Raw genomic sequence first — 72,089 nt, 5'->3', positions numbered from 1 at the left:
CTGCCAGGATCGTTCACTATAGTAGATTTGATCCTTGCCAGGAAAGATGCTAATCCCGTCCGCAAGCTTATGCTGTTACTGGGGCTCTGTACACTTTATGAATGGAAGGCCGCTGAATTTGAGGAAGGAAGTAGGAACGACGTCAGTGGGAGGGGCATCAGTGGGAGTGACGTCAGTGGGAGCAGCGTCAGTGGGAGTGGCATCAGTGGAGCAGAAAGGAGAAAACACTCCACTCATAGAAAATTACATCGTCACTAGAAGAGGCAGACTCACGAAAAATTGCTTAAAACTTGGATGTCGAGTGAAGGCCAAGGGAACTTTACAAAGTTTATTGTGATTTTTATCTTGAAGGATTTGTGCCCGCGGGTATGAGTTTTCATTAAACACTGTTTATTGGTGTCCTGGCTTGAAAAACAAAATGCCTATGTTGATCTGAAAGTCTCGATCCTTCAAGACTCGTCAAGGTATAGGTAGGGTTCGCTCTGCACCCAGGGCTTAGGTATGATAGCCTGGATCCACTGGATGGGCTGTGAGGAGTCCGTTTCTGAGGCTGACTTCTTCCAAAGAGGGCTGAGCAAGCACAGAAACAAAGAATCAAAGTTCTCCGGGTCCCAAATCCTATCAGGGTTTGCTTTCAAGCCATGCCAGTTTCCAGCAGTTTCAATGTATTTCCTAATACTTACCCAGAATGCTGTTCGATAATAGTCATGAAATTTAAATGACATCCATTCAGACCATTGTTCTTCATAATTGATCTGATATATTTGTGGGAACTTTTCTTAATCTTGGGTGATGCTTGGTAGCTGACACCATCTGAATTAAATACAGGAAATGGAAATACTAACTCTTGGATAACAGTAGATTAAAAAAAAATCAGAAATCCGATACCATGCAAATGATGGTTCTTCTTTTAATTTGTTTCTTTGGGAAAAAAAGATTTGTATCATGACATACACAAATGAAAACCTTGCATATGTAATTCAATGAATTATGTAAAACTAGCGTGTTCTTCCAGATTGTTTGTGCCTAATGAATTACAAACGTGTATAGTTGCTCAGGATATTTGACCTGAAAGTTTTAAATGGGATTGTACAACTTTTGTTCCCCTGGTTGCCAAAACTTCAAATAAAGTTTGAGATTAAACTTCTATATGAATTCTGAAGGAGTACCAGCTACCGAACAGCAGCACACAGAGTTTTTACAAAACACAGGAGGGGTGTGGTAGCTTGTATGATCTGGAGATTGACACCTTGCTTCCTTCATTATTTCTATCGTGTAGAAAGCAGCAGAATTATAGCGTCCATCTGCTTCCTGTGTCTTGCAATGCTGTGTGTTTCTTTCACTTACTTGTTCCTTATTCCTCTCTGTGATGTTGGAGATGCACAGATGGTTACCCCAAGCCACCATGAGGCAGCAATGGCTTTAGCAGGAGTGTATACACACTCAGAAATCATGAGCTGAGGCATCTTTTCAAGAATTTGTTTGCTGTGGCATCTGAACTTCTGATCCCCTACCTCCACCTTCTGTGCATAGAATGAAGAGTCTGATGAACACAGATGCCAGCCCTAGTCCTCTCTCCGAACTGAAGTCCCCACGACACTTCTCGGTCAGCTAAGGCTCCAATTTAAGAAGTTGAGGGGAGAGAGGAGATGAGCAATGCCCAGTTTGCCTTTCAAACAAGAGAGATGGAGAGAGAATCCTCCAGTGGTGCTTCAGTACATCAATTAGGTGAGATTCCTTATGAGTTAATCACCTATTAATGATAGAACCAGCCATTCAAGAGCCAAGTCCTCAATTGAACCCCTGAGCCTTCTGGGGGAATACTTTATATTCAAATCACCATGGCATCTTGTTTATGTGTGGTTCTACTTCATCCCATTGCTACTCACTCAACACCAACTGGCTGATACAGTTACTCAAATGGCTTACTACCTCCAGGGACTCTGCGGTACTTTAGGACCCTCATGAGTGATAGCAGCCATGGTGACAAGCTCTGTGGCTCCCACCTGACCCCACACTGCCCATGGTGTTGATATTTCATGTGTTTTACTCTTTTCCTACCAATTTATCGATCCTGGGAGTAGATGTCATGTGGTTATATTTTCCCCAGAGCCGTGCAGGTTCCTTAGCCGATATTAAGCATTCTGTAAAGACCTGTTGATTGACAGCTGATAGCATCACCACTCTGAAGATGAAAAGCAACACATGCAAATGAGGTTTGGTGCGATTCCTACGCCCTCCAAAACAATCTATGTATCATCCACAGGTCTCCTATGATTGAAACTCTTTTAAAATAGTGTAATTTTCATCTTGCCTTTCAAAGCCTTCTCAACAAAGCCATTATCAGTGCAGACATCTATATTCCAAGAGCAGAGTAAGGAAGGGGGTAGAGGAGAGAGTTCGCATCTTGTATTTATCATCTCTCTGATGAAACACAGGTGTAAATATCTATAAATTAAAGGTCGGATCAAAATTCAACACTTTTAGGTTAGAAATGACTGTCTGGTTTCTTGATTCAGGTAATTTCCCCAGGATATTAAACTTGAAGCAGTCTCTCTCCGAAGCGACAGGTATCCAAGCTATTTGAAATCAACTGATCTGAGTGTGCTAGAGAGGGCAAAGTCTGCATTCTGAAGCCCGACTCTGTGTAATGAAAAATCAAATTTAAATATTAAAAAAAATTAATTCACCCATGGCAGAAAGCAGAACCCGCTAGCTAGCACTCTGCTCTGGTGTGCTGGTAATGCATTAGTGATAAAGCTGGGTAGAGGGAAATATTCTGCACTGTGTCTGGCTAATTCTTTTGTTGCTAAATAGAGACTTTGGAGAAGTAATGCTTGTCTAACCATTGCACATACACAACATCTGATCCGATCCTGTCTAAGTCAACAGTTGGAGTACAGGGCTGCTGCTGTCCCAAATCAGGGCTGTTTACACAGCACAGATATCTTTTGATAGGCACCCATTCAGAAATGGAATTTCACAGCCCGCATCTTATCCTTTGCCACACGCAGCAACAAAGACCCAAGACTGTTTCCCCAGGAGGAAACTACCTCAGCTGCGTTAAGGCATTATAATAAATGCAGCAATTTGAGACGAATGAGCAAATCAGAGTTAATGAGTTTGGAGTCAAGGGAAGAAAATGTCATCACTCATGTGGCAGGAAACCCAAATACGCACATGTCCAGGGTACCTCTGCTCTTGCTTCACTACTAAAGATGGGTGACACTGTACACCAGTGTGCTAGAGTCACACTGTTCTCATACTTAGTTATGTTACTTAAAAAACATTGTATGTGAGGGGCTGGAGACATGGCTTAGCAGTTTAGAGTACTTGCTATTCATGCAGAAGACCTGACTTTGGTTCCCAGCAGCCATACTGGGTGGCTTGTAACTGCCTGTAACTGTAGCTCCAAGCAATCCAATGCTCTCTTCTGTCCTCAGTGGGTACTTGCAGGTGCATGCACTTGTACATGTGCACATACATGCATGCAACTGCACACACACACACACACACATTAAATTGTAAAGCAAGTCTTAAACAAAAATAAAATATATCTTTGTGTGTATCATTGTGTGTATACATGCTACATGTGTGTGTTGTGCGTTTGTGTGTGCATGCATGCTTGGTGTGTGTGTCTGAGACATTGGCATGCCAGTAGAGTGGAGGCCAGAGGACAATCTTGGATGTCAATCCACGATTTCTAGATTTCTACCCTACTGAGACAGGATCTCTGTTCTTTGCCGTGGCGTATGTACCTAGTTGCTGTGAGTTCTGGGGAATTTCCTGCATCTGATGTCATCTCACTGTTGGAGTACAGGGATTAGATGCTTCTGCAGCCTGCTCTTTGCAGGTTCTGGGGTCTGGACTCCCTTGCACAGCGCCTCACAGTTGCACAGCAAGCACACTGCCTTCAGAGGCCTCTCTCCAGCCTGAAAGATTTGTTCCTTCTCAGTGACAGAAATCTCACTAATGTTTGGAACTATCAGGGACATAGATGGTTTACTGTGTTCTCTTCAACAGAGGAGTGAGCACCTCACACCAGCCTTGTTATGAAATGCTTGCCTTCACAACATTCCCTTCTAGAAATATCCATTAAAATGCCTGCATCCTATTTAAATTATGATTCCATGACAGACTAGCAGGCTGAACTATGCCAAACAATGAAAACTAAAACTGGACCAATTGGGTTTTTTTTTTTTAAAGAAACTTTTTATTGAATCTTTACGAATTTCACACTGTGTACCCCAATCCCACTCATCTCCCCATCACTTGGTGTCTGCTTTCTATCCTTGCAACATTCCCCATAGATGAAAATAGAAAATAAAAACCTGAACCAAAAAACAAACAAAAATCCCAAACCATCTTGTCATGGAAGCTGCATGGTCTCCACGTGTCCTACAGTATCCTCTTTTGTCCAAACATCTTTACTTATGGCAAGGAGTCAGTGGTCTGGTTTGAGACCTCTGGCTTCTGTTACTCTGTCAATCCTGGATCCTCACCAGGACTCCTCTCTCCTGTTGTTGCCCTGTATCATGGAGATCCTGCAGCTTTGGCTCTGTAGGACTGGCCCTTTCATGCACTCCTGCAGTTCATTGGTGGGAACATGTTTAGATGAGCAGAGCTCTGGATCTGGCCTGGGTGATCACTGAGTGGCTCAGCCTGCCAGCCCCACTGTACCCATACCACCAGAACCAGCTCTCCAGCTTTCATGCCCTTGGGGCCTGCTCACCTATGCCCATGCCACCAGGGCCCACACTAAGTGCTGCAGCCAATGAGGGGTAGGGTTGGCTCCCCTGTTCTCATGACCCCTGGGCCAGTTCTCTTGCCTGCTGCAGTTGATAAGAAGTGAGTATTATGGGAGTCTCTCTCTCTCTCTCTCTCTCTCTCTCTCTCACACACACACACACACACACACACACACAAACAGGCTATGCATACAGCAGATAGGGGGTGGGGCCAGCTCTCCTGTGTTCATGCCCTCAGGGCTGGCTTGTCCAAGTCCCTGCCACCAGAGCCAGCTCTATTGTGTTGACCAGGTGAGGTGTGGTGCATGGTCCACTCTCTTAAATGCTGTAGCTGGTGAGGGGTGGGACTAGCTTTCCTGAATGTCATAGCCAGTGAGGGGCAGGGCCAGCTCTGCACAGCCATTGGGCACCAACATGGTCCCAGGCAGTACAGTAGCCTAGAGCAGAGACATTTGCATGTCCTTTGGTGGTTACATGGACCACGGACATTGACATAGACCCCTGCTACAGCATAACCACAGACCCAGCTGTGGCCTCCAATGCAGCAGGAGCCCAGACTTCACCATGACCACAGGTGGCAGGGCAGGGTACTCACATCAGGCTGTTTCTCACCACCCTAGCATGCCCAGTTGTACCTCTCCTCATAGCGTTCTAACTGTTTGGCTTCTCTTTCTCTCACATGTCTTTACCACATGTCTTTCACATCATAATGACTCCTGCTACAGGTGGGGCCTCTGGGTGTCTTCCACCCACCTGTACTGAATGGCAGCCCACGGGTGGGCTTCAATTGTGGTCACTTTATGTACAGTGATACCAAAATTCAAGTCTGACGTCAAGTTTCTGTAAGTGGACTTGTTGGCATCATGCAGAGTACAGCTGATAATCATATTCCTGCGAAGTTCTTGCATCTCTCCCGCTCTTCCCACGTTCTGTGGTCACTTCAGCACTGACGGAATTCCTCTGAGTGGTGTGATCCTAATTCTTCAGCCTTTCCCCACCATCTACAGGGGGTCGGTGCTTTCATTACACACACAAGATGCCCATAATGGCATGACCGCAATGTCAACTTTAATCGATGACTTAATCATTCATGTTGAAATGCAGTGACATGATACTGCATTTGTGCTGATATACTAACAATGTATAAACAGCATGCCTTTGTTTTGTTTTGTTTTGTTTTTTTGTTTTTTTGTTTTTTTTCAGTACAGGAGGTTGGGAATTCCACTACCAAGGCACAGGTCTCTCAGTATCTGGTGAGTGCAACCTCCTGATGGCACCTTGTTGTATGTACTCAAATGATATTTCCTTCAATCTTCATCCCTTTAGCAAAGAGATGATGTCCTAGTTTCATTGAGTGAGGCAGAACCATGATATCCTACTCAGCACTCAAAGCCAGCATCCTTTCATCCTGGTACAATAGGGATTAATCTTCATCTTGAATCCAGGAGGACACTGTCACCCCAGCCACAGCCTCCACGCTGTAACATTTTTCAAACACACAGATTTTAAACTGTCAATTGATATTAGGCACAGATGGAGTTTTAGAGATACCAAGTCCATAAAACACAAGTCATCTTGCCAACTCAATTCTGAAAGAACACGTGTCCACGGAATGTTCCAGAAGGCGAGACTTCTGTGGATGGTACATTGGCCACAGAATTGGAGACATGGGTAACAGTGAAAGTCGGGTAAGAGAATAAAATAAAAGTCACAAGTTTTGGACCAGGAAGCTCTTATTAATTCTCTACTATGGGTTTAAATCCTTCTCGAATACTATTGATTTTTGGAGACAGACAATTCTGTTGGGAGCTGCCCTGTGTGGTGTTGAATATAGAGTGGCTCCCCTTAAGTCATCAATAGTGAAAAATGTCTCCTAATGTTTCCAGATGTTCCCATGGGGGTGGAGTCCTCTGTACTTCACTGTGAGCCCCAGCTGGCTCAGTCAGTTCACAGAAACATGTACCTGCCCATTGAGATTAACTGAACAACACAGGAAAGATTACTGTTTGCCAGCTGCTACCTGATGACCAGGGTCTGTTTCCCTAGTTTGATTTAGGGAGGCATCTAAGGAGCCCTGACCACAATTTTAACTACTTAATTAGGATTACCAAGAAGACATTGGAAAAGAAGGAAGACTCAGAATGGGAGAGAGAACATGACTTTCAAAATTTTTAAACAATTGTGTTCTCTGAGGTAGACATTTTTGAAGAAAAGTCTTTGAGGTCTGCTATAACAAAGATTCAGGAGAGGTGAATCAAAAGCCAAACATTCTCCCTCCCCAGATAAGATCAGCCAATAAACCTTGGGCAGCCTCAGTACAGCAGACTTACCAGGGAATTCAGAATCGCCATGCAGATACCTCTGGCTGTGTCTAAGAAGAGGGTGCTTCCAAAGGGTTGACCAAAAAAGGAGGCCATCCTCCGAATGTGGGCATCACCATCTTCTGAGATGGAGTCTCAGGCCTAATGAAAAGGAGAGAGCAAGCTGGGAACAGGTGCCATGAGACCAGCTGCCATGAGACCAGCTGCCCCGGCTCCGGCTCCGGCTCCGGCTCCCGTCCCCCCTCCCACTCCCGCTCCATGCCTTCCTCTCCTCCCTTCCTCTACATGGTGTCTACCCTCAGACTGGCAAAAACAAACCTCCTTCCTTAAATTTCTTTTCTCACCTCTTTTCTCATCACAACAAGAAAAGTAACTAATTCATTTAACATTTTCACCATAAAGAAGGTCTGTTGTCTAAACCTTTCTGTCTACAGTTGTGTGGAAAGGGAAACATATAGAGTGGTTTCCTCTATTAGGAGAACTTGAAGGAGAGGGGGTTTTTGTGTTTTGCTTGTTTGTTTTTGTTTTAATTTAGGTAAGAAGCCAGTAGCAGAACACTGGAATTAATGTTTCTTTGGCGATTTCCATGTGTGTAAGAGCAGCAAACAGTGGGAAAGCATTGTCATGTAGCTATCCAGTCACGGGATGCTTGGATTCTGATCGAATTCCATTGAGAATAGTGGAGAGAACATGGCCTTTACTGTACCCAGCGTGACAGAGTAGCTTTCATACTCAGGAAACCCACCAGAATATTCTAGAATAACCGTAGCCTTTGAATACAAAGCTGCACGTTGACTAAAGTTGTATGGCATCCCCAGACCTTAAACACATTCACTGAGAATGAAGGGTCCCACTCTGCAGAAGAGAACATAGGAGTTGCAGTATGGCTTTTATGCCTTCGTATACCTGCCATCAGATAAAGAAGAACAAAGCCCCGAAGCTTCAGTGAAATACTGGTAAGGAGAGTTATCAAGTGAGCGAAGGGAGAAACGTGAAAGGGGAAATGGTTATTATTAACTTTTAGGGGAGATGGCTCTCTTAAATCTAGGCCAGTGTATTGAATCACACTGAAGTGTTTATTTCTCCATCAGCACTTCAAATTTACCTAGTGAAAATATAATAATTTTTCTTAAAAGCATTTCAAGTGTTCTAGTATATCAGGTCTTTAAATATAACTGTTAATAGGCAATATTCAAATAACATTTATAGTGCCATGAAATTCCCCTGTGACGCTTGGACCTCCGCTATTTGTACTGGAAGTGGAGACTCTCTCCAGACACAGGAAACTTTCTTCATTTGATTTAAATGCTTCATCACCCTACTCAGACACACATTAGAGTTGAGATGCAATTCATAGTCGGAAAAAGGGCACATAAAAAAGTGGGAAATCATGATGTAATGCTAAACAAGTTGAAAAGATTCATCAAAATGGTTGTCCTCACCAAGTGACCCAGATTTCCTTACGGTTTTACAACTGGCTAACTGGACTTAACACTCACTTGAAAAATCACTTTTCCAGACTAAAATGTAAGTGTACATAGACTGACTTGAGGCATAAATAAGTCGTTTTAAGGCTAGCTGTCTAACGATAAGGCTAGCTAACCAAAGATAAAAGCCATTTATTCTGATGACAAAAAGTCAACACTTGGTCTAGATGTAACAATAACATCCAGACCTAGTTGGGTTTTTTTTTTTTTTAAATCACACTTGGCATTTCTTTCAAAACAAACTTTTAATATGAGTATAATTATGGATTTCCACAAAACTCATTCCCATTGCCCCCACCTGAAGCCAGTGTTAACATCTCCCATATACCCTTGTAAGTTTTTCACAGCTGAGAGGTTACTTTTGGCACATGCAGTCCTTGGACTCCGGACCCTGCCCACCCATCTCATATATTCTCCCGCAAGGGTCCTTTATTCTGTCACAAGAAGAATCCAGGATCCCACTCTGCCTTGAAATGACAAGGCTGTTTTGGCTGAGTGGACATAGGTCTTCAGACTTGGCCTGTTTTCTGTGACAAATATGAAGCGCCTTAATGAGACACATCACAGCGTGTTCTTCGGTTTGAGCTTCTCTGGCTCTTCTCAGATGTGGAGACTGGCTTTATGGTGTTTGGGGATGGGTTCTGTTAAGGGGAAGTAGTCTCCCCACCTGATGCCTAAGATGCATGGTTTCAGGGGCTTTGAGGATGTCTCAGCAGATAAAATACACATCAGGGCTGGAGTTCCGATCTCCTGAACTCATATAAGAACCAGACATGGTGGGCAACCTCCTCATATCTCAGCATTTAGCAGCATTCAGGAGGCAGGGACAGATTAGCTCTATCTGTGAGTGCTGGGCTCAATGAAAGACGCTACCTCAATGAACAAACACAGAGGAGAACTATTGGGAGAAAGCACTAAACAGCAACTTCAGATCCCCTCCCACAGCCCCCCTCCCACTCATACTCATAAATGTATGTCCGGGCATATCACATAACACACATACACATGCAGTTTAAAAGAATACATGGCTTCTAGTGAATGTTCGACTGTATGTTGGCATCTTCTGTTGGATTTTGCTCCGTTGTAAAGTTCCTGGGGTTTATTGTCCACTCTCTGATCCTTGGAAGATCCTCTGGCTCACCTACGTTTTTGACAATTTCAGGCACACACACAAGGCATCTTGGTCCCATTCCTTGCTCTCCTCATCCTACTTCTACGTAAGCCTTTGTTTTCCCCCACTCCCCCCTCCTGCATCCAGGTCCTCTTGTTATACAGGTTTGATCCTCAGTACACACGTAAGAAGCTAGGTGTGCAAGCATTCACTTCCATCCAAAACAGTGTTATCACTCAGATAAACTTTATATCAGTGTGACCTCTGTGGGTTTAATGCATGTATGTGTGTGTGTGTGTATGTTATCTATGTGTGAGTGAGTGAGTGTGTGTGTGTGTGTGTATGTATGTTATCTATGTGTGAGTGAGTGGGTGTGTTAAGCATAGTCATGTGGTTTAGTATGTTTTATGATTTATCTAAGATATATTGACATTTTTATTCAAAAATACATGCTAAATCTTTTAAGTATAGGTTCGTTTTTTTGAAGTCCTTTGCTAATCTGGAGTTTCCCCAGTTAATTTATTTCATAGTTGTATTTATATTTTTCCTGGTTTTCCTGTTTTTTTTAGATAAAATCAAATTTCCACCTTTGTAATTTCTTGAGTTAGTTTATCAGTTCATTTCTATTCATTAGAGTTGATAATCATGTTGAGAGTCATGCCCTTTATCTGATTTTAATTTTCAACAAATGGGATACATTTATTGTTTCGTGTGCTTGTTTAATTATAATTTTAATAATATGAGCATTTATTCTAGAAAGAGTTGATAGGGGTTTTTTAGATATTATATTTTATATTTAAGCAGCTTTTTCGATTTATTGTAAAGTTATAAAAATAATACATAGGGTACTTACATCCTTAAACATAATTTCAGTGATATTATTTGTCCTTGTAAATTGTGTACAATGCATTTAAATTATATTCCTTTGCACCTGTCCCCCTAACTTCTCTCAGGTCCACCCCCACCTCTCTACCCTCCTCAACGTCTTGGCCTATGTTTTATTGGTGTTTAGAATATTCATTGGCTGACATTTGGTTGTCCATATACTTTCAGATATGAGACCATCCACTGGAACATGGTCAGCCACTAAGGGCTGGCCATACTCTTAAAGAAAATGGACTCTCTCTCCTCTGGAACCCATCAGGTGTCCGTAGCTCCACAGTTCGGATGAGGGCTCATGAGTCTCTTCCCCTCCAATCAAGGTTGACTGGCTTGATCTTGCGCAGGTCTTGTAAAGACAGCCATAACTGCTGTGAGTTCATAAGTGCAGTTGTCCTGTTTACAATGGACAAGCTTGTGAAGGTTAGTGAGCGAGTTGCTTGTGACAATCAGTGAGCCACACACTTGTGACGTTAGTGAGCGACATGCGTGTTTCTCTCTCATTAACTCTGTGTATGTGTATACACATGTGAATTCTGTCCCAGGAGTCACCTGTCTGATGTTGGGAGAGTAGATCTAACACTGGATTGGGTTTTCCAATTCAGCTAGGCTGGCTGGACAGAGTCTTCAGGCTTCCAGTCCTCCTGCCTCCACCTTCCCAGCCCTGGGATGACTTGTGAAAATAGCCATAACTATCTTCTGGTGCACACCGTCACACCGGGCTTTTCATGTGGGTTTTGTGGATGAAACTCTGTGGGGCATTTTCTCAATTAGTGGTCAAGGGGGAAAGGCTCCTTGTGGGTGGTACCATCTCTGGGCTGGCAGTCTTGGGTTGTATAAGAGAGCAGGCCAAGCAAGCCAGGGGAAGCAAGCCAGTAAGAACATCCCTCCATGGCTTCTGCATCAGCTCCTGCTCCCTGACCTGCTTGAGTTCCAGTTCTCACTTCCTTTGGTGATGAACATCAGTGTGGAAGGGTAAGGTGAATAAACCCTTTCCTCCCCAACTTGCTTCTTGGTCCTGATGCTTGTGCAGGAATAAAAACCCTGACTAAGACACACAGCAAACACTTTCCTGGGCTACCTCTGAGCTGGTCACTGTCCTTTTGCTGAATGCTCTTTCTGTGTTCTGAGACTCTGTCTAGGACATGAAGTTCACTAACGATGCTTCCTTAGGCTTAGTTCAGCCTTGGCGGTCTCATGTTTCTCTTCATATCTTGACAGCTTCGAAAAATGTTGAGACACAGGAAATATTTTAAAGAATATTACTCAGTCATTTGATTAGGATGATGGATCATTGGGTAGGAGATTAGGTTTGTACTCAAGCCCTCTCTTATCAAGTCATATGCAATATTCACACTCCTACTATGGCTTGTCACTGCTGGTGTTGACCTTTAACCCTTTGGCTGAAGTGCTGCTTCGTTTACCTTTGTACTGCACAGTTGATCCACTCTTCCTTGGCCAGATGTACAAGGCACAGGAAAATTGAGACCTTCTGTTTGGACTTGAGTATTTCCCTCCAATTAATTAGTTGATCATTTATTAATATTCAGAAAACACATGAGTATCTTATAGTATGGGTTATAATTAAATGTGAGTTTAAATTTTTTTCTTTAAAATTCTAGCTTTAACCACAGGCCAAAGCTGGCTCCATTACACCTTTGACATACTCCTGTAACTGAAAAGTTTTAATTTGTACATTTGCTTTGTAGTATTTACTTACTCTCTGATATCCCAATATGCTATCTGCCTATCTTGTCTCTTCTTTACTCCGGTCCTGCACCAGCCTCTGATCCAAGCATTCATTGCTCCTGTAGTAAAGGAGGGAGGGTGTTAGGCAATGTCCAAATGGCTCACGATGCACATGCTATGGCTGAGGTCTCTGCGCTGATCCTTTTCAGTTGATTTAGTGTTAGTGGATGCCAAAGGCCCGCTCAGACAGGCACGTGTCTTGATTGTCATAAACTCATCTCTCTGTATCAAGTCAAGCTTGTGACCACACTGATGTCTCCAATCCTAATCTGTCACCACCTACATGGCTTCAGACCCAGCTTCATACGTATATGAACCCCTTTAGATAATGTGAAACTGGAATCGCACCACCCAGCACTCACTCACTACTCAGTAACTCAGTATACGCAGATACTGCTCCAGTGTGTCTTGTTTGACTCCTCTGGGAACCAACACTACTATCTGAGTGGAAGCGTTTAGAAAGAACCTGTTTTGCTTCAGACTTCTATCACTTGTTTAGGGCAATTCTGGGATTTGAACCCGTTCTTAGTGCATGAATATCAGTATTGATCCATAGATATGCAACAGAGGGACATCCAGGTGGCTCTGCAGGTAATAGTAAGACTGGTGGCCTGAGTTCCATCTCCAAAGCCCACAGACATGTGGGAGGAAGAATCCAGACAGCAAAGCGGTCCTCTATTCTCCGCATGCTCACTGTGGCATGTCCACCTGTGCACGCGTATCATGCACGCACATAATAATATAAAAATAAGTAGATAAGAGCACGAACAGAATTTCCCATTTTCCACTTGCACCTTCCATTTTCTATATGTTTTTTTGTCTTAGTTGCCGGTACGCATGCATGCATATATAAATGTCAGTCTTCCTGTGCTAAATTCTATCTGTTTAGTAATGTGGAGTGTCCTGTGTCCACCACTATAGTCTCATAGAAAGCAGACCCTCTGTATTGATCTAAATACACACTGCTGTTGATCTGTCAAGATGTTTGGAGGGGTGTCTAAAAAGATCTTTTGGGACTTTAAAAAGGAATCAGTTTTTATCCCCCTCCCCTGTGTGTGTGTGTGTGTGTGTGTGTGTGTGTGTAAGAGAGAGGGGGGAGGAGGGAAAGAGGGGAGGAGGGAGGGAGGGAGAGAGAGAGAGAGAGAGAGAGAGAGAGAGAGAGAGAGAGAGAGAAGGAGGAGGAGGAGGAGGAGGAGGAGGAGGAGGAGGAGGAGGAGGAGAAGAAGAAGAAGAAGAAGAAGAAGAAGAAGAAGAAGAAGAAGAAGAAGAAGAAGAAGAAGAAGAAGAAGAAGAAGAAGAAGAAGAAGAAGAAGAAGGGGGGATGGGAGGGGAGGGAAGGGAGGGGGAGGGAAGGGAAGGGAAGTGGGTTGGCTGGCTCTGACCTGTAGTTTCTTGGTATTTCTCTTTATATCGTCATACTTTTTAAATTCCTCTGTGCACTGAAATGTTTTCCAAGCTCGTTTCGTTTTTCACGAATATGCTTTCCTTCTATCTCTCAACTCCCAGCAGATAAGAAATCAGCATTTAAGACAATTTATATTTTGGCAGCTATGCACATAACCAGAGTCCAGCCTCCGGAATCAAAAAATTAGGTTTCAATTTCACATTATCAGATTTATCCTGAGCAAAAATACCTAACTTATTTTTGCTTGGTTTGTGGTTTGTAAAAGGAATATGCTAATGTTTTCTCCTGGCATGGATTGGAAAATTCTACTTGAGAACTATACAAGATACTGAAGATGACCAGGGTACCAGCCTGAAGGGCATATTTCAGTCCAGTTTATGATGCTGGTTTGTTCTAATCAAGAGCTTAATTAGATGGAGCTTAACACTCCAACAGTTAAGGTCATATCACAATTTCCTGTGCAGATGATGGAGCCATCAATGCTCATTCACCAGTGTTGGTAGTGGTGCTCTTCACGTTCACTAGAGGGTGGGCACAGACATGTAAGCATTTAGCATACACATACAATGAGGGATGATCCCGTCTCATAAATGAATGAAATACTGACAAAGTTACATCACTGATGGATCTAAAAAACTATAGCCAAGTGGAATAAGCCAGACAAGTGAGAGGCACATGTTGTGTGATTCTGTTTACACAGAGTGTCTAGAAGAACAAATTCACAGATGCAAACTGTAGAGTAAAAGTTACCAGGCACTGTGGGGGGAGCCAAATGGGGAGTGACTATTTCACGCATGCAGGCTTGTTGTTTGGGATAATTAAAAATATTGGCAGCATGCAGGGGTAATCACTGTAAAACCCTGGTGAGTACCTTTCCTGCAAGCGAATTTGTGTAATTCAAAATAATCCATTGGGGGCTGGAGAGATGGCTCAGTGGTTCAAGGCACTTGCTATAGATCATGAGGACAGGAGTTTGGTTTCTAGCTCCCATACCAGGCAGCTGACCAATGTCTCAAATCTAGCAATGGGAGGTCAGATAGCCTTTCTAACCTATGTGGGAACCTGAACACTTGTGTGCAAACTCACTCACATACGTAGCCATATACACCTATTGCCCAATCCCCCACAATAAGTCTTTAAAATAATTTATTGGTAACTTTTACATCGTATGCATTATAATACAAAAATGTGTGTGTGTGTGTGTGTGTGTGTGTGTAAAACACAGCACAAAACAAGGGTATTTACCCTTCCAAGAGAGCCACACAGTTCTAAAATGGGTCATTTGTGTTTTCCTTCTGGTAATTCAACCTGAGAAGTCTCCCCTTCCCACTTTCCTGTTGATATTTGTGTTAACACTAGATAGCTTAAGAGATAGACATGCATGGAGTAAAGGCTGACTCTGAACTTGGAAGGGACTTTCCTGTCCCCTCACCTTTTAAAAGAACTCACACACCCCCTGTGTGAGAGCACCCTACAGAGCTGCCTTTATTCAGCACCACCTTTAGCTTTCTTACCACTTCCCACAAGCAGACCCATTGTATACTGTGCATTAAAATGCCTCACTGTGGATCAAAGTAGAAATTTTACCCTAAATTAGTATGAAATGAACTTAACTTGAAACATCATAAAGCTGACATGGTAGACATACTGGGATTTAATCGTATCTCCCGTGTCCACAAATTCAGAAATCAAACATATTACATTAATAGGATTCCTGAAGCTCAAGTCTACTGGGATGACAGAGATACCCTGAAATAATGAACAAAAGGTAGTGTTCATAAAAAATAAAAATCCTTAATACTGAGAACCAGGCTGGAGTGCAAAAGATAATTATTCTCAAAGACTCTGGTGATGATGGGAAATTCACAAGTGAAACAGCATCTCCGCTTTTAAATATGCAAAGTAAGTCATTTTATTTGGAAAAGATTTGGCCAAATTTACATTTTACACATTAGAATTAGTTTCCTGTAAATATTATTAAGGGAATGGGAAAATGTTCTTCACACTGGATGGGTCAAGAATTTTACCAGCACTAACTTGGACAGACTCAACGGGGTGGGGGGAAGTGTCAGGGTTTTGCTTTTCTTTGTTAATTTGCTTGTTTAGTTTCTTAGGAATTATATGGCCAACTAGTACTTCACATAATTAAGTACTAAATTCTTACCTTCATAAAGAGTTTGAATGCACTAGTGTGTGTATATGTATATAAACATATATATACATATATATATATACACACACATATGTATATATATATATATATATATATATATATATATATATATACACATTCATACACATGGAAACCACGTGCACATCTGATAAAGCCTCAGTGGTCCCTTGCCATGATGTGATTGATCAATGGATCATTTTACGTGGTGTTTTATTTTTCTTATTTGTGGGTAGATACTGGTTTAATTTAGGTCCCTCGGATAGCTAGATTCCATTTTTCTCTACTGTTCTACAATTCTAAGAATCAGGATGTATAAAAATATTTTTCTCTCATTAGCAAACAGACCTGAGTGTTTGAGAAGAGATGAAAGGCAAAATAAACATCTCCACAAAATACCCTTTGGGCTTTTTGCTTAAGTCCGACCCTTTCTAGGTTCTTGTCAGGTGGAGCATGCCTGCTGAGCTGAAACTTTTCACTTCTAAATACTGTACATAAATTATGTGATTGGGGAGTTTGCTGGCATTCATTTGATTCGGTCTTTGCATGTAAAATAGTAGCTTTTCCAACTGCCAACTGTTAAGAATGCATTGGAGGTACAAATAATCTCAGAATAACAGGCCTCGCAGGGAGTCATGGCTGGTCTGCCTCCACTGATGAGGTGCTCGCTATGCTTTCTCTGTAAAGAGGCCTTAGAAAAGTTGTGAGCAAGGAAGTGCCATTCTCGGGTAGAGAGAGTGGTGGGCTAAGTGCATAGATGAAAGATTCTTTTGTGTGGCTTTAAATAAAGAAATAATTATACATGTTCAAATGAGTAAGAGTTCTTCAAGTGACTGGAGCAGAAGGACGGTGTACTGGCTAGTTTTGTGTCAACTTGACACAGCTGGAGTTATCACAGAGAAAGGAGCTTCAGTTGAGGAAATGCCTCCATGAGATCCAACTGTAAGGCATTTTCTCAATTAGTGATCAAGGGGGAAAGGCCCCTTGTGGGTGGTGCCATCTCTGGGCTGGTAGTCTTGGTTCTATAAGAGAGCAGGCTGAGCAAGCCAGGGGAAGCAAGCCAGTAAAGAACATCCCTCCATGGCCTCTGCATCAGCTCCTGCTCTCTGACCTGCTTGAGTTCTAGTCCTGACTTCCTTTGCTGATGAACAGCAGCATGGAAGTGTAAGCCGAATAAACCCTTTCCTCCCCAACTTGCTTCTTGGTCATGATGTTTGTGCAGGAATAGAAACCCTGACTAAGACAGACGGCAAGAGCTTTTTAAACTGGAAAGGGCTGCCATATTGATTGGGGGACCTTTTAACATTGTCTTCTATTCCCTCAACTCTTAAAATGACTTCTAGATTTATTTTTATGAGTGTTTCATTTGCATACACACACACACACACACACACACACATACATATACATGTGCATGCCTTGTGCCCAAGAGGGCATTGGGTCTTTTGGAGTAGGAATTACAGATAGTTGTAGGCTGTCATGTGAATGCTAGGACCTGAACTCAGGCCCTCTGTGCATGAGCAACAAGTACTCTAAACCACCAAACCATCTCTCCAGCTCAGTCAACCAATTCTAACGATCACATAGATGAAGTGCTACAGTGCAGCTGAAGAGCAGACGAACACTATAGAAACCACGAATCTCATTTTACGAGGAGGATTGAGTTGTTGTTGGGGCTTAAAATGCAAAGATGAGCTCTGATTTGAAACTCAACTATGTTTGTTCCTGCCCAAGTAGTGGAAGTATGTCCAAATTCTCTGAAATTTCTGTACTCCTATTGCCCCAACTGCAAAATGTAAATGGCAGTCCATATTCAGCTCTAAGAAAACACGTCTCACCAAGACGCTTTGTGAGGAATAAGTGAACAAATGCATTGAACAACTCAGGGCAATGTTTCTGGAGAATGAGTCCACACTGAGGGTTAGATAGTGTTATTATTGCAGTCCTTTCATTCCTGTAGAACTGTGTAAGTGTTATAGCTGAGGCCCTCAGTGATCCTGGTTAGAGCATGGTTTGAATATTCTAGAAAGATGTGCTGTATCCACAGGCTCCTTGAACAGTTCTTAATTCTGTGGGCTAACCAAGTAGAGACAGACATGAGGCAGAAATCTCTGATGGTCCCATCCTCCCCATGGTAAGACTGAGGGAAGACTTCTCCACAAGTCTGTGTGAGGTATGAATATGTTCTTAGGGTCCCAGTTTTAAAGAAGCCCTGAATCGCAGCTTGCTAGCAGCTGGGTGGTCGTGCAGAAGCCACACCCTCTGAACTTGTCACTGTGGATCCAAACGGGAATGGAGGTCTTGGGAAGTGCCTGAGGAGAGAGGCAATGGTGGCATTCCATTGGCTCCATACTTGACACCAGGGAGGCTTGGTTCAGCCAAGGAAACTCAGATCCTCTTGCCATGAGAGGGAGCTTGATGTTCAAGCGTTCTCTGAACAGGGACTGAATTTTAAGTGTATCTCAGATTGTATTTAAAAAAAAAATAAGCACGTATAGTACTGGCTTCCCCATTTCACATGTGTGTCTTACCTCATTTTGTTTACATTGATCCCCTGCCTGCCATTGTCCCCTTTTATGCTGCCCCATTCTTCCCGGCAGAAGTTTCCCTCCAGTTTGGGTCTTGTCTCAAATCTCACTGAGGAAAAAAAAAAGATCATGAAGTCTTATGAAGAATCTTCACAAATAGGGGATAATTCTATTTTTTTTCTTGATAAAGAAAGTATTTCATGGTATTTCCATTCAGTAAGTTTTATGACCTCACAAAATTGAATATGTGGTTTATCATCATCCATAACACCACCACCATAGTCACCACCACCACCATCATCATCTGCTTCTAACTCCATGTGTCCGCATCTTCTTCCTCCATACTGACCTGGGCAACAAAACAAGGCCAAGCTGCATTACATGATTGATTTGGGGAATTCTGGCCTCTTAGCCCACAGCAGGAGCTCTTAAATGCCACACAGTTACTGGTGCCTCTCCTTTCTGCAAAACAATTTCAGTGTCTGTGTTTGTGGGAAGCTGGGACTGGGGAATATCACATCACAATTTTCTGGAAAAAGTTCCTTGGGAATGGTGGCCGTATCAGTAAGAACAAGGTGGATTTGTTTCTACAAAATGCTTCTTGCTTGGAAAGGACCAATTCATCCCACAGTAACACTTTCCTTCTCTGACATATTCCAGATCAAGGATTATAATTAGTTGAATACAGCGTGTACTCCCATAGCCATAATTTGTATGATCAAATAGGCAAACGGTTGGATGAGTGAGCAGATGAGGATATCACGGGGTGGAATAAAGCTAAACACAAGATCACCGTGAATTTCACGTTCCCTCTTTCGTGTCCGGCACTCATTCATCACAGCACATAGAGAGGGCAAGCTTCCGGAGCAAGGGTTTGCAGTGTCACGTGAGCTCCCGTTACTTCTGTACAGACCATGGTATCTTTGCTATCTGCTGGGTGTTTCTCTTTGTCTTGTAAGTAAATGTAATGTGGTTTTAGTGAGAATATGCTAAAGTGTGCAGGGATGGCTGGTGGAGGGGGGAGGGCAGGGGCAGGGATAGCTCAGTAGGTAAGACATTTGCCACACAAGCATATACATAGAGCCAGGCACAGTGCTGCATATCTGCTAGCCCAGTGTTCCTCCTGCAAGACAGAGGCAGAGACAGGCAAATCCCTGCAAACTGAAAGGCAAGAGGAGCAGCTAGCCCAGGATATGCAGCACAGTGGTGAACCACAGAGACCCTTCTAACAGAAGTGGAAGGCATGGAGCACATCAGAGGCTGTCCTCTGACCACTGCATGTATACACACTCACAGTCACACACAGACACATACTCACTGTCTTAGTTAGGGTTTCACTGCTGTGAACAGACAGCATGACCACAGCAATTCTTATAAGGACAACATTTAATTGGGGCTGGCTTACAGGTTCAGAGTTTTATCATCAAGGTGGGAGCATGGCAGCATCCAGGCAGGCATGGCACAGGCAGAGCTGAGAGTTCTCCATCTTCATCTGAAGGCTGCTAGCAGAATACTGGCTTCCAGGCAGCTAGGAGGAGGGTCTTAAAACCCAGACCCACAGTGACACACCCACTCCAACAGGGCCACACCTTTTTTTCTTTTTTTCTTTTCTTTCTTTCTTTCTTTCTTTCTTTCTTTCTTTCTTTCTTTCTTTCTTTCTTTCTTTCTTTTTTTTTTTTTTTTTTTGAGACAGGGCTTCTCTGTATAGCCCTGGCTGTCCTGGAACTCACTCTGTAGACCAGGCTGGCCTCAAGTGCCACTCCCTGGGCTGAACATTTACAAATCACCACACTCACCAATGATCAGAATACTGTATCGCAACGAATACTTGCTAAAGTGAAAGGAATAGAAATGGAAATCGCTGAAGAATCTCACTTCCACCTTGCTTTTCAGTTTTGCAGCTGGAAGGCAGAGTGTCTCTATCTTCAGACCCTCACTGACAGGATCGTGTTAACTGGGCACTAATGAAGATTTGAATTAAACAGATAAAGAAACAAAAGCCATCCCCTCCCCCCTTTTTTTTTTCCTGAGACAGGATTTTTCTGTATATCCCTGGTTGTCCTGGAAATCACTCTGTAGACCAGACTGGGCTCAAATTCAGAAATCCACCTGCCTCTGCCTCCCAAGTGCTGGGATTAAAGGCGTGCGCCACCACTGCCCTGCTAGCCTTTTGCTTTTAAGTTTTCCCCTGGTTCCGATTCCATGAAACCCTACTATGAATGCTGACCATGGCGAGCTTCATGTCCTGCAGCCTCTGCAGTCCCCGAGTCTTCTTTCACTCCTAAGCTGTTCTTTGCAGCGGAGTCCCTAACCATCATCTCAGGCCTTAACAATGAAGTGAATTATGAGGGGAATAAAGTATTTTAAGCCTGCAAGTCATGTCCTTATTGGTGCTTAAACATGAAACTGGTGCCTTGGGTGATGTTGTCCGTACCTTGGGGACTTGGGACTGCCAGCTCTCCCAAGGAAGCATGTTGGATCTGGGGATTGTTCTGTCTGTGCCTGTACCATCTTTGTCTAAAACCCAGCTGAATTCAGTCATCCTGAATTTGAGGACAGGAGGCTTTTCTTTCTCTTTGCTTGAGAGAGGAACACTTGAAATTCCCTAGTAACAAAATGAAATGCTCTGTGACTCATGTGTACCCGCTGGAGTTACACATGATTGTCAGCTGCCTGCTGTGTGGTTTGCTGAGAACCAGACCTGTGTCTTCTGCAAGAGCGATTGCTTCTGAATGCTGAGCCACCTCTCTAGCCCCTGGAATCTGGTTGTAAATAGAGGCGGCTACTTTGTTGGTCTTGCCAGGTGCGGGTAGAAATGATAGCTAAATGTTCATGGTAGGCAGTCCTTCCAGCGGCTAGAGGGGTGGCTCTCAGTGGTTAAGAGCGCTTGTTCCTCCACAGGACTGCAGTTAAGTTCCCAGAATGGACACGGAAGCTCACAACCATCTGTGACTACCGTTTAAAGGATCAAAGGCCTGACGTTCATACACACAAATAAACCCACAAAAAGAAAATCCATTCGTTCTATGGACTTAGTAATTACAGAATTATTAATAAATAATTAATAGAATTGGAATCATAGAAACCAATCGGACCCTGGTTGTGTTGGTAAAAAAATCTGGCATCCATAGATTAGGTAGTCAAGACAAGACCAGCAGCATATTTACCTCCAGGTAAATGTATTCTACTTCCTGTTTGGGCATATAAGGTCTTATTGGGATAAAGCTATAGTCCATTGCTTATGTTGTTGGGTTGGGATGTTTCATTTTCAATACAGCATTACAATTCAATCCTGAGGTGCGTTTCATGCCCTGGAAAGCCAAAGATTCCTGCTGCCTTCTGGTCTGATGAGCTGACTTGGCTGTGTAACAGCCTCACACCTCTAGGCATGGAAGGCAAGCAGGCTTTAGGGGGAGACTGGTCTCTAGCTATTATCTTGAGGTGACGGGAAATCTATGGGTGTGTCCAGAGTGGTACAGAGGGGGCAAAAGACCCATAAAGATGATCAATATCAGGACGTTTTATAGAATCCCACTTTAGAATAATTTTAGATGTTCCTTATAGATTGGCGATTGGTAACGTTTGTCGAGTGGTCTTTATGTTGGGCTTTGGTGAGTCCCAGATCTTTGTGAAATACCTTCTCACAGGGCTCATCTGACTGGCATTGACTAAGGCAGGATGTAACTGGTGCTGGAGGAGAGTTTTCATCCAGGGCGTGCAGCAGGGGCACCTGGGCCAAGCAAGAGCACAGGAGAGGATTGGTTATCATTCCCACGGATCCCGCGGGCATGCAGCCGACTGCTTCCGGTGATGTCATTGCTCTATTTTCCTGGGAGATATGTCCTGACTGCATTGAGGGAACATCCTGGGACTTGCTATAGCCCACTTTCCCAGGCCTCACTCTCTCATATCCCTCCTAACCTGCCTTCGAAGCTCTCTTGCCATGACCCACTGTTTAAGGAGAGCATCATGCAGGAGACCTGTAAGTGGGAGTTCCGATGACCATTTCTCCAGGTTTAAATCAGAGAGCTGTATGATCGGGTGCAAGGTGAATGTCCATGTGTTTCCCTGGGGTTACCTGACTCACAGGCTTATGGACCCAACTTCTCTGGCTTTTTCTTTTAATTGGATATTTTCTTTTATTTACATTTCAAATGTTATCCCCTTTCTCAGTTCCCCGCTCCCCCGGAAACTCCCTATCCCATCCTCACTCCCCCTGCTTCTATGAGGGTGTTCCAACACCCATCCACCCACTCCTACCTCCCCGCCCTCAGTTCCCGTACACTGGGGCATTTATTGAGCTTTCATAGGACCAAGGACCTCTCTTCCCATTGATGCCTGACAAAGCCATCTTCTGCTACATATGCAGCTGATCCATGTGTACTCCTTTGTTGATGGCTTAGTCCCTGGGAGCTCTTGGGGGACTGGTTGGTTGATATTGTTCTTCCTATGGGATTGCAAACCCTCCGATTACTTCAGTTCTTTCTCTAACTCCTCTATTGGGGAGGCTGCGCTCAGTCCAATGGTTGGCTGCGGGCATCCATCTCTGTATTTGTAAGGCTCTGGCAGGGCCTCTCAGGAGACAGCCATTATCAGGCTCCTTTCAGCATGCACTTCTTGGCATCTACAATTGTGTCTGGGTTTTGGTAACTGTATATGATGAATATCCAAGTGGGATAGACTCTGGATGGCCATTCCTTCAGTCTCTGCTCTACACTTTATCTCCACATTTGCTTCTGTGAGTATTTTGTTCTTCTAAGAAGGACTGAAGCACCCACACTTTGGTCTTCCTTCTTCTTGAGCTTCATGTGGTCTATGAATTGTATTCTGGTTATTTGGAGCTTTTGGACTAATATCCACTTATCAGTGAGTGCATACCATGTGTCTTATTTTGTGATTGGGTTACCTCACTCAGAATGATATTTTCTAGTTCTGTCCATTTGCCTAAGAATTTCATGAATTTATCATTTTTAATAACTGAGTAGTGAGTGCTCCATTGTATAAATGTACCACATTTTCTGTATTCACTCCTCTGTTGAAGGACATCTGGGTTCTTTTCAGCTTCTGGCTATTATAAAAGTCTGCTATGAACATAGTGGAGCATGTGTCCTTATTACATGTTGGAGCATCTTCTGGGTGTATGCCCAGGAGAGGTATAGCTGGGTCCTCAAGTAGTACTGTGACCCATTTTCTGAGGTATACCAGACTTATTTCCAGAGTGGTTGTACCAGTTTGCAATCCCACCAGTAATCAAGATAAGTAATGCTTAAATGCAATGATATTTAATAAGTTAAACATTAATGCAAACTGTCTTCAATAAGCCAAATATCAAAGTTTGAAATCAAGGAGTACATTATTTAGCCTGACAGGGAAATGAGGCCATCAGGAAAAGTAAGTAGTAGGTGTGTGTGTGTGTGTGAGAGAGAGAGAGAGAGAGAGAGAGAGAGAGAGAGAGAGAGAGAGAGAGAGAGGAGAGAGAGAGAGAGAGAGAGAGAGAGAGAGAGAGAGAGGTCTTCCCCCTCCTGCACGGAAGGGGAGAAGAACAACAGAGCTCCCTGTCCAGATTATAGCAGTGGACTAGCCATGGCTGTCTGCTTCTGCCTGGACCAGTGGAGGGGGAGGAAGCTGAAGAGAGGATCGGCTGTTTGATCATGCGCATTGGGGTTACAGGCTTGATCCCCAAAGCAGAAGGCACTACTTGCAGAGTTTTAAGCTGGGAAGTGACAAGATTTGATCCCCTTGGCACAGAAACCAGGGAAGTTCAACTCTGTGGATTCTATGACACACTGGTTTGAAAAAAAAAAAAGATTATTTTGTTCTTTGGGATCCAAAACTAAGAAGACACTTTAAATAGAAAAAAATTATACATTTTTGTCTAATGAATAGATTTTTTGGATCAGGGACACATATATGTGATTCTGTTCTGGATTTCTTTTGGGGGGGAATAAAAGTTGCTTAAAAATAATCTTATTTGTAAAACCTCTCAATTGTGATAACTACCAATTCCATAAACATCTGCTTAAATATTTGTGAATAAAATGAGGGTGGGGGGTAAGTCTGCTAAAAACCATTATTGTGATACAACGTAAAACTGATCTATATTTCAGGATGATGATTTTGGCAGGAAGCAATCAATGCTATGTGATCATTTTGTGTTGTAGTTAGAAATTACCTGATGGTAATTCTTTAAATTTTTCATTTAAAATGAAAGGTTAATAGTTACCCTGCATAGCTGTGAAGAGAAAATGAGATTGGAAAGTTAAAATATAATTAATTTACTTTCCTATTATCCCTTCGGTTGGAGGAATATTCACGCCGTCTGAACAGATAAGTTTCAAAAGAGGCACTAAATTGCAAGTGTTCAGACTTGGATTCAGTTTAAAAGTTAAAAGCTTTCAGACCAAATAAATTAGACAAGCAGGAAGATGAAGCCCGTTTTAATATTAATGAGTCAACGTTCTTCAATTTTCATGGTCTCCTGTTTGCGGTTTCCGTACCATACCCAAAGATTTTCTTCTTCAAAGTTACTATGGGTTAACACTGTTCCGTACTTTGAGAATAAATCATTTTAATAGGCATCTGACCAAGTGTCTGCCATGATCTTTGAACTACAGAGTGGTCCAGACTGCCATTGAATTTCAACTTGGAAGGGATTTCTACCGTTTGCTTCCCATCTCCTTCTAAGCTGCCTCTTTGGTCATCTAGCAATCAGGGTCTCCCTGGCTATCATCACCAGAACGACATGTCAGGAATAAGAACAGTTCTCCAGGACCCCTCAAAGGATAGAAGGCAGCAGTGACATTGTTACTGAGAAGCACACAGCCAACTGAGAGATGCCCATGATGCCTGGAGGTGACCTTTGTGGCCACACGGGGTAAGCAAGCTGGACATTGTTCCTTTGCTATTGGTTTACAAGTCCTTTACTGCACACACAGATGATATTTATGGACCAAATGATAGCGGTGTTTCCACCCAGAGACTCCATTCATAAACTCCCTGTTCATAAACTCAGCTAGGTTTGCACATCACCAGGTTTCTCATAGTGTGGGAAAAAATGATGTATCTAAAACACAGAACTTTTGAATTAACGAGAATGGCTGATTTATGGACTCATCGGACCATCTGCAAAGGTTAATGGTCAACCTCTGTGCTGAGTGCCATGTGGTGCTGCATCTGTCAAATAGACCTGGAGTAAAGCAGGCACTGGATGACATGCAATAAAAGGGACTTAAGACAAAGAAGTAATCAAAAGGTTAAGTGTGTTATAAAGTGGGGCGTGGCGAGACAGTGTGGACAGCAAAGACTTTGATTGCACACATGAGGACCTTTAAAATGCTGGGTGATGCTGGATCTATTCTATACTATTCTAATGATTGTACTTAGGGGCAGGGTGGAGTTAGGAAGATCCCTGTGGCTAGATCCTGATCCATGAGACACCATGTCTAAAAGAGATGGACAGTGTTCCAGATGGTAGTTCCAGTCTGGCCTCTGGCCTCCACATGAATGTATTCAGTACCTACCTGCGCACACAAGAACATTATTGAGAAATGTGCATTGGTGTCCTCGAAGATGCCTTTCCAGGGAAGAACATCTCAGAGAAAGCCAGCCGAGTCAAGATTAGTCAGCAGGATCAAGCCCAGTGCTCGAGCAGAGGTCTCGGCAGCTGATGTATAGTCAGAAAGGAATAAAGGAGAGGGAAGTGTCTGCCAGCCTGTGCTGCCTTCAGAACGTGCCAGGACAGCAATTGCATCACCTGCCTGGTCCTCTGGTCTTCCTTTCAACCAAGAACTTCTGTCAATCAGAACTTTTAAGCCATAAGCCTAAACCTGGTCCTGAATCCACACTGATACAGGCTCACAGAAGAAATAAAAATGATTTAAATTGTCCTCCCAAGGATATGTGTGGCTTTTATGTCATAAATAATTCAGGTGTTGTCATTAAACCCAAACCCACGACAGCTTTCATTTGAAATCTGGTGATAATTGCATCAGATCCAATTTGGGCAAGGCAGTGATACATTGTGCAGTGAGTTGACGTTTTCTCCTTTTGTTTGTCTCTCTATTCCACCCTCCCATTCTCCCTCCTTCCCTCAATTCCTCTCTTCCTCCATCTCTAAATCGCTTCTCTTCTCTTCTCTTCTCTTCTCTTCTCTTCTCTTCTCTTCTCTTCTCTTCTCTTCTCTTCTCTTCTCTTCTCTTCTCTTCTCTTCTCTCCTCTCCTCTCCTCTCCTCTCCCCTCCCCTCCCCTCCCCTCCCCTCCCCTCCCCTCTCCCCCCTTTAAAAAGGTGTGCCAGTAAAAGTGTAGAGAGCCTTTACTGTAGAGGAAGACTGACCTTGTCCTGAGACCAGCGACACCCGCAACAGCGTGCATAGAGTTTCTAAGTCCCCTACAAATCTCCCAGTCTGTCCCAGAAAGTGTTGTATTAGGTGAAGTGACCCAAACTCACAATGACAAGAGGCACATATTCTTGGTCCTATGTAGAACCTAACGTATTAAGCATACGCATATGTATGATGTATGTAAAGGGATATAGATGTGTGTGAAGCATGGAAAACTAGAGAGGAAGCAGAGACAAGAAAGGGACGCTGAGGTGGTGGTGGGACAGCTAAAGGGCACAGGTGACTGGTGGGGCTGGGGTAACAGAGGTGATAGTTGGGGAGTGGGGGAGGCTGCAGGAGTTGGAGATGGGGGTGGAGAATCTCCTAAGTTATACTTGCCTGAAAATACCACAGTGGTATTCAAAAATTTGTATGTTATTTTAGAATGTAAACCCAATTTAGTAAATAAAAAAAAAATCTGCTAATTCAAACCATAATAAGAAACTCTGGCTAAATATTGAAACATTAATTTCATTACCCTTATATTCTCTACATAGTTTTGTGCAGCTTTTGTAATGAGTGGTAATGAGAATTTCATGCAAAAGAGGCTTTTGGCTCCCCGGAAGATGAAAGAAAGAGAAAGAAAGAGGAAGGCTAAAAATAATCAGTGAGGAGAAATGAAGAAAACCTAGAAATCATAGCTTTGGTCATTTTGGGGACGCTTCCGACTTTATTAGCAGGTTTTGAAGTTGATATTCTGCTGTTTGATTGGAAGTCCTGTTGTCTTCTCAAATAGCTGTGATCTTGAGAAAATTGCCGATCGCATAGGAGAAGTGTCGGGAATTGTGCTAATGGTGAAACCATCGCCACTGTCTCATGAATGCTGTCATCCCAAGGTAAGTGTTTCCCTCCTTGGGAACTTTGCAGAGTAAGTGAGTCACTAGAAGCTACCGAGCCAGACTGACTATCTTTCAAAACATTTGAGGTTCAACGGACAGTCCTTGAGACTATTCAAGGTCAAGGCATTGTTTAGCCAGTGTGTGTTTGTTTATATGTTTGTGCATGTGTATGTGTGTGTGCAAGTGCACATGTGTGGAGTTCAGAGGTTAATACCAGGTGTCTTCCTCCGTCACCCTCCATCTTACATTTTGAGACAAAGTCTTTCATTGAACCTAGCACTCATCAAGTCTGCTTGTCCTTGCCTCTGCAGAATTGGGATTGCAGATGCTTGCCACCTTGCCCAATGTTTCCTACCTTTTTTTTTTAATGCTCTGGGGAATCAATTCTCAGGTAATTATACTCATATGGCAAGTTTTATACACCCAGTCATCTCCCCAGATCCTGCTTTTGCAGTTTAAATTAAAGAATTAACCATCGATGCTAAAGAGATGGTTCAGAACTTACAAATGCCTGCTGAGAAAGCAAGAGGAACTGGCTGAAAATCCTCAATCCTCAGATAAAAAGCCATGTGTGGTTGCTCATGAACCTATAACCCCAGAGCTGCAAGTGGGGTGCTGGAGACAGGGGATTGTGGCGGCTTTCTGGTTACCAGTTCCATGAGAGTAAGGTGAAGAGTGTCAGAACAGGAGACCCACCATCCTCCCCTGGACTCTGTGTGCACAGGCACAGGCACTTGCACCTGCACACACACACACACACACACACACATACACACAGACATGCACAAATACATGCATATGCAAGAACACACACAGAAAAGAATTAACATATGAACACATTCCGGTGGACCTGGACACGCCCGTTTCTGAAGCTGTGTGTACAGAAACCTCTTGTTCACACCTTCCACACTTGGCTTGGCATGCACTTCCAATATATCCAACCTGTCAGCAGAGTCTCTTCCACCCAAGCCAACAGCCAGCAGGCCTTCTCACGTGTTCTGTCTCAGAGACTGGGATGAATAAGAGAACACTCTGCTCTCAAGGTATTTATGGCCTAAGATAGGACATAAGCTACACAACAATAATTGCAATGTAACCACAAAGCCCCCACAATCCCCCTGTCACGGTTCTATTCAAGAAAGGTAGTGGTAACCACAGAATAGAACTTCTGACTTCCAGGTCAATTTCAGCAAATAAATAAGATCTTTTATCTTTCAATATTATCAATATTATCAATATTATCAATATTCTGACTGCTTTTTGTAACTTGTGTGTGTGTGTTCACACATGCACACACATCTGTGTGTATGTGTACATATGTGTGTTCATGCATGTGTGCGTGCATACACACATGTGTTCACATGCACATGTACACATGTGTGTGTATGTTTGGGGATCTATTCTTTTTCTGACCATACCTATCTCCTCAAGGAAAACAGGGCAGAGGGAATAGACTGATTTGTAGAACAATTAAGCTTCAGGGCCATCTCTGGACACCATCAGCAAGCAACACTTTCTTCTTGCTTGCTTCTACACTGTAACAGCCCATAGATTATTTTGCTCCTGTTTCATAATGCATGATGCGGTGGAGTGGCTATAACTTATTGGAATATTAATTATCCATGGATGGTGGTATTTTGCATATAAATAAAAGTAGTTTTCACTATTAATGCGCGGTGTGAAAAATCTTACTTCCTGGTGTCGGCGGGAAGCACTGAAATAAGACCGAGTTAAAATTAATGTGTCGGTCGATTTTAGGAATCTAGAGGTTTGAACTTCAATAAATCGTTACAGGAATGGAAACAGCATAAACTTATTCTTGAGGAAAAGTTATGAACAATGTATGCTTGTTGAGAATAGGGAAATTTTTGGTAAATTATAGTCCAAGGTCTGAATGAGGCCCATTTTAGTTTTTTGTCTTTTTTTTTTTTTTTCTGGATAAAATATCCCACCAACCAACCAACCAAACAAAAATACAAATTAGTGAAAAAAGGGTTTCTTTGCCTTCCAGTCCAGGGTTACAGGGTTACAGAGAAACCAGGGCAGTAACAGCAAGCAGCTAGTCCCATCATGTCCGGTCAAGAAGAAAGAGAATAAACACGGGGACCCACATTAACACACCCTCAGCCAGCTTTCTTCTCTCTTACAAAGTTATGATCCTCTATCTAGGGCAGTGGTTCTCAACCTTCCCAATGCTAGCTCGTAACCGTATTAGTCATATTAATGAACTATATTAACTAATGTTAATTAGCTGTATTAACGAATATTTGTTGCTAACTAGTAACTGTAGTTTTGCTACTCTTATGAATTGTTGTAAATATCTGTGCTTTTGGATGGTCTAAGGCGACCCCTGTGAAAGAGCCAATTGATCCCCAAGGGTGTCGTGACCTACTGATCTAGGCTGAGAGCCACCGACTTAGGGAATGGTGCTGCCCACCATGGACTAGGTCTCCCTATATCAATTAACAATCAACACTTTCCCCATGACATGTCCAAAGTCCATCCTGGCTGTCGGCTTCTCTATTAAATCTGAGGATTTTCTCATCTAAAATTAAAGTGGGAAATGGGCCAGACTCTGGACCCATGTTCAGATAAATTGAGTACAGATCTTGCCTGCCTGGGACCTTAACTCACAAACTCATCCATCGTGGTGGCCATATTGGATGTCTTCTTAAAGGTAATGTTTCCTGAACAGCTCCCCCCACCCCACCCCCTCTGTGTAGAAGCTGGTAGCCAGATAGACTTCTGGGAAATGTATTTTTCAATCAGTTGTCTTAGATTTTATTTGGAAGCTGATTTAGTTGGCTTTTCTAGATTTGTGATAAACTACTTGGACAAAAGCAACTAACAGAGAACACGGTATGCTTGAGGCCTGTCTCCCAGGTGGCTCTTATTTTCATCAAGTTAATAACTAACCCATCACAGAAGCTTTCTGGGCACTCCAGACATTTATACCAACTCTTGTCCGTCACACATGGGTCATTCCTCTGTAACTCCAAGGCTTACCTTGCTGGTCAGGGGGTTCTAACACCTTTGTCAACCTATGATTGCAAGATGGAATCAGTGCTATCAATATAAAACAAGTGTCTTTTGTTGTGTGTGCCCTGCTGTCTGCAAGGGAGAGGAGGCTTCGTGTAGCTGAGTTCATCTCAGTAACTTATCTGAAGTTTTAGCCACTCGCTTAAATTTCCTGATTTCAAAGATATTTTTCCTGATAAAAGATGCTATTAAATATTTAATTTGGTGGTGTGCATTCTGTTTATGGAATATTTATTACATGCTTTTTACTGTGGTGTTTTATCTTCAGTTTTGTCACTAATAAATCTTATAGTAAAGTTCCAAATCAGCTCTATTTTATGTCACTATTCCTTTGTGACAGGAAGCAAACGTGATAAGAGTGTTCATAACTAAAACTCTGTCAATAGAAAAAAACTCAAGCCGGTCAGTGGTGGTGCATGCCTTTAATCCCAGCACTTGGGAGGCAGAGGCAGGCAAATTTCTGAGTCCGAGGCCAGCCTGGTCTATAGAGTGAGTTTCAGGACAGCCAGGGCTGCACAGAGAATTCCTGTCTTGAAAAAACAAAAACAAAAACAAAAACAAACAAAAGCAAAAAAGAAAAAGAAAAAAAACCCAAGATACTTTGCCAAGCCCTCCTGCACCTTCACACTAACAACCCTTGCCTTCTTTTCTGCCCTTGGCAAATGCCTGAGGAGGCCCAAAGAGGGTGTTGGATTCCCTAGAACTACTGAAATTACTGGCAGCTGTGAGCCACCATGCAGATGCTGGGAACTGAACCTAGGTCGGCTGCAAGAGCTGAGAACTACAGAGACATCTCTCCGGCCAGAATACTTACTTTGTAAATAAATGCATGGCTATTTCTGTTTGTACATTGAACACATACTCATTGAGCCTTCCTTCTGTGCCTGGGTGGTTTGGAGTAGGCTAAAGCTAAGAGTGAGGTCTCTCCTGAGCAGCATCGATCAGTTGATTATGTAGAGACCCTTCGGAGCTTGGCTCCCAATATCACAAACACAATGAACTGGAGGTTTGAAGAGTGTCTCAGTCTGTTTTTTGTTAGCATATTGATGTCCCAGCCTGGTTGACTTAAGAATAATTAAAGGCCATTTAGGACACAGTTCTGGAGGCTGGGAAGTTCAAGGACATAGATGGCTCCAGCGCCAAGTGAGGCCCTTCAGGTGTGCTGCCTTAGTTGTCTCCTTTTATGGAGCCTGTGAAGCCACCATGCCCCCCCCCTTAGTAATCTCATCCTGTGCTATTTAATCACCAATGGCTCACCTACGAGGCCCATTAACATGATTTGGGGGATTATGTTCCAAACATGATTTAGAAAATTATAAGTAAAATCTCTCACATTTCTTTTGAGAATTCCTAGCTTAAATCTTCTATTCCCTCCTAGAATAATCTGAAAAGAATGCCTGTGTATGAGTGCATAGTATGTGGAAAGATAAATAAAAGCTGAGAACTTCAGGGCGTGCCTGTGATCCAGCACTGGGAGGTAGAGATAGGTAGCGTCCTGGAGCTCTCCCAGCAGTTAGTGAACTTCAGGTTTAGCAAGAGACTTGTCTCAATAAAACCAAAGTGAACAATTTCTCTCTCTCTCTCTCTCTCTCTCTCTCTCTCTCTCTCTCTCTCTCTCTCTCTCTCTTTCTCACACACACACACACACACACACACACATACACATCACTTGTGCACACACAACCATGTGCACATATATATCTACCATATACACATACATGCTCATATGCACACACATGCACATGTACTTGCCCACACACATAACCAAGTACACACATACACTTACATGAATACACACGCACACACATGACTGCATTTGCATCAAAGAATACGGTTAGAACTCCTACATGTAATAGCATGTCTAATCAGAAGCAGACTTTGTTCTGCTATTAGCATAGATATGTCTCCCCATATTGAGCAAAGTTGTAATTATGAAGCACTTCAGATGGAAATGACATTAGAGGAACTTCACTTGAATTCCAGAGTTTTTCATCTCAAAGACAAATGATCAAGTAAATTTCCTTTTCAAAGTTGACCCAAATCACTAAGAAGGTCAGCAGTGTTCAGAAAAACTGTGGTTGTCCCTGTTTTACTAAGTGGCAAGGAGCTAAATTGAAAATGTTTAGAAATCTCTCTCTCTCTCTCTCTCTCTCTCTCTCTCTCTCTCTCTCTCTCTCTCTCTCTCTCTCTCTCTCTCTGTATGTGCAGTGCCTCTGAAGGCCAGAACAGGGCATCAGACACCTAGGAGCTGGAGTTCCGAGCAGTTGAGATTCACTGATGTGGGTGCTGGAAGCCAAACTCAACAGCAAGGACTTTTCAGCAGTGAGCTATCAAACAAGCCCAAAGCTAATTTTTAATATGATGGAGTATTTGTTTACTTCCAACTCATTCTAAATCATTTAAATTGAAAACTCAAAAGAAAGAAAGAAGGAGAGAAAGAAAGAAGGAGAGAAAGAAAGAAAAGAAAGAAAGAAAGAAAGAAAGAAAGAAAGAAAGAAAGAAAGAAAAGAAAAGAAAAAATCGAATTGTTTTACAACATGACATTTTGAAAAGCCTATGCATCATGGTAGAACACGGACCAATCATGGTAACTGGCATGTCCATCACTTCACACGTGTATCTTATTCTGTGTGATTAAAAGGCTTACACTCAGACCTCTTCTTAATAACTAGGACTATGATACACTGTTGCAAGCTGTGGCTACCATTTTACACCATAGACCTCTTGAATTTATTCTGCAAATGGAAAACATAGTATATCATTTTTCCTGGACCCCAGGGTGGAAGGTTCACAAATGCACCCTCCGTTTGTATGGATCCAAGGTTATTAGAATCTGTACACACATGGGGTCAGGTACAATTTGCTTTTCTATGCCTGGCTTAGTTCATCCACCAAAGACATGCCTCTGAGCCTATTCGTGCCATCACAAATACTGACTAGTATTCCCCTGTGCAAATGATGGACCATGCTATCTTTATCTACGTATCAGTTGATGGGCACTGATGAAGTGGAAACTTCTAGTTTCTTTGGAAAGTCAGTTATATCGGATGATGTTTTGCTGGGGCACTCAGGTGAAAGGATGTCTCGCTGAAGCAGACACATGGAAAACTGTTGTCCTGAAGCCGGCACAGGTGAACGGATGTTTTAATGTAGCAAACACGTAAAGGGCAAATGGTGAAAGAATATAAATATGACCCCACAGACAGTAGGAGATAAGCATTGAGTGTTGCTTTGGTTTGCTTCGCCTCACTATTTTTCTCTAACAACTCACACATATTGGTTTAACTTTGTAGCACTGTTGAGTGCAACTTGTGGTAAAGCTGCCATTGAGAGAAACTCACCCAAGAACTGCTCGTGAAGTTCCTGTAGCAGCTTGCCACTTCAGCGGCCTCACCTCAGGCTGGGGGTTGAACCTGGCAGTTTCTTCAGGATGGAACTACAGCTCTCACTTCGTACCTAGTGTCTGCCTGCCTAGAGTACTGGACTGAAGCTGTCGGTTCGTGTGTGGTATCTGTCTGCCTGGCAGACTGCCTCTTAGAGGGAAGGCTAAAGCCTAGGGAATTTTAAGTTTTAATTTTTTGAGCAGTTCTTTTCCCTCATTCCAGCCAGCCATGAACAAGAGCTTTCTATTACTCCCTTGCCAGCATGTGTTATATGTTGTCTTTATATAGTAGCCGCAATAATGGAAATGGGGTGGTATTCCAGCAAGGTTCTAATTTATGTTTTCCTGATCACATTGGACTTTTAATTTTGATTTTTAGTTTTAAATTTTATTTGGTGCTTTGTATGTCTTCATTTGAGACACAAAATCCCTTTGCATATTTTAAATGGTTTTGGTTTTTTTGTTGAATTTAGTTTCTCATTTCTGATATTAGCCCTATATCACATACATGGTTGCAACCCTTTTTTCCATTCCACAGGCTACCTCTTTATTGATTATTTCCTATGCTTCAGAGAGGCTTTCGTGCGTGTCTGTATGCGTCTTTCTTTTCTATGCTTTTGGGATCATACTACAAACAATGCCCACATTAATAGACTAAAGAGACTGTCTGTCTCTGAAGCAGCTATCAGTTAAACTTCACCTCCAACCTGGCTGTGGCTGGCTTCACTGTCTCATCACCATGACTGTCAGCCATCCCTTCTTTCACACATCAAGGTTTAATCTTATTTTATTTCAGCGTATTGTTGCGCTAGGAGAGCTGTACTGTTTGTCTGTCAACGCATATGGTTATTGGGGTTGTTTCGGGCTTTTGATCGTTGTGGATACAGCAACTGTGCACATGTACTTTAGCAGACTTAGATTCTGTTTCCCTTGGCATGAACCTGGGACAGAGTGGAGAAGTCACATGGACATGACCAAACCGTTTTACAAAATGGTCTCCATCCTCCACGGCAGATGGGGAGAGTCCCGTTCTCAGCAGCACCATGGTCGGAAAACAAGTTAAGTTTTATGAGTTTTGTGGAATGTACAGTAGGACTCCGCTGCATTTTTATTTTCATTTTATGGCTATGTTCTCATTCTTGTCTTGACTGTGTTCTTCTCTATTTATGACTACTCTCTATTTTTTTTTTTAAACAACCATAACAGGCCGTAAGGCTGTTTGCCATATTGCTTTTGTGATACTTTGCTTGTCAGTCACTTGTCCATGTCCTGTGATAGAGCTCAGGACTTGAAATGATGGTTCAATTGTTTGTTAAAAACTGATTATTACAGCTTCCCCCCCAAAACAGATACCCAAGAACACACCCATTACGTGTGTATGGAGAGTGCTGCCTGCTACAGAGACAATGCAGACTGATATCATTTAAATTATATCCAATCGAACAGATAAAGCGTGGCAGATGAGGAAGCTTCATGATGCCTTTGGTTTCTGAGTAAGGAGGAAAGTCGCTTGGTGTTTCACAGCATTTTGAACTTTATCTCCTATTAATTACTGAATAGTGTAATTTACCTGAATTCTCACTGGGATAGAAGGCATTGCAATTGGCTCCAGGAGCTTTCTTTATGTTTGAAATCATACTTTTGTTATTCAGTTGGCTGACAGTCAATAGCAATCAAAACACTAAAACGTAAACCTTTATGTTGACGTTTTACATTGCAGAACATTTTGCTTGTTCAGTGTGCACAGCGGCAGGAGGCCATGCTTGCTTTGCCTCTTGTAGGTTATGGGGTAGTTTCTTTGCATGGTTTTTATCCAGTTATTGCAGTAGGATTGTTCATTTAAGCCTGCATCCTCTTACTAAAACGTCTAGGATACTTAGGTTTTAAGCAATTTGAACGAGATGGTTGCCAGCACGGAGGAGACGGTCTCTGTTACATCTGATTCCAGATGCATGTGATGTTCCGCAGACTTCTTCCCAGCACTGAGCACTGGTCATCCTCCTTCAGGGCCACATCATTCTTGTTTATGGCTGAGCCCAGTATTCTTTGCTCACGTGAGCTCTTTCCCAGGAAGAGCTGGTACGGAATGTGATGAAGACAAAAGCGGAGATTAATTAGCCTTCTTATGATTTCTGATTAGAGAGTAATTAGAAGGTCACAATTCTGAAAAATTGGGGTCTACAAAATACGCCAAAATAAGGAATGGAGTAGTAGATTGCTTTATGCATTGTGTGTGTTGTAGAATACCCTCCACACATCTAAAATGTTGCTAAAGTATGTTAGTAGGAGTCCAAAGTTGTGATTTTTTTTTCTTCTCACGACAAGTATATGACAACGCCATGTATGGTATGACTCAATTGTATGACATATCAATATATAAAATGTAACAGTGCAGAGAGGCTTCTGTTTGCTGACCACAACCCTCTGCTCCAACTTATTCACAATACTCTGTTGAATCTCCACGGTAACTTCGAGGCAGATGCCGTCAGTATAAAGGGTGTACTTGTGTAAATTTACAACTTGTAAGCTCTGGCTCTGGGAAATTGAAGCTAATTATTAACATTAAAAGAAAGAAAGAAAGAAAGAAAGAAAGAAAGAAAGAAAGAAAGAAAGAAAGAAAGAAGGAAGGAAGGAAGAAAGGGAAGGGGAGGGAGGAAATGGGAGTCGGAGGAGGGAAGGGGAAGGAAGGTAGGGAGGAAGGAAGGGGCGGAAGAAAAGGGAGGGAGGGAAATAGAGTTGGGGGAGAAGAAATGACAGCGGGTAAGTCTGACTCACACAGCTCTGTTCTGTCTGTCTTTCTTCTCTCGTTCTCTTGTCTTCTGTAACACAGGATAGACTCAGTATAGGAATCCTCCTGCCTCTGCATCCCGAGGGCTAGAATTATAGGCTTGTGCCATATGTTTTCTTTTTCTTTTTTCTTTTTATTAGATATTTTCTTTATATACATTTCAAATTTCAAATGCTATCCCAAAAGTTCCCTACACCCTCCCCCTGCCCTGCTCCCCTACCCACCTACTCCTGCTTCTTGGCCCTGGCATTCCCCTGTACTGGGACATATAAAGTTTGCAATACCAAGGGGCCTCTCTTCCCAGTGATGGCCAACTAGGCCAACTTCTGATACATATGCAGCTAGAGACACGAGCTCTCGGGGTACTGGTTAATTCATAATGTTATTTTGATTATTGTTACTTTTATAGCTCACACTCATTGCTTAGGAGGAAATAAAATTTCCCCATAGTTGGGATTATCCGGAGCTTTCACTGAACAATTAGTGCTCCAGCTGTCTGACTAGAGCTGTCACACACTGGTGACTGTTTTCCTAAATATTTAATTTATTTTTTAAATCTGTTCTTCTCTGATTCAATGCAGCCCAACCACAGTTCAAAACCAGAGCTCTTTTCTCAAATGCAGTGGTTTAGGTCTCTCAAGTAGCTGGCTACTGGAAAGACTCTGAATTTACAAGTACAAACTTCTGGAGAGTGTCTGAAGGTGATCATTTTAATTGAGGGTAAGCATATGCCAGTTCCTCCAGCATTGTGGTTCACAAATAAGAAAGCTCAAGCCCACAAGGACACATACACCTGAGATAGACAACCTCTGGTTTAGGAATAACTGGGATCACCCTTAGAGCTTGATCTTGAAGAGTCAAGCATCCTGTGTGCCTCCAGATGTGAACCTGGAGGAAGAGGATGTGCAGAACAACCACAGAGCCAGGCGCTCTTGTGCACAGACACAGCGGTTGTCATTTTTGTTTACAACCTTGATTTATCACATTCCGGGAGCAGAACTTGAAATGTGTTTTTATTTTACCTAGCAGAATGTCTTGCCTGCAGGCACACAGGATGTTGGATTAAAACTTTTAACACTCTGGGGCAAAATCTGCTGGTTTTAATAAGAGGCACAGGCTCATTTGGATCATTCCGTCATTACACAGACGAGCCAAGCTCCTGTTTATCATGTTGATTGCTTTGTTCTGGGTGCATGGCATTGGGAAGGAGACAGGTATCAGGGCACGCATGGCCTGCACTGAACAGTAAATCTGAGGATCTGTCAACAGATGTGCTTGCCCTTCCAGGTAATTGTCTAACTATCTCTCCTCTCATCTGTAGCCAGCACAGTTTGCAAATGGAGATTGTTGACAAATTGTCACATTGTGTGAATAGTTTAGAAGGGAAACAAAGTAGTGTGCCTTGCAGATAATATCACTGAGGTCATCAGCCTTAAGAATATAACATTCATGGTGGAGTCCGTCTGGATGGCAGGCCCTCTGCTGAAACCTTCCTGTCCTTCTATGTATTTATCAGATCCCATGACACGTCTCTGTAGTTCTGGAACAGTAAATCTTGGCAAATGGTGTGACTTGCCTATGGCGAGAGAGGGCTTATCCCAGGAATCTGACTTCCGAACTCAAATCACCAAACACTCGACATTTTTTAATTTATAGTAGACTCCGATGTCTAACCCTTTCCCTTCTGGCACCAGGTTGGGATGGAGCTGTTTAGATTGCAGCTTGAGACTTGATGATACAGGTACGGGTGAGAATGAGCTTGCTCCAGCCGTGAGGGGAAGTGCCAGTTACCATGGCACAGGAATGGAAGAATTCTTCTCTTTTTAAAAGCAGGCTCTTAAGCATGTGTGTGCATGTGTTTAAGTATGTGTGTGCCCATATTTATTTGCGTGTGTGTGTTCAGACACGAGTGTCGAGGCCAAAGGTTGATATCTGGTGTCGTTCTGACTCTCTTAATCACTCTCTACCTTATTTTCTGAGATGGGAGTTTCTCATTGAGCCTGGAACTCAGCATTTCAGCTAGACTTGCTGGCCAGGGAACGTTACAGTTCTCTTGGCTCCATTCCTCCCGGACAGAGGTTTCAGATGCACAGCACCATGCCCAACTTTTATGTCAGTACTGAGGATCTATGCTCAGTTCTCATGGTGGCACACCAGCATTTTATAGTCTGACCCTCCTCCCAAGTCCAAGAGCCTTTCTCTCTGTAAAGGAAGAAGTTGCAGGATGCAGATGTGATTAGTGGGTGCCGTTCGCCTCCTGGATGGACGTTACCCACGCATCATCCCGTTGACACGTTTACCTTACCGTAAGCACTAAGAGCTGCAGTAGATGGATGGCTTCCTATCTTGCTTTTGCCGTGCCATCTAAATAGCTGGTTATGGGGACTTGTACAGCTGATGACACTTCTCTGAGCTCTGATTTCCTCATCTTCAAGTGAGCACAATTACTACAGTTGGTAGCTTTTTCGTCAGGACAATGAGATGGTATTTGCAAAGAGGTTTTGACAATGATCTAAGGTATCAACGAGCAGAAGTGTCATTTTCCCGAGCCCCGTCTTGTCAGCCACATGTCAGTGGCAGTGCAGAGATACTGTGTGTTTGTTGCATAAATAGTCTTTTACCACAATAGTGGCTTGAATATAAAATGATGGAGATAATTGTGCTTCTATTCATTCAGAGTGAAAGAGCCTTTTCTCTGCTTGTAATGTAAGCTCTGGCATGGTTTACTCGGTATTTTCAACATTTTGACTTTTAAGCAAAACAAGTTTGTTCTAGTTGAAAATGTTTCTCGTATATCTAGTGGGAACTGGGTGCTGTCATTTGGTTTTGAGGCAAAGATAGTTTCACGGTTTCTCATTCTCAAGCATTTATATTAAAGGAGAACAAAAGCAGCCACACTGATGCATCCACCCATCTACTCATCCTAGTATCCATTATTCCAGTGATTATCTATCCATCTATCTACCCATTCATTCACCTAGTCCTCCATTATTCAATCTAACTGTCCATTCACCTAGCCAACCATTCTCCATCCATCCACCCATTCATTCACCCATTTCTCCCTCTCTCCATCTATCTACCCATCCACTCATCCTCTCATCCATCTACCTACCCATCTATCCACCCATCCACCCACTCACCCATCCATACACCCACCCATCCACCATCCATCCATCCATCCATCCATCCACCCACCCATTCATTCACCCATTCCTCCCTCTCTCCATCTATCTACCCATCCACTCATCCACTCACCCATCTACCTACCCATCTATCCACCCATCCACCCACTCACCCATCCATACACCCACCCATCCACCATCCATCCATCCATCCATCCATCCACCCACCCACCCATTCATTCACCCATTCCTCCCTCTCTCCATCTTTCTACCCATCCATTCATCCACTCACCCATCTACCTACCCATCTATCCACCCATCCACCCACTCACCCATCCATACACCCACCCATCCACCATCCATAAATCCATCCATCCATCCATCCATTCATCTATCCTCTCATTCTTCCACTCATCCATCCTTTGTTTATTCTACTTATCTATTGATCTTTCCAATTTCATCACTTCTTCTATTTATTAATCCTTCTATCAATGAACTAATGGTAATAGAAAATGACAAATATATGGCATTGAACATATTGGAAATCTGAGAAGTCTCCAAAATGAGGGTGGATTGGATTTATACAAGATCAGATGGATTGAAGGAGAGCAGAGTAGCCGTTTATGTTGCTACCTTGTTGCAGGCAAGCTGCTGACAACTCAGGACATGGAGGTTAATAAAACAGCAGCTGATATCCTGAATTTCCTTGATAAGTTATAAAATATTTCAGCCCTGGGTTTTAAATGATTCTTATGATGATACTGCAAATTAAAGAGCAGGGTAGGATGGCTATGGAATCTAAGTAAATGGAGAATTGTAGTATCTCAGGCACTATTTCATGTAGAGTAAGACAAGAAAATATGAATCTGCAGGGAGGAGCACCATCCAATGATGTCATGATTTTCTTCTAATCTGTATGCTGTGTAGACTACATGTATTTAACAAGAGGTAAAAATATAGAAAGGCGCCGTTTCCTTGTCTAGCTAGAGGATTCAACTTTGTGGCTACTTCCAAATAATGTTGCTTGGAGGGATTAAAATGGAAATAGAACCAGCTCTCCATCCTATAGAGTGGACGTATCTTTAAAAATGAAACATCGAACAATCAGCATGAAAATGACAGCCTGGGATGCACACAAAAGAAGCAAATTCTAATTTCAAATTGTGCAGTCAGGCAACAGAGCTAAGCAGAAATGAAAGGCTTTGTAGCACCCTCATACCATAGTCTAATTTTGCACATAAAACATCATCCCACTTGAAGAACAGATTGAAAAGTCCTTAACCTTTGCAGCTTTGTATCAGAAAACGTTCAGCAGAGTTCCGAGGGGATGACTGAGATCTGGCTATTGGGTCAGTGAGAAGCTGCTTGCTTTTCTCCTGTGCTCACTACATCTAAACAGCACATTGGCTTCCATGAGAGTCAGGAACTTGGCAAAGCTGGTGCCTTGATTCATCCAAGGTATAGTAAGAGTTCCTTGACTTTCCTGTACATCGGTCATTTCTGACAAGCAAAATACAAAGATGGACTGACTATACAGCTGTAGGAGAGTATGGACTTTGCCATCTGACTGTTCTCAGTTCAAATCCCGGTGCTAGCTTTTACTTGATAGCAATGTTCACATGGACATCATGACCTCTCTCCAGCAAGTCTCCACTTTGGTATCTCTTGCATGAAAATAATACCAGCCTTGCATACATTATTTATGTTGTAAAACTAGTAACAACAAACTTAGCAACTTTAAAACAATCTTTGTGTATTTTTTCACAGCATCTGTAGGTCAGAAATATGGACACAGTCTGCCTGGCTGTGTCTATTCTTACGGTTTCCAACAGGCTGATACATGCATTTATGTTCTGGCTGGACCAGCTTCTTTCTGTCCCGTCGTGTTTCCCTCCCCACCCCTCTGCTCACATGATTGCTGGCAGAATTGCAAGACAGACCTCCACGGCTTGTAACTGAGGGTCTGCTTTAATCCTTCATCTCCTGAGGCCCCCAGATATGCTGGCCACGTGGCTCTCTGTGCGTCTTCTCTCAACACAGCAGCAGACATCTTCAAAGCCATCAGCAGCGGCTCTCTGACCTTAGACCCTCTTTTAAAAGAATCATTCGTTAATCTTCCTTTCCACTAACATAAAAATCAACTGATTAAATGTTTTAATTACATTTGCAAAGTTCCTTGATCTTTGCTAGATTCTACAGCTTATAATCAAATAACCAGTTTGGCTCAAATCCATGGATTGGCATGGGGCAGGGAGTCATTAAATGGATTGTGAAAATCTGTCGACTACAAGGCTGCATTCTCTTTAGGACCAGGTGAAATCACAGATGCATTATACAGCATTTAGACTGGCTGCATTTCGCCAAAACTTACATTCTCAGTGTTTTATGCTAATTGGGTTTCAGACCATCAGCATCTTTTGGCCACACTGTATATTTTGGCAGAATACAGAAATAGAGACTCAGTTTCCTAATAAAGAGACTTTGCCTTTTTCTGTCTTGTTGAACATCTGAAAAACTGTCTAGTTGGAAACTTTTCCCACCCAATATGCCCTTCTTTGGGGTGGAGAAATTGTTCAGCCATTAAGAGCAGTTGTTGACCTTGAGAAGGACATAGGTTTGGTTTCCAGCACCCTCATGATGGCTCACAACCATTGCTAATCCAGTTCCTTCTGGATTCAGTGCCTTCTCTGACCTCTGTGGGCATGGCTCACATGTAGTACACTTACATGTATACAGACAAATTAGAGGATTTTCCTTAGCTTTATATATATTGAACAAGACAATCTTTTGAGCAACATGTGTCAAGCAGAAATCTTGGTATGGGTATAATTTCAGTGCTTTTAAGGCTCAATCAATGAGATACCCATTGGAAGATTATTATGAACAAATACATCAGGTCGAGGACTTTCATCCCTGCATCTCTCACATGCCTATCAACTAAGGCTGTCATCAGTGATGTAGGCAAAATGTCAGGAGGTCAAAAGAATCACTGTGAATTACCAAGTGGGTCTGACACATACAGAAGGTTGCTGACCTCAGGATTTCAACACTTAAGTACCAACAGATTTTAACCAGTTAACAGGAATGTAAATGTTTCAACTAAAAACAAACAAATAAATAAAAGAAAACCAACAATAATAAAAATAAATACACCCTCCCCCACCCCACAAAAAAGAACAATAGACACATGTTCAGGCAGGAGATGAATTTGTGGGCAAATCCCTGGCTGCAGAAATGTAATGATCTAAGTTTCACATCTGCAGAACCCACATAAAGGCAGGCCCACGTGAGATGGGATGCTGAGACCAGAGAATCTGGGAAGTTAGTGTGCCATCAACCTGGAGTACTCAAAGGTGAACAAGAGACTATGTCTTAAGGGTGAAGGTGAGGACCGGACCTGAGGTTGTTATAGCTCTACACGGGCTCCATGGCTGAGTCTGTGCTTGGGTATGTGTACATTCATACCTAAGAGACTAAAAAACAGACACATTGTCGTGGTCATCTGTAGAGGCAAAATGTCCCCAATCCAAGGCCTCGTTATAATTTTCCACTTGGATGATATCATGTATGCATAAAGTGAGTCTGGATACATTAAAGCAAAGTAAGCCAGACACAGAAGGATACATGTTGTGCAGTTCCACTTATATGTGGGCTTTAAATGTTGATTTTAGAATCGGAGAGCAGACAGGAGGTTTCAAGAAGTCATAGCCCAGGCCGACATAATTAGAAGCTAATGATCTAGAGGTACAAGGTTTGCTCATGTGAGCTGTGCATTCTAGAAAGCCAATGGACCAGAACTGCACTGTATATACTTAGATTTTGTTATAGAGCTTAGCTATAGTGGTAGAGGTTTAATTAGTGTGGTGTTGGTGACTACTTTGCAACATCTATAATTCCCAAGGCATTGTATTGTGCATTCTCAATGCAGGTTTTCTTCATTGAGAACTCCTTAATACATATTTAAAAAGATGGAATGGTTTATAGGACACATGACTCTGGATTTCTGAAGCAGGTTGGAAACTAGCTTGAGAGATGAAGCAAAGCCACCGGCCTGGGATTATCTGTGGTTCATGGTGTTGGAGTCAAAGTGTTGTCTAAGAGACAGAGACTACCATGGTTTTCCGTTCTAGCTACTGCCAAAGGCGAGAGGACAGAAGTTCTTATCAGTGTGGACAGATATAGGTAGTGGAAACCCTAAGAAGCAAGGCTCAATAGCCACCGTGAGATCTCAAAATAAGAAGCCGAATCCTCATTGCACACACTGCACATGCTGTGGTTGCCATCAAGAGAGCAACCGGCTGCTCATCCGTCTCTGTGTGATGTGGCTTCTCCCATCTCCTTTCTGTTGATCTAGACATAGTATTATTCGTCCCTTTTCACTGTGGGATTCCAGACAGCATTTGCTGTTTAATACACATCCCTGGCAGCTAGAAAGAAAAAACAGAAAACAAACAAACAAACAAATCCCTCTCAGCTGCGACCTTCCTCGTCTGACTATTCACCATTCAAAAACCCTCCTGTTACTTTGGCTCAGATCTCATTTCATGGCCATAAATCCTTAGAGTAAGTGTGTGCTACAAGGGAAGATGGAAGTTGCAGCCTTGTTAAACCTGATGCTGACCCTAGTAATCTGGAATTTGGTGAGGAAGTTCATGTTGGATATCAAATATGTTCTCCTGAGAATGGAATGTTTCTAGAAATACTGTTCATTTAAAGATAAAGGTATTTTTCAAGTAAACTTTTAGAGGAATTTTAGTTTACGATGACGGTTGGTCATGCGTCAGTTCTCATGTGTCCCAGGTCACTTCCAGTGTCCCCGTTATGGTCACCCTTCAGGCTCCTGATACTTTTGCTGAAAGTAAGAACCTGATGGGTGCCTCAACATGAGCTGTAGTCTAGACTCCAATTGGATTCCACTCTCTTTTCCATCAGTGTATTTCTTTCTGTCCCATACGTGCTGGCTAGTTTATGTCAACTTCACACAAGGCAGAGATATTTGGGAAGAGTGAACCCCAGTTGAGAAAATATCCCCCCACCAAACCAGACTATAAGAAAGCACAGGGTATGGTTTCTTGATTGTTATTTTTTTGGGGGGAGGGCCCAGATCACTTGAATGTGGGCACCCTGGGCTGGCTGTCTTGGATGCTGTATGAGAGCATGTTGAAGAGCAAGCCAGTAGGCAGTACCTCTCCATGGCCTCGACATCAGTTCCTGCTGCCAGGTTCCTGCCCTGTTTGAGTTCCTTCCCTGATTTACTGTCGTGATGGACCGTGATGAGGAAGTATAAGCAGTATGAAGCCCTTCCTCTCCAAGTTGCTTATGGCCATGGTGTTTTGTCATAGCCTTGTGACCATGATAGAGATAACACGTCTTCCATATCCACACTGAGATGCTTTCTCAGGTGTGTTTGCGTGTTGAGCTTTTGACAGCTTAACAGCTTTACCCTTCAACTATGGTCCAACTGAGACCATATTTGATCAGACTTTTTGGCAGTATCTCATGGTTAAACACCTTGAGTATGAATGTCACAAGAGTGCAAGACCATTCTTGTTTCATCCTTTGAAAGAATTCATGACATCCATAAGGCTTTGGCTAGAGGCCAAGAGTTTTCACACTTCTAAAAGTGACTTTACCCACCTTACCCACATGCTATTATTTAGAAGTGGGTCACTCTGTCCATCCCATGCTCCAAAGGGGCTGTGTGGCAAGGATGAGGATTGGGATCCACTTCATACATGAGAAGGAATCACATGTACCTTACTGGTGAGTTTTCATTGTTAACTTGGCACATTCTAGAATCATCTGGGAAGGAAGTCTTAATGGAGGAATTATTTTGATTAGGTTGTTCTATGAGTGTGCCAGTGGGGACTTGTCTTGATTCTTAATTCATGTAGGAAGACACAGCTCACTGTGGGCAGCATCATTCCCTAAGCAACGGAGCCATGAGCAGGGTAAAAGCTAAGATACTGAGGTGAGCATAAACAAGCAGGGAAGAGAGACTCCACACATGAACTCCCTCTCTGCTCTCAAACTATAGACATAATGCGTTGAGATCCTGCCTTGACTTCCCAATAATAATCAACTATAAAGTGGAACTTTAGTCCAAATAACCATTTTTTTTTTATTCCTGTGTCACTCCAGGTTAGAGCATGTGTCACAGCAACAGAAATGAAGTTAGACCGTATAGCATCAAGAATTCCCAGCAAGATATTATCCCTTCTCTCCCCTTGATTTATGCAACTTTTTGTATCAGTTGGGAATTAAGTATTTTGTATTATATATTTGTTTATAATTAGTACTAAATTATTGTATTTTTGACATTATTCCAGCCTTGGATACACGGCAGACTCTCAACTGGCTCTGCTGGCTCTCACCTAGCTTCTATGTTTTTTCCTTATTTATGTTTAATTTATGCAGGTACAATCGGATATTGGCTCACGTTGAACTTCCCTTGGCCTTAGAGTCAGCCATTTCTCCATGGGGTCCTAATTCCTTTTATTGGACATCAGGTGCACTTTGAGTTTTATAAATATCAGCTGATTACTGACTGATGTGGCGGAGATAAATTTATGGGCAGGATTATCAGCAGGGACTTACAGAATCATAACACAAAGTGGGCTGTGGTGGTGACCAATGGGCCTATGTGTCACCTCATCATCTTACTGATATAAGTTGGAGCTATATTGTCATAAAATGCCACACATAATGAATGAGAGAGGGGCATCTGAAGGATATATTGTGTTCCAGTGACACAGGACCTGTGAGTGACATGAGGGTTTTTAAGGAGATTGGCTTAATTTTATCTTTATATGTACAGGAGACTTGTGTGGATATGTGCTTGGGCACCATATGCACAGCAGTACTCTCAGAGGTCCTAAGAGGGCTTTGGATTCCCTGGAACTGAAGTGACAAATGGCTGTATGCCACCATGGGAATTCAGGGAATCTGCAAGAGCAGCCAGTGCTCTCAACCGCTGAGCCACCTCTCCAGTCCCCTAAGTTGAGATTTGTAAAGGCACATTTTCCAGATTGTTCCTTTAAGACGCATGGCAGCACAGTGCCCTCTCTGGAGACTCTTCTTCCGAGAAAGACTTGCTTCTAAGCACTAAACACAAAGTCCCTGGTTTCCCCAGCAAGACAACAAAATGACCAAGTGCCTCCTACACGCCACACATTGATCTGAGTCTTGGGCTTCAGTTGATGAGCACAGAAGTTCCCAGAAATTATGTAGCTTATATATCCCTGCAGAGAAGAAAATGACCAAGAAAAAAAGAAATAAGCCATTTCATAGGCTATTAAGTACTGCACAGAAAGTGAGGTTTTCCAGGACACAATTGATGAAAAATAGCCACATTGGGTGGCTGCCTGAGAGCCATGCTTTCAATAGGACCTGGTTTGGTGTGTGTGGGGGGGGAAGCCATGTAGAGCTAGTACAAGCACAGTGCAGGCAGTGTCTAGGCTGGAGTGGTCAAGACATGTTCTAGGAAATATAATAAACACCGGTGGGGCTGCACTGTGGAGACCTGGGTGTATGGAAGAAGATAAAGCCGGGGTGGGCAAAGGTTTAATAAGAAACAGTTTTATTGGGCTTGCAATAGTGTGTTTTTATTATTTACCTCACAGAGCAGCACAAAGCCATTGGGACAGTTTGTCAGGGGAGTTACACAGTCTGACGAGAACTGTAAAATCCACCCTTTTTCACATTTTGTGGTAACTATATGCTTCCTAGTTCATCAAAGTTAGGAAACTATTGATTGCAATTTCTCCTCTTATTTTTACTACTGTCAGATTCTGAAAGGAAAGGGGGAAAGGAAAATAAGTAGCATGATTCTCAAGTGCCAGCTACTGATTGTCAGGCACATTCCAATCCTGAGGTGTTCCATATGCAAATGAATGCAAAGCTCCGGAAGCTTTAGGGAGGGCAGCAGTGGTTGACAGGTCTGTGGGCACAGAGGCGAGGGGAATGCTTGCCCCCTGCAGGTGAGAGGTGTCCTAGGAAGATACAGGCTCAGTGCACATCAAGATCATTGGATGCATTCTTGGGAGCCTTGGAGATAGACAGGGCTTATTCACAGATGAGCTACAGGCTGAGGAGGAGACAATAGGACCTCTGGTTTGGGGTTGAATAACAGGAAAGTGGTAGTACTCAGATGAGCGTAGCATTTTGAAAAGCTTCAGGCTTAATCTTTGATTCATGAGTTTCTTTTGTAAATCAACCTCCTTTTTGGTCTATAAGTTGGGGCTTCAAGTAGACTTCCAAATGGGTTCATCAAGGACATAGTTGAACAAAGACTTCTTAACACAGCAGGTACACATGAGAGATGGCGATATTGACTTGGGAATCAGTCCTGGGACAGAGTGAGCTAAAAACCACAGAGGAAAGGAGTTTTGAAGTGCCTCAATCCCAGTCCTGGGTCAAGGGGGAAGACAGCAAGTCGGTTGGCAGAGGGAAGAGGAGAGTTGGCTTTGCAGAGAGGGAGAGTGGTGGCAAGCTTGAAGAAGCTGGGTTTGCTGGGGAGAGGACCATGGCAGAGATTTATAATGTAGAGACTGTCCACAGCACTCTAGACTTTTGACAGGGCTCATAAACTAAAGATTATTATCTCAGATGAGCTGTTAACTCTTTCAGTAATTGGTAGTGCTGAAGTCTGACTTAAGCCATGTTGATTTCCCTTCAGTTTCTCTTTCATGACTCAGGTGCTCAAATTTAGAACAACATGGCTGGCCACCATCAAAAAGGCTAGCCACTGTTGCTGTTCTAGTTCATCTCTGACTGGGACAGTCTTTACCATATCTTTCTGCTGTACAGTTATAGTTATTCTTTTCACCCTGCATTCATTGAAGAAAAAAGTACTGTTCTTGGTGAACAATCACTTTGTACGGAGTCTACACTTTCTCCTCAAAGGACCCTTCTGCATAGAAGAGTTTCTCCCCTTCTGTATGCCTGGTTATTCTGACTTCATTCAGTTACTCAGTCAATAACCTATGTCATTTTGGACTCACGGGTATTCATTTTTATGCTTGGGGTTAGAACAGAAACAGGCCAGGTTGCTGCTCTGTTGTTTCTTTCTCTTATTCATAGACATAAAGCTATTTCAGTTTGTTTTCTTACATATTATGTATTTTTATCTGTGTGTGTGTGTGTGTACACGTCTGAACACGTATGTGCAGAGCTGGAGTTACAGGAAGCTGTAAGGTACCTGATATGGAGAGCGGGGATGAGCTCTGGTCCTCTGAGAAAGCAGCAAGTACCCTTAACCTCAGCCTTCTCTCTAGCTCCTCCCTGAGTTTCCTAAATCGTTTCGCATTCTTTTCTTAGCTATATGAATAGGTAACATTAACTAACTCACTATTTATGGCCAATTTGTTGCCCATTTTACACAAAGTTCTGTGGATATTCTTACAAATAAAACATCAGAGATCCAAAGAAACGACTAAGCCCAAACTTTTCTCATTCATATTATCATGCAAATCACCTGAAGAGCCAATGGGGGCTCCCCCAGCTTAAATGACATCATGAGATCCACGCTAAAGAAGGTCTCCTAAACATACAGTGTGATCCCAGACTCACACAGTTCACGCTTATCTTCGGTGTGGCAGCTGAATGTGCATAGCCTCGGTCTCAGAGCACAGGAACCAGAGACCACTGCTGCATCGGAGCGTGCATGCATTTGCTCTAGTGCCACAGTATGTTTGCTGATATCTCGGGTAATGATATTGTCTAAATGAATAGCACAGCATGTTGTGCTGATTTAAACTCCTCCGTGACATCCTCTCACATCTGTCACCATTGGCTTTCTGTTGTGATACCCAGGATTATAGCAACCAAACAAGGATCACTTGGTGGCCACCTGAGATACTGTGTGAGTGAGCTTGAAAGTGTTTAAGCGGCCGTGCCCTAAACTAAATCTCAGCCAGAACACCACGATTTGTTGATAAGCTATTGCATGCTGTGCAGTACTTTCACAGTGGAGCAACCTCTTCTAACCTAGTCGCCAGCCAGCTGGTGTGGTTAGACTAAAAGAAGAGCCAGTGGCAGGTTTAAGACTTGTGACCCTCTCTGTGTGGGGCTCCTGGTGTCCTGGGACAATTTTATAATTCAGAACTGGGATTTATGGGGCTGGGGCCTGGCTCCATGGGTAAAGTGTTTGCCATTTGATTGTCAAGATCTGAGTTCAAATCTCCAGGACCCATATAAACTCTGGGTACAGAAATATGAACAAACAATCCTTGTATCAGTTGGGAATGAGACAGACATATCCCTGATGCTCACTGGCAAGCAAGGGTAGATGAACCATTGAGTTCCACATTCAATGGGAAACCCTTTCTCCAGAAATAAGATGGAAAGCAACTGACATTTCACCTACATACAGGAACCTACCCACACCCACAGACCAAATAATACTGGCATAGATGTATGTACATATGTGTCCACAATCATGAGCATGTGCACACGCATAGAGTACACACACAAGGGAGGTTTATTCTTTTAATATCACAAAATTCCCAATTTATTCATGATATGCACTGAAGTGAGATTTATCCTATTTGTGGGCAAAACACATGCATATATGACATATGTTAGGTTGACATATTTACAAAAGTAACTCCATAGTAAGTTCGGGGATGCTAGAATTATGTGACTGTTTACCTGTTTTCTACGTGTAGATAGATGTTTAGATTACATCTAACAGAGGATCTGACTATGGAGATCTTTTTACATATGAGTACAGGTTAATGCAAGCGTAGATGCTATGAGTGTGTGTGTGTATGTGTGTCTCTCTATGAGTCTGTGTGTGTGTGTGCATGCTTTACTTAAGAAGTCATTAGACACTCTGCTTTTTAGTTAATTCAGCTGTTATCACATCTTATAGTAAGCCCTATATGAGAAATAAGATGAAAAGAGAGATTAGAAGACAGAGAGTCATTTGAATTAGTTCTAAAGAGAATTTGTCTTATTTTTACAGACTATTTCACAGGAATACTTGAAGCCACATATATAAAAGTTAAATTTTAGCATGTGCTTGCAAATTCGTAGACTTGGACACCATGGCTTTTTAACCCTCTTTACCCTTTCATGGTAATTTTCCAGTGTTTTGATTTTGACAAAATGCCAAATACCCTCTCATAACATCAAACAATTTATTAGTATGATGTTTTGTAAAATTGTCCTAAATGGTGAAATTCCTTAACAGGAGTCATCTCACACACCCTACAGCATGAGGTCAGGTCCAGCTGCAAACCTCAGTTTCCCCATTCCCCGACTGTTGGTGAAGAGCCTGTCGCCATGGCCGGTATGTGTGGTGATTGAATGAGCTGTCCTCACAAGCCCAGGTGACCTCTCAGCTTCCTGCATTGCTGCCTTGCCCTCCCGGCCGTGAGGCTTTCCACTGCTCTGGAGTATGAGCTGAAACAAACCTTTCTTCCCAGATTGTTGATGGCCAGGGTGTTCTACCACAGCAACCAAGGCGCTAACACCGCCTCACACCTTTGTGATCTCGGGCAGGGCACCCAGCGTTTGCTTTCATCCTTGTTTTGCGTTACAGTTTTTTTTCCAGTGCTGGGGATGGAACCCAGGCACTGTCCAGGCAATAGCTCTACCACGGTGACTCAGCCTCAGCCCATCTTTTCCTTCTTCAACCTCTCTCTTGTTTTGTGTCCATATCCTCTCTTGGTGTTCTCTGGATCCTAAGACTTGGAAGTAGGAGGCAGCCTATGGCTGTTCTTTGTCTAAACCTCCTACTCACAAGCACCCATGAGCAGGTTTTACCCTCCCTGTTCTTCTCAGAGCTGTCTGTCCTCCTCCATAAGCATCTATTTCTTTCTGACAAACCAGTTCTAGTCTCCTTTCTGGACACAAACTTCTCTTCCCATACCATGTCCCTTTAGTAAGCCATTCATTCTCAATTATATCCAAAATTCACATTTCTCTTTGGAAAGCAAGCCTTACTTTCCATCCATTCCAGAAAGGTCCAGTGATGGCTAATTGTATGAATCACTTTCACAAGGCCCTGAGATGCTTGACTCATTAACCAAGTAGCATTCTATATATTTCTGGACTTTTAAATGAGATTAATGCTTAACCAGGAGATTTTTTTCCTTTCAATTTCTTTTATCTTTTTTGTCATCACATGAATTTCTGGGTTTTACTCTGACATTTTTATGCATGTACATCATTTCTCATTTGATATTTAACCTCCACCCACCCTGTCCCTTCCTCCTTTTAAAGTCTCCTTCCTGAGCCAAAATAATTCCCTTTCTGCTTTTATGTCATATGTACACACACACACACACACACACACACACACAGAGAGAGAGAGAGAGAGAGAGAGAGAGAGAGAGAGAGAGAGAGAGAGAGAGAGGAGATCCCACATATGACTAAAGAAATGCCATTGTGTTTATAACATTGAATTATTGAATATATATGCAGTAAAGCAAATTATCTTTAATTTAGTATAATGTTAATGAGTTGAAACCAACCAGCTGAGGGTCTGAACAGAACAGATCATTCCTTCCTTCACTGAGAGAGAGAGAGACTTTTCTAGATGACCTCTCTTGGATTTGATATGGGGTGGATTATTGCTTCCCTCTGGTCTCATATATTATAAAAAGTGTTGTTAGGAGGAATAGCCTTTGGGAGTTCATGAGGATAACGAGGTCATGAAGGCATCCATCATAGATGGATTTAAAACCTTACTGGAGGTACCATAGGTCCTACTTTCTCTGTTGACTAAGTGAGGAAATAGCAAGAATGCCATCCATGGACCAGGAAGCAGGCAAGATGCCAAACTTGCCCTACCTAAGACAGATTTAAGTTCTCTTATTGGCTTTGCCTAGTATACACACATATATACATTCTCTCTCTGCCTCTCCTTCCTCCCTGCTGTGTGTGTATGCGTGTGTGTATGTGTGTGTGTGTGTGTGTGTGTGTGTGTGTGTGTGTGTGTGTGTGTAAGACTGGGTGCCTTGGGTTTCTTCCCCAGTTGCCCCTCACCTTATGTCTTATGTTTTTGGACAGGGGACTTTCACTGAGTCTTGAGCTCTCCAATTTGGCTGAGTAACTGGCCAGCAAGTCCCAGGGATCATTCCCTCTATGCCTCCCTAGTTCTGGGATTACAAGTGTACACACCACTGCACCTGACATTTTACATGGTTATTGGAGCACCAAAGACTTGATGCTTTTGTGGAAGGCAATTTCCCAACTGAGCCATGCTTTGCTGAGATCCCTGTACCACTGACCGACACTGCTGATCATGATCCCATGATTCCATTCTTTGACATCTCTGCTTCTCTTCATTTCATCTTTCTGTGTCTCTTTAGCTCTGAGATTCTTACTTGTAATTCTCTGGAGAACTGTGGTTAGGATTGTCTGTGTAAGGCAACTATGTCCTGTGATCTAACACAACCACACGCTATGGTGTGCATAGTATTTCACTAAGCAGGGGCTGCTGGCTATGAGTTCTTAGATCACAGCCCCAAAGGACGCACCCTTTCCCCAGTATTAATTACACTGATGACCTATGCTGCTCCTGGACCAGGCCAGAAAGGTTCCCATCCAGTTTATCACCCAGCTTATTCTAACTATAATGTTTATTCTACGTAGCTATTTTTCTACCTATTGACTTTGTAGTCACAGAGTTTCCTTCTTGGAGCGTGATCTAATAATTTGACACTTTAGGTTTCACACATGTAAGGAGAGCATTCTAGCCACGGACAGGCAGAGAATCATCTTTTGTCCTACATCCAAGAGCATATTTTGCAGTTCTCAGGGCACTAGAATTGGGGTGGTCAATGAGAGGATCAGTTAGCATCTCTGGGGGGATAGAGCCACGGGCTGTAAGTGATTTGTTATAGCAATTACTTTTGCATTATATACTAATAAGGTTCCATGGAGCCAGCTGTGGAGTGGGAGGAACAGCTAGATTTGGTTAATATGTCTCAAGGAAAACGATTCTTTTCTGCTACAATTGCCAATAGTACTTGAAAGGCACGTTTATCCACCTTGGCAGTATTGAGCTCTGTCTGGGGGTGGTGGTGGGGGGTGGGGTGGTGGAGAGATTCTCTGTTATGGAGGAGAAAGGAAAGAAGGAAGGGAGGAAAAGAGAGAGAAGGGAGGGGTGGAAAGGAAGCGAGAGAGAGGGAAGGATGGAGGGAGAGTGTAAGGGAGAGAGGGAGGGAGAAAGGAATTCAGGGAAAAGTTTTTTCAAGTTTACTGGCAGCCATGTATGTTTGTGCATTAGTTCAATACTGCATTGAACACAGTTTATTTTTTTTTCCTTTTTCTTCAAAATTGGTAGTGAAAACTAACATGTATTCTCTAAAGTGGTCACCATTCCTTTCCATTCCTTTGGGAAATAATTTTAGCAACACCTTTTCCTTTTGTACTTTCCCCACCCACTTGTGTGGAGGAGCCAAGCAACTACCCAGTAAACAGCAAAGGAGATCGTGATTTAGAAACCTGCTCTGGGTCCGGTTCCCTGAAGACACTGTGAGAATTCCTGACTAAATTCTGATTATTCATGAAAAGGCCTCTAAATAACTTGAGGTAAAGCCCTTAGCAGTTTCCACAGGCAAGTTTGGATGCTGTCTCTTTTCCCTAAGTTGAACAGACTTTTTCATCTCCTACATAAATATATTTATTTTTTCCTCATTTGCCTCTTGTCAGACGTACACCGTATATTCCCTTTATATTTTAAATCTATGGGTGTTCCTTTGGAGGTTTTTTTCCTTAAGAACTAAAGGCGAAAATAAAATCCACACTTTGGCTCAATATGAAGGAATGCTGGAGTCGACCTGTCTCAGTTTAGCGGATCCCTGAACTGTTTAATGGTGAGAGGGAACACAAAGAAGACGAAGACGTAAGGTGAGAAGCAAAGGTCTGGGATGCAGACATTAAATGTGACAGCTCACCCTGTTGTGTCATGATGGACACTATGTTAGTTCAGTTATGGAATTGCTGTTTCCTCTAGATTACAACATTCCCTCCTCACCTCTGGGAATTGCAAAAGGATCCCAAGGCTCGTGAAAGTCAAAAGAAATGACAGGACTTGGACAGAGGCTTAGAGGCTCGCAAGACAAAGGAGTAAGCAATTCTGAGATTCCATCTTACACCCATCAGAACAGCTAAGATAAACTCAAGGGATGGCACATGCTGGTGAGGATGTGGAACAAGGAGAACCCGCTGCCATTTCTGGTGGGATTGTAAACCTGTACAGCCACTTTGGAAACCAATTTAATGGTCTCTCAGAAAATTTCAAGTAGTCCTACTTCAAGATGCAGCTGTACCACTCCTGGGTATATCCCCTCCCCCCGAAATGCTCCCCCATACCACAAGGGTACTTGCTCGACTGTCTTTACAGCAGCTTTATTCATAATATCCAGAGACCAGAAACTACCCAGATGTCCATTAACTGAAGAATGGATAAAGAAAATATGGTACATTTATGCAATGGAATATTAATCGGCTATTAAAAACAAGGGCATCATGAAATTTGCAGGCAAGTGGATGGAATTGGAATATATCATCCTGAGTGAGCCAACCCAGACCCTGAAAGACACATATAGTATATATTCACTTAAAAGTGGCTATTAGCCATAAAGTACAAGATAACTACACTACAATCCACAGACCCCAAAAGGGTAAGCAATAAGGAGGGCCAAAGGGAGGATGCTTGACTCTTACTGAGAAGGGGAATTAAAATACACATCTGGGGTGGATGGAGAGAGGGGGCTGAGTGGGAGAGGGATGGGTAGGGGAGCAGAGGAGAATTTGGTGTGAAGAGGATGGCAGGGGGCAGGAGAACTGGGAGAGAATCGGAATCAGTGGAGGGAGGGTATCTCCTGGGAAAACCTGGAGATCTGGGACAGTAGAAGCTCCTGGGAGTCTATGGGAATAACCTTGGATGAGACTACTGGCAATGGGGGATGTGGAGAGTAGAGCAGCACTTCCTATGACTAGGCAGGATTTCCAATACAGGGGTAGGGATACCAAACCCAGTCACAGTCCTTTGACCTATAATTTCTCCTGCCTATAAGAGGTGAAGGGGTAAAGATGGAGCAGAAAGTGAGGGGATGGCCAACCAGTGATTGGCCTAGCTAGAGTCCCGTGCCATGGGAGGGAGCCTGCCCCTGACATTATTAATAATAATCTGCCATGCTTGCGGACAGGAGGCATACCTAACAGTCATCTGAGTGGCTTCACCTAAAGGCTGATGGGGACTGATGCAGAGACCCACAGCCAAGCAGAGACCCACTGGGCATAGCTTGGGAGTCTTGGGAAGGAGTGGGAGGAAGAATTGAAGAAGCTGGATAGGTCCAGGACACCATGGGAAAACCTACAGAATCAACTGACCTGGGCACATGGGGGCTCACAGACACCAAACCACCAACCAGAGACCAAGCATGGGACAGACCCAGCCCCCTACACATATATAACAGATGTACAGCTTTGTCCTCATCTAACAGCAGGAACAGGGCTATCTCTGATTCTGTTTCCTGTCTTTGGATACCTTTCCCCTAACTGGAATGCCTCGTCTAGCCTGAATGGGAAAAGATGAACCCAGTCCGGCTACCGCTTGATATGCCAGGCTGGTTGATATCCATGAAGGTCTCTAAGTATCTTAGGAGATAGGGAAGGGGATATAGGGAGTAGAGGGGAGAATTGGGGGACTGGGGTAGTCATAAATGTTACATTGGCTTTATCTCCAGGACATGCTAATACCTACCTGGAGCAATGGATGGTAGCTTAGCAAGCTGACTCCAGAAGTCATTTTAATTTTCTTCCTCATAGAGGCAGGTCCCAGTACCAAAACATTTATGACCAGCCAGTTAGAGACCATATAATATAGTCTCCCTTACAGATGAGTGTAACCATAGAATTGTCAGCCAATGGCACATGAATGAAAGAATACCTGGAACCCCAGGACTTGTCTTCTGGGAACTTTGGCTCTGATAGATGCTAGAGAACATCTATTGGTGGTGGGGAACAAAATGTTTACAGAGAGAAGAAAGAGGAGAAGGATAAGGAGAGGGAGGAGAGGTAGCAGAGGAAGAAGAGGAAGGAGAATGGGCTTTTCACAGGGAGGGGAGACTTTTCGGTGAGGCAGTTCTCATGCCAGTGGGCTTTGGGGGACATAGCTTCCTGTCATGTATTTTCTCAGAGCCAATCTCTCACATGTGCTCCTTGTCATGGTTTGAATATGCTTGGTCCAGGGAGTGGCACTATTAGGAGGTTGACCTTGTAGGAATAGATGTGTCATTGTGGGTGTGGACTTTAAGACCCTCACCCTAGGTACTTGGAAGCCAGTGTTCTGCTAGCAGCCTTCAGATGAAGATGTAGAAGAACTCTCAGCTCCTCCTGCACCATGCTTGCCTGGATGCTGCCATGTTCCTGCCTTGACCCTCTGAACCTGTAAGCCAGCCCCAGTTTAATGTTGTCCTTATGAGAGTTGCTGTGGTCATGGTGTCTGTTCACAGCAGTGACACCCTAGCTAAGACACTCCTGTAGGCAACACTAATCAGCTCTTTGCTTCACTGAACTGAGTGTGGTGGAATCATTCCTTCAGTCTATGGTTCTCCCACGATCTGGAGTCAACAGCCGTCATTCTGTCTCTAGGAAACGTCCCACACACTGGTGGGTTATAAAGGTAACTCACATGCACGTCTTTAGGCTGTGAAATTCTGAAGAAGTCAATTATTTTATTCTTGTATAGTGTTTGTATAAAGTCGTGAGTTCCCTACCATTTTCATATCTATATGCATTGAACTTTGATCATACTTCCTCTGCCCTCTGCCACCTTCTCTCATTTGTCCCTTCTCCTCCTGATATTCCCCCTGAAAAGTCTTTTTCCCCTTGTCATGTATTTATTTTTTAAATGTACATTCCTCATATGAGAGAGAATGTATGACGTTGTCTTTGTGAGCTTGGCTTAAATTGCTTAACATCATGATGACCAATCAAATCCATTTTTTTTTTTTCTGAAAAGGACATTCCTTGGTCTTCTCTGTGGCTGAACAATACTCCATTGATCCATTCATCCACAGGTCACGACAGGCTAAGGTCATATTTTGATATTGTGTACAGTTTCACATGAGTGCAGGTATCTTTAACAGTGTGGGGACTGTTTCTTTGGTGGCGGTGGTGTGTATACCCAGGAGTCATATGACATTGTCTGGTCTTCCTTTCCAATTCTTTGCGGAAGAGTGACCTTGAGGAGGGTAAATTTAACTGAAATTTGAATACAACTAGGTCTAGCATGGCCATTTCTCCTGGAGTTCTTCTTTCTAACTAACTGTTCCTGTAGTTGAAGTTTGTTACTGCTTTTAATCTACAGTTGAAATTGTCTTCCGCATGTGGGGTTAGTTAATGCTAGTGCAACGCATTGCAGAAGAAAACCCCATTGCTCATGTACCCGGTGCCTTTGGAAACACAGATATTTCCACAATGCAAATTTACAGCAGTCCAAGAACTACTTTAATGTTTAGAGTTTTGCATTTTCCCTTCTCATTTTGATTAGGCCAAAAAGAAAGTTCAGATATTCCTGCGCCTCATTTTGTACCTGGAGCTCCGGGTACTCTCTTCAGCATCCATTATATAATAATGGATAATCATGGACCAATTTTTTTCTACATCTCAGTTTTCTCTGATGCTCTTCTGAGTTCTTCCCTCAAGTAAAACACCGGGACTTTTTTTTTTTTTTAATGATCATTATTTGTCATTCTTTTCTTCCTGAGTGGGGCTGTCTTGTCCTGTCTCCTTTACAGTGGTGAATTTATCTCCTCTTTTTATTGTTATCCCAATGTTATTTTTTTTTCTTATCCTTTGTCCCCGAATGAATAATTCTTCCCTGAAGCTCCCACGAAAGTGGGTTTGTATGTGTGTTCTCCACACTGACCTTCGTAAAAAGTTCTCACTTCTTGAAATTTCAATTTCTCTTTTCTGCTTTTGTACTCTCTGGTAGTATTCTTCACTTTGATTCTTCTACTTATCCAATGTATGACTTTCTCATGTTCCCTACCCCATACTTCTGCTAAAACTGAAACAGTCGGCCTAGTGTTTGAAGTCTTAGCCCTGCCTCTTTTCCTGTGTCTTATCATGTGACTTACACACAGAATTAATTGCCTAGAATGTTATTGGTTAGGCTATTTCTTCTTCCATGACTAACATACTCTTTTTTTTTAGTTGAGAATATCTCCTTTGCATATCACCTTGGCTGTGGCTCCCAGACTTGCCATTGCCAACTCATTTGGGCAATTGGAATTATTTCTTCAGTCTACAGTTGCCCTCTCTATCTGGAATGAATAGTCCTCTGTCCTCAGGAAAGGCACACACAGTGGTAGGGTATAACTATAAGTTATAAGTGCATGTCTGGGGCTCGTAAAGTCTGCCTATGTATTTCCACTATTTTTCTGCTTGTATGATGGTGAAAGGGCATGAAAACTCTTTCTCTTGCCTAGCTTACTCTTAGAAAATGCATTTGTTCTTCATCAAATACTTGAGAATGTACACTGTTCAGGACACGGAGGCTTAGTGTACATAACTCTAAAACTCTGATCTAATTCTTCTGAGATTCATAGTTTAGTGAGAGTCCTGGGTGCATCTTCTAACACTGTGATAAGGCACTGTGGCAAAAGCAACTTAAGGAAATGTTTATTTTGTCTGACTCTTGGAAGTATAGTACATAATGACAGAGAAGTCACAGCAGTAGGAGCCTCAAGCATCCAATCACATGGGGTCCACAGCCAGCAAGAACAGAGCAGTCAGCTCTCTTACTTAGCTCACATCCTCTTTCTTATTTAGCCCAGCATCCCAGCCTAGGGAACGGTGCTACTAACAGTGGGTGGGTTTTACTACCTTATACATAAGATCAGCAGCAGGAAAACGAAAGTTTCTTGGCTGGTGGAAATGCAAGATGAGTTACAGAGATAATAACAGACTCCAGAAGCCACAGGTGACTGAGTGCTAATGGGAAGTTCATAGCCTGGGGTGCCAGGAGCTAATGTTTGACACTAATGTGGTTTTCAGTCAGAACACTCCTTACTCTGAGAGGTTTTCTGCGTGTGGTTGGGTATTGAGCAGCACAGGTGGCCACTCCTATAAATCCTACTTTTATTCTTGACCCTAAAGGGTGATTACTAAAGTGTCCAGATATTGACAGATGCTCCTTCCAACCAAGATGACCTCAGCCCTGGTGGAAATTCACTGGTTTGACAGTTAAGCACATGTCTTGATAGGACAGCAGAGACAGAGGAGTAGAAAGCTGGCGGCAGAGACTGGATACCATTGCCCCAAAATAATTGCATCTCGGATGTGGCCGTGCGTGCCTAGAATTGCAGCACGCGGAAGGCCAAAGCAGGAAGATGATGAGTTCCAGGCCAGCCCATGGTTGGTTTCTGTTTCAGCTGTATTCACATCAATCAAACAGCTCGACTCCCAGGCTGCCAAAAGCCCGACTGTGTGAAGACACTGAGCAACACCAGATAGCACTGCTTGTGACTCTAGAAAGCAGCATTGCTCAGGTGTGTAGAGTCGGGGTTGTTTTCAGTTCCTAGGCTCCCACTTTTCAGCCCGTGGTCACATGCAAACCATCTAGGATCATCTTGGAGCCATGGTTTCCCTCAGCACAAGGTGGGGACCCTACTTGCAGTGACATTTATGAAGGTTAGTATCTTTAAATTGATGGATCTAGACTGATTGGACATAGACTTCTGGGAATTCCTGTGAGGGGTTATCCAGATTAGGTCCAAAGTGAGAGGACCCTCCTTAACTATGGAGGGCATCATTCCAAGGGCTGGTGTCCTGGAGTGAATAAAAAGGAGACAGGTAAGTTGCTTTTGTTGTGGTATATTAATACAGAAACAGGAAAGATAACTAATACGCCATCTTGTTTTGATGTTATAGTACAGCTCTTAAATAGTCCCAAAAGATCTATGCTTCTAAAACCCTTAAGAGCTGTCACCTTATTGGACGTCTTTAGGTCACTGAAGGTGTGAAGGTATATCTTGAGGGTATGTGTGACCTTGACCTAGCCTGCCTTCCTCTCCACGAGCAGTGTTGGTCAACTGTATGCTTCATCCCTGAGGTTCTTCCACAGGACTCAAACCATGAGAGCCAGTTCATTGTGGACTTTACATTAGTTTTTTTTTTTTCTTCTTCTTCATTTAAGTAACAAAATGCCCAACAGAAATAGTTTAAAGAAGAAAGATGGGTTTGGCACACGGTGGCGGAAGGGTCAGTATATCATCGTCTGCTTTCACTTACTTGGCTATGGTGCCAGGCCTGTAAAGAAAACTGAGACAATGCTTCTGGAGTTGGTGGGTATGAGACAAGGGAGAGAGGGATCCGCACAGGATTCAGGACAAGGTTTAACTTCCAATGATGCAGCCCGTGACCTACCATCTACATGGAGGCCCTGTCCCCAACCCAACTCCATTTCCCAAGAACTCCATCATGTCATGAGTCCATCAAAGGCGTGATCAATTCTTTACATGGGAGACCTCATGAGATCTAACTGTCATGCCCAGAAAGTGTGCTTTAGTGATTCCCCTAGGCAGTTTCACCAAGAGCTGATGAAGGTGGTCATTGTGCAGTGGTAAAGATGCTGGCTTCTAAGCCTTACACCCTGAGTTCAAATCCCGAATCTTAAATGCTGGAAGGAAAGAACCTCAAAGTCATTATCTGACTGCCGTGTGCATACAGGGCACATACGTGCATGCATACACCATACATGCAGATAGAATAAATACATGTTTATGTTGCAACTTAGAAAAATGTTTAATAGAAAAAATAATCACCTCAGACCAGCAGTTCTCACCCCGTGGGTCTCATATCAGACATCCTGCATATCAGATATTTACATTATGATTCACAACACTGGTAAGCTTACAGTTATGAAGCAGCAATGAATATTTTGTAATGGGGGGGTCACCACGACATGAGAAAAGGTCTCAGGACTAGGAAGGTCGAGAACAACACTGTACATAGACACGTCGGAAACTTCAAGTCAAAGGACACCTTCGTTTTTTATAGTTGGTCTTCTCAGACGCTCGTGACAGGAACTGAAAATTACCTAACACGATTGCTAAGACAAAAGGATTAGCACACGTCGCCTACACTTACCCTGAACTTCTTTTGTGCCTGGAAAAGCCAGCACTATGAGTGTCAGACTCTTTGACACTGTCAAGCATCCTGTGACCGAAACAGAGGAGCACAACCTGTATGTAGTGTGGCTAGGCGTGGCAGTATTTGCCTGCAGTTGGGAGGCAGAGGCAAGAGGAGTATATGTTTGAGGTCAGCCCACTGGGCTTCCTGGAAAGATGGGTCTCACAAAATGTGTGATGTGAAATGATGCGGCCTTAAGGATGAGTGGTCCCCAGGAACACCGTGGGCAGACTGGTGACCATGAAGTCATCCCATACAGGTGTCTTTGGAAACTGCTGGAATTGTTGTATAAAGGTAGTTAAAAACCAAAGTGGGAGTGGGTGGGAATGTAGCTCAGATGGTAGAATTCTTGCCTAGTCAGCACAGAGCTTTGGCTTTGGAATCCAGAACTCCATACACTGGGTGTGGTTATACTGGAGAACAGAGGCAGAAAGAAAAAGCCATTCTTAGTTATGCAATGAGTTCAAGGCTAGCCTTGGCTACATGAGACCCTGTCACACAAAAGCCAAGGCACAAGTAGATAAAACAATGGAGATCTGGTTGTGATTTCCTGTAACCTCCTCCCTCAACCTGAAGCTCACTGAACCAGACCAGACTTTGTTGCCACTAAGGAGATTACCTAGGGTGGAGCTTGCCTCCCTAGATCACTCTATTGTTCAGCCACTGTCACTGCTGCTACCTGCTGGGAGTCGGCCAGCTATTCTGAAGACTATATCCTATCCTACAGTCACCTGCAGCTGGGCTCCAAGGATGATTTGGAGGGAATGGGCTCCTCCCCCCCTTTATAAAGCGTGTCTGCCATTAAAAATTTGAACCTTGATCAGAATACTGTCTTGGTTCCATCTCTCTCTCGTCCACCTAGTTTCCCTCTCTTTCAGCGCTGGCCTGCCACTCAGGTGTACCCACCCTTGTGAGCTGCTGGACGGCTTGCAACAATTTCCTAGGGAATCTAAGGGAGCTACTGTCTGCTCAGTACCTACATGCCAGTGTCTCAAGCACATACTTTCTCTCCATAGCTGGCCGGGACTACGCTATTTCCATATCACACAGGGAGACTCAGAGGGTAACATGAGTCTTGGTGTCTTCAGTAGGTACTGAGATTCATTCTTTCTCTTGTAGAGAAGCTTCACCCCTGAGGTTATTGAAACCCGAGTCTATCTATCTGGACCTCAGGTGGGAAGTGTCAGACAGAGAGAATAACTCAGAACTCATCTAGTGTGCCTTAGAGAGGAGCTGAAGACAGGAAGTGCTGGGCTCAGTGGCGATCCAGCACTTATCACCGAAGTTGAGTATTATCTTTGTGCCACTGGATGGAATGTGCAGCCTCACCAGACAGAGCACCACAGTCGGTACACTACTGGTTTGAGAGCATCAGGGAATCCCACAAGGTGTGTGGACCATTGGTACTTTAAAGCAAAGACAACAGGGCCCATGCAAGGGGAGATCTGGCTTCTTAAATGTTTGGTGTTAAGGATAATGAGGAGGCAGAAGAAATCTGAAATTCAGGAGGAGGGTCTGTGATCCATGCTAGCTGTACCCTCACCCCATTTATTAGAGCTTGGGAGTAATGCATGGATGAGGACCTGTCATACTGTGTCAAAAGAAATGTCACCTCAGAGTGGAAGGTTTAAGAGCTAAGGAAGAAACACATGGGACACAATATACATATCAAGGATGGCATTAAATCAGAGTTATTAAAGGACTCTTGCAGGACAGGCCAGTCTGAACACTGTCAGTCTCTCTGGGTCCCCTGCCAGGCATAGAATGCCTATCAGTTGTGTTGGAGAATTCATCTGTTGATCTTAGAGCATCTGCCAAGCTGTCTCTGGTACATGGCAGCTGGGAGAAATTTGCTTTTCAAATGCAGATGCTCACCTGATTGGCTGGGGGTGGGGAGATAGGGTCAGAGATGAAGATGTGCTGAGTGGTGACAGGAGAGGCGGAGCAGCTGGGGTGAATCTGATGAAGAAAATCAAGAGAACTTTAAGTGGCTCCGAAAGCCGTCGCTGCAGGTTTCAGATAAGCCACTTGTCACAAGTCATTTCTTACTGGACTCCAATTGGCTATGACAGCTTTACACTGGATACAAAACCAAGTACCCAAACTGGATTTTCACCTTTATGTTCTTGAAACAAAGTGTTGGCTGGTTTACTTCAGATAAAGCTAGGGATGCCCCTAACGGTAAATCTTGAGTTCTTTCCTCTTGTCAGCCTTACCCTGGAGTGCTTCTTTTCTTTTCTTTTCTTTTCTTTTCTTTTCTTTTCTTTTCTTTTCTTTTCTTTTCTTTTCTTTTCTTTTCTTTTCTTTTCTTTTCTTTTCTTTTCTTTTCTTTCTTTCTACCTTCCTTCCTTCCTTCCTTCCTTCCTTCCTTCCTTCCTTCCTTCCTTCCTTCCTTCCTTCCTTTCTGTCTTTCTTTCTTTCTTTCTTTCTTTCTTTCTTTCTTTCTTTCTTTCTTTCTTTCTTTCTTTCTTTCTTTCTTTCTTTCTTTCTTTCTTGTTAATGTGCCCTTGAAAACCACCTCCGTGGAGAAGCCTAAGCAAGTGGAACCAGGGGGCAGGTGTGGCAGGTCTGGAGGCAGCCCTCTTGTGATTATATGATTATTCCTCTATAGAATTGAGCAGTGGCAAACACATGCCTTTAATTCCGTTGAGGAAAAGGCAGATGGAAACAAACAAACAAACAAACAAACAAAGCCACACAGGCAGAGGATATCTGCACCCCTCCTCTTCCTGCTAAGTAAATACCACTTTCAACTTTGTATGAAAGTGAAAAGTATTTCTGAATCTCTAACAGACAACACTACCAAAGTACATTATCTTTTACTCTTGAAACAACAGTTTGGTTATTTATTGTCTTTTTTTTTTTTCCTTTCAAACAAAATCTTGGGTCCAAAGAGAATGCTCAGTGGTTCAGATTGTGTGTAGCTCTCTTCCAGAGGATCTGAGTTAGGTTTCCAGTACCCGAATCAGGCAGCTCACAGCCGCCTATAACCTCAGCTTCAGGGGATCTGATGCCCTCTTCTGGCCTCTATGGAAACTGCACTCATGTGCACACACACACACATATACACAAAGAGTGAGAGAGAGAGAGAGAGAGAGAGAGAGAGAGAGAGAGAGAGAGAGAGAGAGAGATCTGTATATATGTATGTAACTAAAACAAAAATAAATTTTAAAGAGCTGCATTGCTTTTATGGTTTGGAATTATCTGTATGCTTGTCTTTATAAGACGTCAACTTATAAACCAGGTACATAGTGTGTGCTGTGTTATATTAGCTTTTGAGCAATATAGCTGCCTCATATTAGTTTACATATTCTTGACTTTATTTTCTTCATCACAGCATTTTAAATGATTATCTTCACCTGATTGCTAAGCAATTGCCAGGTTTTGTTAGACCTTAAATACTAATGTAATAGAAATATCTATCTGTGTGTCTTTGGACACCACCTCTGTGTTTCTTAGTGAGAAATTTCCTGACAATAAATAGTTGTATCAGAGGGAACTTGGAAGTTGCTTTCTAATACTCTCCTAGTTATATGTCCATTGCTGTGATAAAATATCCTGACAAATAGCAACTTAGGAAAGAAAGGATGTTCTAGCCCACAGTGCTGTGCTACAGTTTATCGTTGTGGGAAAGTTTAAGATGCACCTTCAAACAGCGAATCATATCATGTGCATGGTTAAAGTGCAGAGAGAAAACAATGCACACATGCTTGCTTGCTTTTGCCCACCTACCTAGGGAGTGGTGCCGCCGACAATGAGCAGTCTCCTCCTACATCAGTTAATTAAGGTAATTCCTATGCACTTGCCTACAGTCTAACCCAGTGTAGAACTGCCCCTCATTGAGACATGTAGGTGAGTCTAGGTTGTGTCATGTTTACAAATTTAACCATCACAAACTTCTTCTTTTGTTTTGTTTTGTTTTTGTTTTTTTCGAAATAGGGTTTCTCTGTGTAGTCCTGGCTGCCCTGGAACTCACTCTGTAGACCAGGCTGTCCTCAAACTCAGAAATTTGCCTGCCTCTGCCTCCCAAGTGCTGGAATTAAAGGTGTGCACCACCATGCCCGGCCATCACAAACTTCTAATGGCAAATGAGCCTATTGAGAGACTGTCCTATTTTTGATATCCATCAATAGTACATGAGGCTACCTGTTTTATTTGGGATTCTGAAATTCCCTCCTCATAACAAGGGCCAAACGGTCAAAGAGAACAAAAGGGATGTATTAAGCAACACACACGTCAATAGTTTATTACTTATTTCCTGTGGTGTCTGATGACATTGCTGTTTGAAATTATCCAGGAGAGGACGAAATATTGACACAGTGACAAAGTAAAATGAAATCATTCAACATGAAGCCAAAGGTTCCTTTAGAGAAGAAAAATAAGGTTTTAGAAGAAAAGAAATATCTCTGGCTCAGATCTTTCTTGCAGATACTTTCCCAAGGCCACGATTAAGGCATGGGGAGGGATATGGTTTTGTCTTTGGGATCTGGAGAAGCATTAATTCCAATTCTATTTAGGTTGTTGGGTGAATTCAGCCTGAAGCATCTTTAGCACTGAGAGCTCCCTTCCACTCCCTCACTGGCTCAGCCAGGAGCTGTTCTAGGATTCCGGAGACTGCCCGCATTGCTTGGCGCACAGCTCACCATTTCTATTTGCACAGTCAAAGCCAGGGAGCATCTCAGCATCTGCAGCTCTCTTCTGCCTCATCTCCTCTTTGCTCTTCAACTCTGCATGACTGTCCTCTCACCCCACCTTGTCAGGATCACACGATTCCACGGGACCCTAACAGACGATTGGGGTTGTTCTGACTGAATCCATGAGTGGGAGGTCAAACTTCATCTGGACAAGCTGTGGAGAGCACTGCTGTACGTCTCCTGAGCAGTTGTATAAGGGACACAAGTACTCAGTGTTACAGACTGTTCTGTGATTTTCCAAATATTAAATGAGGGCCAACGAGATGGTTCTGCGGGTAAAAGCACTTTACTAAACCAGTCCGATGACTCGAGCTCAAGACCCTGAAGCCACATAAAGCAATGGATATGATGTCACGCACATCCCATCCCAACATTCCTACAGACAATGGAACCTTCTGGAAGCTCCCAGGCCAATCAGCCTGAATTATGTAGAATGGAAGAAAATGTAAGAGAGACCCTGTAGCAATAAGGTAGAAGGAGAAAACAGACACCAAAAGTCATTCTCTGACCTCCACAGATGTGCTGAGGGAGGAGTATATTCATTCTCTCTCTCTCTCTCTCTTTCTCCCTCTCTCCCTCTCCCTGTCTTCCTCTCTCCTCCCTCCCTCTCTGTCTCACTGCCTCCCACCCACTAATAATAAATAATATTATTAAATCAAAACCTAGCTGCCTCTAAATTCAGCGGGGGATGAGGTACCCTGAGTCTTTTGAACATTTTTCTGCAAATGGTTTAGAAAAACAAAATTAGGAAGCATTTTTTATTTTGACCATTAAGAATGTGAGCATTGAGCTCCCATCGTGTGTCAAACTCTGTTCCAGGGACTACAGAAATTTAAGAAAAGCTCCTGTGACATAAATGTTGTATTAATGTGGGGAGAAGAGATGAGTACTGAGAGCAATGCATAAATGGATGCATTTATATTACACAGGGCCGTGCATATTATAAGTCAGAAGATGAGTCCAAAGATTGGAGCTATACTTTTAAATGAAATTGACAGCAGAGACTTCGTTGAAAATAGGAAAATTTGAATGGAATGTAAGAGAGAGGAGGGCTGAATATATTGGGAAAAGGAGATGCAAATAGAGCTCCCCCCATATTTTAACCTATGGCCACTCAGTATTCAGCCATTAGAAGCCACAGGGGCTTTTAAACAGCAGTGAGGAATATCATGAAATTCGTGTAATTCTGCCAGAAGTTAGTGTTCCTTGTGCGATGAGGAAATAAACTCATTTATACTCATGGCATGTGTATTCAAACAGATACCCCATTCTCACACCTCTGCTCTGTTCACAAACATATTCCACCAACCACCTGCTCTTGTAACTTCCTCAGGGACTCCTGCCCCAGCGAAGCAGGGTTTGAAAGCTAAGTAGCAAGGAAGCAAACACTAATAGCTTGCTTCCCTTTGGTTGAAAGCTGGCCACCACTTCCTGTTGCAGGAGTGGGTAGCTTCCTGGGTGGATGCATTCATTTTGGTTCGCATCTGTTTCATTGTGGAGATGAGGTGGAGTAGGAACACAGTCTCACAGAAGAAGATGCAATCCGGTTTTAGTGGAATTTGCAATTTCCATATTTGGGACATATTGAGGCATTGGACCGAATAAAAAGGCTTGCGAGAAGGCACCTTTAAGAGAAGAGTATTTTGTCTGCATTTCTACCCTGAGAGTGAGCTATTGGCTAACACCATGACCCCACTGTGCTCTCTCCCTTATCTTCTATACAAGCAGTCCAAGGGTGTGCGGAGGACTCAGGACTGCACTCTAACCACTGAACATGTGATGTTAGTTAGGGTGGTGAAGTCGGAAGGCAAACCATCCACTTACAAATATCAGTCGGGCTCCTTACAGATAGAAATCCATTCATCTGCTCAAGGAGGAAGATACTGTCCTTAGCGACAACACACAGACACACAAGCAAACACACAACACACCCATACATCTCTACAAACACATACACATGCACTGAAGCACACACACACACACACACACAAATACACATGATTAGAATGAACAGGATATAAATTTATTTCTCTTCTGTACAGTACAAGCAGATGTCAAACATGCTGATATGTTGTGTGTCCCCATCAGTCAGACACTAAAGCCATCTACCCACTGTGGCTTTTGCTGTCAGTCCTGTTTGACTAGTTCCCAATCCAAGATGACCCACTGAGTTCTGATCAGAGTGTTCACAGTCCTGCTAGCAAGAACCATGGTCCGCAGTTCATATTCCATTGGGAAATTTCAGTCAGCCACATAGCTTCCCCCTTCTATCCTCCTCCTCTGGACTCAGTGACATGGATTTCAAGTCTATACTTCAGGAGACCCTAGTGCCTCCTTGCAAATCTAAGAGGTTATGAAGAAAAATGAGCAGGGCACTGGTTCCTGGGAGTGGGGCCCAGTCATGTCTCTCAAAGGTTGATGGTGTTTTGGTATTTGAAGCTTGCAGCCCACTGAGATAATGCATCTAGCTTGTGGAAACAATGGGGTTTATGCTGTAAGTAGTCAGTCATGAAGATGGTCTGTGTCTGATTGTAGACTGCAAGCGAAACCCCCTAAGCTCAGAGGATTAAACAACTGCTTCTGGCTGAAAATTCTTTACATGTGAGACCTCAGTTCATTGCTTAGAGATAACATGTGTCCTATGCAATTCCATGGGAGAGCATTAAAATGTACCCTTGTGTGAGGGTTTGAATAAGAGATGTTCCCCGTATTTGAGCGGCTGATCCCTAAGTGGTGTAATTTTGGGAAAGGTTACTGACATGAAGCTTTCTGAGAAAAAATATAAATTGAAGGTAGACTTTTGAGAGCCCCCTTCCCTGCTTCCTGTGTGGCTATACAGTTTCCTGTTCCTTTGTCTATGCCTTCCCCACCATGATGGGCTCTCTCTGGCACCATAAGTAAAAATGAATCCATTTCTCCCCTGAGTTGCCGTGGCCATGGCATTTTTATCATAGCAACATTAACTTAAACATTTTTGACTTTTCAACTCTGCCAAAATGTGCCTGTTTCCTTATCCATCTTTTTGGGGTTTCGTTTTTTAATCTTTGGTTGTTATAAACCTTAACAATAAGTAAAGCAATTTCTGAGCCCTGTGGACAGCCACAGACCTAATATACATTTCTGTTTACGGATCTTGCTAACAATGTACAGGATTATCATTTTTACTATATAAACTATATTACATAGGCGGGAATCTGAGAACTTGGAGTGAGAAGTACTTTGTCTATTGTTCCACTTTGCTTCTCTGACGCTGTGATAAACACCACAAGCAAAATCAATTTAGAGAGGGAAGGGTTTATTTAATTTTAAAAGTCACAGCCCATCATCAAGTGAAGCCAAGGTAGGAAGGAAACTTGAGGAAGGAACTTAAGTAGAATTGAGTGAGAAACTTTGCTTGCTGGCTTGTTTCCCCTGGGTTGCTAAGTTTCCTTTGTATACAGTACCTAGTTCATAGACCAGGCCCATCTGCGTAGGGATGGCACTGCCCGCAGTGGGCTGGGTCCTCTTTCATCAATTGGCAGTTAAGAAAATGCCTTACGAACATGGCTGCAGGCTAATCTGATCTAGTCTGTGCTTTATTTCAGGTTCCTTCTTCTCAGGTGACTCTAGGAGAGTACCAAGATGATAGCTAAAGGTAACAATGACATCTATACAAAATGCAAGTGACCTAAACTATTTCATGAGGCTCAAAAACCCCATTGTTCTACTGGGAGCTAAAGAATGACTTGAATGAATATGTGTCCATTTTTGACATGATCAGTCAATAGCAGATTGCAGCGTTAGGCTGCGATAGTGCCCGAGTTCTCTATTACTCCTTAGTCAGCTTGCACCGTCATTTTTCCTTGGCCACTGGAATGTGAACAGAAGTTCCAGTGTGTCCTGCTGTGTAAACTGAAAGCGAAGCCTCTAAAAGCCTCCACATGTCATGAGGAACCACTTCGGATAACAGAGAGGCTAGTTGTTCCCACATGCACATACACGCCCTCCTTATAAAGTCTTCGAGGTGACAGAGTATTTCACATGGTATTATGATATCCATGCAGATCAGATGTAGAGTCGTAGCAAAATCGGAGAACAAATGGAGACTCTCCAGCAGGACATCCTCACCTTTAAGTGTTTAGTGAGCTATCATTAAGTCAGTCTTAGTGCGATTTATGGAAAGAATAGTGAAAGCGCATTGGCTGCTGAGGTCTTATCATTTCATCTCTTCAGATGCATTTTCTCTCATGAATGGGATGATACATAAGGGAGACATTTTATGATTCTTTTTAATCCTTTCATATTTGATGTGCTCAAAGACTAGTTCATTCATACAGGGCTTCCTTTCTCTTCATTGGGTCCACGATATCTCCATCACGTCCTCTTTACAGATAATCGGTTTTACGTTAATCATTGTTTTGCAAGCTCTAAAACTTAATCCCAAGTTTAGATCATCAAATTGAATACATTGGTCGTTTTAACAACTAAAGGGTTGCAGTTCTGGTGTTGGTTGATACTCTGAGGGTGTAGGCGAATGTCAGCTATCTGTGTGTGTGCTTTACAGTAGGTTTTATTCCTCTGTGTGTGTGTGTGTGTGTGTGTGTGTGTGTGTGTGCGTGCATGTTTCCTTTTTATGAGTCAGGTTCTCACAGCCAAGCCCAGATCCTCACCTTAAGTTCACAGACACCCTGGTTCTGCATTTCCAGTTCTGGACTTACAAACACAACCCACAGCAACTGCCTTGGGGCTCATTGTTAATACCAGTGTGTTCCAGACCAGCTAGGAAAGCTGATATCAGCTTTGGACACCCAGTGTCACATTTGATCTTTTACCATCAACCTGTCATCTGAGGCAGTGGGCTGCTTATTGGTGTAGGTCACAGTGCCCCAATCATTGAAGTCAAAATGATAGTTCCCCCTTCTTCAGAAGGTGTTGGGTGAATCAACCTCCACACAGGCGTATGTGAGTCATCATTTAGCACTGCATCTTCAAAGATGTTTATTAGCTAAATCTCAAGTTCCAAGTTTTATCCTCAGAGTATTTTATAGTGTATTTCTCGTTGTTATGAATACTTTTATCTGTGTATGTGTGTGTCTGTATCTGTGTAAGACAGTGCTTTTGGCAGCTGTTCTCAGTTACCATTCTCTTTGTTTTTTTGAAACAGAGTCACTCACTTGGAGCCAGGGGTCTCTGTTTTGTTGTTGTTGTTTGTTTGTTTTGTTTTGTTTTGTTTTTTGAGACAGGGTTTCTCTGTATAGCCCTAGCTGTCCTGGAACTCACTTTGTAGACCAGGCTGGCCTCGAACTTAGAAA

Source organism: Mus caroli, unplaced genomic scaffold (genome assembly GCF_978045245.1).
Source record: "Mus caroli unplaced genomic scaffold, Mus_caroli_1 scaffold_2, whole genome shotgun sequence".
Classification (NCBI taxonomy): Eukaryota; Metazoa; Chordata; class Mammalia; order Rodentia; family Muridae; genus Mus; species Mus caroli.
The sequence above is the reverse complement of the archived record's forward strand: the minus strand, read 5'-3'. Positions refer to the sequence as shown.